General features: G+C 49.7%; 2 protein-coding genes across 4 annotated transcripts; one reads left to right on the top strand and one right to left on the bottom strand.

Annotated features, from left to right (window-relative positions):
* The first annotated feature begins 3666 nt into the window (after positions 1 to 3666).
* On the top strand, positions 3667 to 48626 carry Uvssa (UV stimulated scaffold protein A). Of its 3 annotated transcripts, none has more exons than XM_052736242.1 (14): positions 3668 to 3887; positions 4360 to 4459; positions 14339 to 14669; positions 15403 to 15523; positions 16386 to 16781; positions 17974 to 18086; positions 18311 to 18439; positions 28604 to 28709; positions 36778 to 36949; positions 37430 to 37552; positions 39035 to 39218; positions 39719 to 39830; positions 42067 to 42241; positions 43417 to 48626. In XM_052736242.1, the coding sequence occupies exons 2-14, from the start codon at positions 4362 to 4364 to the stop codon at positions 43508 to 43510; spliced, it is 2154 nt and encodes a 717-aa protein (XP_052592202.1). In that variant the 5' UTR covers positions 3668 to 3887; positions 4360 to 4361; the 3' UTR covers positions 43511 to 48626. The 3 variants fall into 3 exon arrangements, 2 of the variants coding, with proteins under 2 accessions (XP_052592202.1, XP_052592201.1); XM_052736241.1 differs by having other exon boundaries at positions 3668 to 4044; XR_008217665.1 differs by lacking the exon at positions 43417 to 48626 and having other exon boundaries at positions 3667 to 4044; positions 39646 to 39830; positions 42067 to 42180.
* A 10063-nt stretch (positions 48627 to 58689) lies between these two features.
* Nkx1-1 (NK1 homeobox 1) lies at positions 58690 to 62078 on the bottom strand. Its single transcript, XM_052735863.1, has 2 exons — positions 61610 to 62078; positions 58690 to 59600 (listed from the first exon to the last, which is right to left on the bottom strand). The coding sequence occupies exons 1-2, from the start codon at positions 62076 to 62078 to the stop codon at positions 58744 to 58746; spliced, it is 1326 nt and encodes a 441-aa protein (XP_052591823.1). The 3' UTR covers positions 58690 to 58743.
* Between the last annotated feature and the right edge of the window lie 1442 nt (positions 62079 to 63520).

Raw genomic sequence — 63520 nt, 5'->3', positions numbered from 1 at the left:
AGTTTATGGCAACACCCAAAAGCACCAAGAACAAGAAGAGTCAGCAGCAGATGGACCCAGAGGTCCAGAGCAGTACTAGAAAAAAAGACTTAAGCTTATCCTGTGGGTGAGTAATTCTTCCACTCTTTTTTTTTTTTTTTTTTTGGTTTTTCGAGACAGGGTTTCTCTGTGTAGCTTTGCGCCTTTCCTGGGACTCACTTGGTAGCCCGGGCTGGCCTCGAACTCACAGAGATCCGCCTGCCTCTGCCTCCCGAGTGCTGGGATTAAAGGCGTGCGCCACCACCGCCCGGCTCTTCCCCACTCTTTTAAGTACACTGTATATTTCTCCCTATAAGAAAACAATGTGGGGGTGGAGAGATGGCCCAGTGGTTAAGAATACTGGCTGCTCTTCCAGAGGACCAGGGTTCAATTCCCAGCAACCACATGGCAGCTCACAACTGTTTCAGGGGATCTGAAACCCACAGGCCTATGTATATAAAATTAAATAAATTAAAAAAAAAAAAGAATGTGGAGTTGGGGGCTAAAGAGATGGCTCAGTGATTAAGAGCACTTGCTCTTGCAGAGCACCCAGGTTTGGTTCCCAGCAAACCCACATGGTGGCTTACAACCATCTGTGACTAGTACCAGAGAATCCAATGCCTTCTAACCTAGGGTACCAGGTACATACATGGTGCACATACATGCATGTAACTAAATAAAATTAAAAAATCAAAAACAAAACAGGAAGGGTGGTACTGCTGGAATACACTGTGTGCACAACCATTGGAGAATTCTGTTTGAGGGATGTATTTGGGTAAATTGGAGCCTATAAAGTTGATAGATTACTGTGTCACTCCAAGACGTTTTTAGAAAAAAAAAATTACGTGTATGAGTGTTTGCCTGTATGTGTATATGGGTGTATGTGTACCACATGCATACAGTGCCCACAGAAGCCAGAAAAGGGTATCAGATCCCTTGGAACTGGAGTTACACTTGTGAGCCACAATTCCCATGTAAGTGTTGGGTTTGAATTGAACCCAGGTTTTCTGCAAGAGAAGCAAGTGCCCTTAACTATTGAGCCATCTCTCCAGCCACCCACCTCCCCCAGGCCCTTTGAACATGAAAGTGTGGTTGAGGGGGCTACATGGATTGTGGAGGGATAGATTTCAGAATAGTGCCGCCAGCCCATGCTGCTGTACTCAAAACTGCTGTACCCAACATTGCTCTTTTGGCAGGAAAACATGTTTTTGTTGTTTTGTTTTGTTTTTTAGATCTTGCTGGCTTGTTTAGTTTCCTCATAGTTACTGAGTCCCAAGACCAAGTCTCACTTACTTTGAGTGGAAGGCAGTGAATCGTCAGAGCTCCTGCCCACCCTTTGTATAAAGGTCCCATTATTTAACACTAGCCTCTGAGTGTCTTACGAGTTTGGCAAAGCATCTGGAAGAACAGCAAAATCAGCATTTAAACACTTTGAATGAAGGTATCTGAGTAGGTGGGGAAAAGAACAAATAGGTTATTGAATGAAAATCTCAGTGCGAGGGGTAGGCTACCTCTCTGAATTGTTGGCCTGAGGACCAATGAAGGCCCCCATACAGACTTTTGCCATTATTGTTGTTGTTGAGACAGGGTCTCCCTAAATAGCTCTGGCTATCATGGGACTTACTATATAGACCTGGCTGGCCTTGAATTTAGAAAGATCCACCTGCCCTTGCCTCCCAAGTATAAGAATTAAAGTTCAGTCCTGGGATTAAAGGCATGTGTCACCAGGCCTGTCTTTGACATGTAACTCTTCTGTTAGATTTAAGTCTGTTGTCAGCTACTTTTTTCCTGTTTGTCTGCTCTGTTCTCTGTTCTCTCTCATTTTCACCTGTATCCACTTTATTTTAAATTGATCCCATTTTATCTTTGCAGTCTTACTAGTGATGTCCCATTTGTGGGGGGGGGGGGGATCAAATCTAGAGCTGAGTAAATGCTCTATCAGTGAGCCACACTTCCAGCCTTGTATCTAATTTATTTTTTTACTTTGGGGTTCACTTGATGGTAATGATATGTTCTTAGACATGGGACATTAGGCAGTTACACTGTTTTGTGATCACAGAATACTTAAAAGTCTGCTATGTCATTAGGTGTTGGATTTGGTCTCTCATTAACTGAAATGCCATATGTGACTGTTTATCACAATGTTCCTTTAAGTAGTATACCAGTTTATGTAAGAACACAACTCTTAGAATATATACTACCATTTTCCCCCTCCATGTCACTTGAGTAACTTGTCATATTTTTTCCTGAATATTAAACTGCATAACCTATTGAACTGTGGCTTATAAAAGAAATTTGAAATTATTTCATTAGCTTTATCATTTAGTTAGTTCTTCAGTCTCGGAATCTGCATCTAGTATCATCCATCTCCTTCTCAGAAGGGACTCCCTGTGACTTGCTGGCATGCAACTGCTTGCTCCTGTTTGCAGCAAGCTCAGCTTTTGAAGGATGTCTTGCTGCACATGTATACAAGTCTGGCTCGACAGCACCTTTTCTGTTACTACTTTAAGATATTCTAGTTGCTGAGATGGCTCAGCTGGTAAAGGCACTTAACCAAGCCTGGCAACTTCAGTTTGAGTGGTGGAACCCACTCAGTGGAGAGTACTAGCTCTCACAAGTTGTCCTGATTCCACAAAAGGGCCCACCTTCTAACCCCCAATAAAGAAATGTAATAAAAGTATCTTAAAGACATTCTTCAGTGTTTTTTTTTGGGGGGGGGGCGCAAATCTTTGACTTATCTTTGTGTGAGCATGTGAAGTGAGGAAGCAGCAGGCCACAATCGTGACCCCTCAAGTATACAGGGACTGGGGACCTGGCAATGGCCACGAGGCTGTGGGAAGAGCTCAGATCCTGAACATATTCTGAAGTTGGGTTGCCAAATCCTCCTACAAGTGAGAAGAAAAGTCCAGTTGACTCTGGTCACTGGCCCAAATTCAGGGCACGTGTTGAATGTCGGCTCTGTGGGTGGAGAGCCGCTCAAGGTAGGGTACACAGGGAAGGCCGCTACTTTCCTGGGTGAAGCAGGAACTAACAGAGGAAAGGCTGACTCCAAAAGGCAGAACGAATTGAGAGAGGGATGAAGTGAGTGGCCGGGGTCTGTGCAACTGAGAGCTGGCTAATGGCTGAAGCTGCGTGATCTGCAAGAGCCAGTGACCGGGACATGTAGGGAAGGGAGCAAGCAGCTCTAGCCATGAGCCTCTGTATCCTTTAAAATCATTCTACGCTGAGACAGAACTGACACTTTAAAATTTCCAATCGGTGCAACCACCACTACCCTGGAGCATCCTCGCATCTGTGCCTCCTAGGATGGCCGGGCCTCGGGAGTGGACAGCTGACCCGGTCAGCGGGGGCTGGCCGACCCCTCCCCACCGGATTGGCCCAGACTTCCTTCTGAGCTTTCTTAGCAGATGTACAGGGCCTGTACATAAGCCACGAGCCTCCTGGTGGCCAAGGAACTGATGCCCAGACCAAAACCTCTTTCTGCGCCTGTTTCCGATCGCTGCCCCAGAGACACCTCCCCTTTAAGAACTTGCTGCGCCCTCCCGCCTCCTTTTTCTCGCGCGTAGTTCCAGAACTACCCCGCCCCCTAGAAACGCATCTGCGTCACCGCGTTGCTGCGTCCTCGCGCCTGCGCTGTGGGGCCACCCCGGCAAATGACGGAAACTGGCCGGGGACTCGTCTGGAAGGGGCGAGACGAGGGCGGTCCCGTCGCGCGTCACGATGACTTCCGCTCCTGCGCCGCGGGCTTTCGCGAATTTATGCCCTCCGTGCTCTGGGGCCCGGTGACAGGGAGCTCCCTCCACCGGAAAGGGTGGGCGAAGCGAGCTGCCTCATCCGGCGGTCTGTGTCACATCGGCCGCGGAACGCTGGTACTGGGTTTCCTGAGGCGGAGGGTCAGGCAGCCGAGTGCAGCGCACTGAGGGTCGTGACCGTCCAGATAGATCCTCGACGGATCGGTCGCCCCTGCAGTTGTCCAGAGGCTATCGCTTGCAGAGAGCGAGTATCCTGTGCGGCCAGCTTGCGAAGGCCAGTTTGAGTATAATTTAGTGACATTTTCCCTTAAAGAGCCAGGACCGGCTCGCCTCGCCTCCCATATAGCTGACGGTAGACCGCCAGAGTTAATGTCATCTTCAGAACCTTAGCTAATTACCATCGAAGGTCTTGATGGTCTTCAGTGATAATGAGCTAGCTAGCTTCCTTCGCCTGGGAGGCTACAGAGACACACTAGGGCCTTTGCCATAGTCCCCAATACTTGGAGGTCCCCCATTAAGCTTTGTTTAAAAAACCAAGACTGTTAGGTACTGGATGTTAACCCTGCGTCTCTGCGTCCCTCGTTTCTAGATATGGATCAGAAACTTTCACAGTTGATAGAGGAGCTCACAACTTCAGGAGAATCCCAACTGAATGCTCAGAAAATGAAGGAACTGAAGAAAATTTGCAAGTATGTATTTAGGTTAAGCGTGTATAATAACTGGCCCACTGAGCACCCACACCATTTGAACCCTTTTGCCCTCTTGTATATCTCTGCCACCTCCTGCCTTCTGGAAAGGAGTTACCCGATCACTGGGGCATTAAAGCACTTGCCTGTTGGGAGGTGGAGGCAGGGGGATCATGAGTTCCAGGCCAGGGTAGGCTACATAATGAGACCTTGTGTCAGAAACTAAAGAAGCGCTAAAAGAGCCGGCGATGGTGGCGCACGCCTTTAATTAGGGAGGCAGCGCCAGGCAAATCTCTGAGTTCCATGCCAGCCTGGGCTACAGAGTGAGTCCTAGGAAAGGAGTAAAGCTACACAGAGAAACCTTGTCTCGAAAAAAGCGCTAAAAGAGTTCTGGGGCTGCCGGGCGGTGGTGGCACACGCCTTTAATCCCAGCACTCGGGAGGCAGATACGGGCGGATCTCTGTAAGTTCAAGGCCAGCCTGGTCTATAGAGCGAGATCCAGGAAAGGGGCCAAAGCTCCACAGAGAAACCCTGTCTCGAAAAAACCAAAACAGAAAAAAAAAAAAAAAAAAAAAGAGTTTCAGGGCTGTAATCTCAGTGTACATTGGTCCAGAATGTAGCACAGGTTCCTAGCTTGGTGCCTCTGACCATTTCTGTATGTTATAAAGCAATCGTACTATGTCAGTAAAAGTAGAGCATCTTTTTTACTGTTGGAGTAAGGCATTCATGATTGAGTGAGTGCCCCCCCACCCCCACGCTCTAGGGATGAACCCACGAGCCTCAAGCTTGATAGGTAAACTGTGCCACAACTACCCCTACCTCTACTTTCTCTTTCTTTTTTGTTTTATTTGAGACAGAGTCTTAAGTAACCCAGGTTGACCTCTTACTGTGTAGCTAAGGCTGACTGTGAATTTCTGATCTTCCTGCCTCTACTTAGCAAGTGCTCGGTTGTGTTCAGAGGTATGTGCCCTCAGTGTTCTCCCTGTCTTTAAGGTAGTTATTCTCATCCTTATTAGTCCCTCCAAAGAAAGCACCCTGCCTTACCACTTAAGGCAGTCATATTTGATGAGGAAGCAAAATTCCTTCATTTGCCTTGGTCACAAAAGGAAAAAAACTTAAGTGATTCTTTATGAAGTGATAAGAGTATTTACATTCAATAAACCCTCTAGTCCAGACCTGGTTTTGCTGCACACCCCAGAAAAACTCTGAGCTCTGATTTACACAGGGTGTTGTAGAGGGGAAGAGGAGCCACCTGGAGGACTGTGAGGACCTTTCACTCCATTTCCTGTAGAAGAGGCTGGGGCTATGCACCTGGAGCTGTCCTGCTGACACTGAGGTTCAGAGGACACTTCTGGAGGGGTTCCAGGTTTTTGTGTCTCAGAACAAAGACTTGAACAGAGAAATGTGGATAGTAGCAAGTAAAGGAAGAGAATTTGTTAAGAATGAATACCCTTCCAAGGGAGGAAGCTGGCTAGAGAAGGGAGAAAATTTAACATCTCAAATATCCCTACTATACAAAGAGCTGGGCTCTTGTGTTACCTTATTGTGAGCTTTTCCTGCTCTATATGTTGTCTTTTTACTTTACTAGTCATGCATTCCATGTCTGTGGTAGTTTGAATGAGAATGGTTCATATGGTTGAATGCTTGGTCCCCAGTTGGTGGAATGGTTTGCGAAGGACTGGGAGGTATGGTCTTGTTGGAGGAGGTGTGTCACTGGGGGTGGACTTTGAGGTTTTAAAAGCCCGCTCCATTCCTAGTTAGCTTTCTTTCTGCTTCATGTTGTCTCAAGATGTGAGCTCTCAGCTACTGCTCCAGCACTATGCCTGCCTGCTGCTGCCATGCTTCCCACCATGATGATCATGGACTCACCCTCTAAAACCGTAAGCCCCAGTAAACTCTTTCTTCTGTAAGTTTCCTTGATTGTGGTGTCTTATCACAGCAATAGAAAAGTAACTAATACAATGCATCATTAGCATCATAAATCCCCCTGGGGGTGCATTTTAATTATGTAAGCTTTATACAAGGCCTTTTGGACCTCACTTTCCACCTGAGGTCTATGGTTTTAGGAATCATTTAGGGAAGCAAGGAAGCTGAAGAATGGTAACCTGGTAGCTGTTAGGATGGTAAAGGTGCTTCCTATGTGAGCCTGGCAACCTGAGTTTAATCCTTCCACCCATGTGAAGGCAGGAGGAGAGGACCAACTCCATAGGGTTGTCCTTTTATCTCCACACATGTGCTGTGGAATGCATACCCCCACACACATCATGAGTCAAACAACAGTGATTTTTTAAGTAAAAGGAATGATCATTTAGCTTCTCTAACTACTTCCATGATATCTCAGGATGTGTAAGAGGGACCACAAAAATACTATTTAGTGACTGGGAAGGAGAATTTGGATTCTTCAGTTGAGTCTGAAATTGCTGTGTCTTAAGTGACAATACTTAGAAAACAAAGAAATTAAAAATTCAATGTCCAAACAAGAGTAGCATGATAACTACAGCCAATGGCCTTGACCTCATTGGCTTCCTGTTACTGTGATAAACACCATGGCCAAAGTAACCTGGAGAGGAATTGTTTATTTCATCTTACATCTTATAGTCCATCAGGACAGGAACTCAAGGCAGGAACCTGGAGGCAGGAAATAAGCAGAAGCCGTGGAAGAATGCTGCTTACTGGCTTGCTTCCATAGCTAGCTCAGCTTGCTTCTTTATAACTCAGGACCTCCTGCCCAGGGGTGACATCACCCACAATGAATTGGGCCTTCCCACATTACTTGCCGTTAGCTCAATCTACTGGAGGCATTTTCTCAATTGAGGTTCCCTCTTCCTGGATGCCCAAGCTTGTGTCAAGCTGACAAAAAATTAACCAACACAGGCCTCCACAGGGCAGGAGTCAGGAAAACCATGACCATGTGTTTGCCCAGGAGAGCCATACTGATGCAGCTTTCCCCAGTATACTTCAAATACAGATTTGGACTTGTCTTACCCTGTTGACCCCAAACCAGCACTTCTCTTTGAGCATTAGGTGAGCTCACTCCTGGGCTGTTGCTGACATCTTGAGAGCCATCAAGCCTTGTAGGACAGCTAACCTTACCTTAACTTTTGAGTTTAGGAATGAGATAGGTCCCTTAGGCTTGGAAAAGAAAAGGAAACCACACTGATGGTTATATATTGAGAATCTGAGATGCAAAAGAATAATTTGAAGAAGGAATCCAATGTTAGAATAGAGTAAAAGGAAAATAGTCTGAGATTGTAATCACTGAATATATCTTATACCAACAGAATAAAAATAAAAAAGGTAATAAAGGGCTGGAGAGATGTCTTAGCTGTCCAAGTGCTTGCTGAATAAACGTGAGGACCTGAGTCTGATCCCCATAATACATGCAGAAAGCTGGGTGTGTGGCATACATTGTAATGGCAGAGTGCTGGGACGGCAGAGACATGAGGATCACTGGCTCTCGATGGCATCCAGTGTAGGCTAACACTGAATTCCAGATCCCAGTGAAAGTAGACAACTCCTGAGGAACAACACCTGATGTTGATCTCTGACCTTCACATGTACACACATTCATGCATATACACACATACATGTACAACTGTACATACACATGCCCCTGTACACATATGAACATGGACACCCACTTGCATACACCCTCACGAGTACTGAAGAAAACTGAACATGACATAAGGTTACTACCACTGATAGATTTGAAAAAAGGACTTACCTTTATATTTAAGAAGACATCTTTTTTGTTTGTTTGAAGAGAATTTTTTTGGTTTTTTTTTTTTTTTTTTCCGTTTTTCCGAGACAGGGTTTCTCTGTGTAGCTTTGCGCCTTTCCTGGAACTCGCTTTGGAGACCAGGCTGGCCTCGAACTCACAGAGATCCGCCTGCCTCTGCCTCCCAAGTGCTGGGATTAAAGGCGTGCGCCACCACCGCCTGGCGAAGAGAATTTTTAAGTTTTTTTTAAAAAATAGTTTGCCGTGTAAATGCCATTGTCTTTAAGGCATTCTTAATTTTTTGTTGTTGTTGCTTCATTTTGTTTTTCGAGCCAGAGTTTCTCTGTAGCTTTGGCGCCTGTCCTGGAAGTCACTTTGTAGACCAGGCTGGCCTCAAACTCACAGAGATCCACCTGCCTCTGCCTCCCGAATGTTAGGATCAAAGGTGTGCACCACCACCACCGCCTGGCAGCATTCTTAATAATTTAAAAAAGATTTATTTACTTTGTTTTATTTATTTACTTTGAATACTTTGCTCACATGCATGTATGTGCATCATGTGTGTATTTGTTGGATCCCCTGGAACTGGGGTTACAGATAGTTGTGAGCCATTATATACATTCTGGGAATTGAACTCAGGTCCTTTGCAAGAGCAACAAGTGTTCTTAACCACTGAGTCATCTCTCCAACCCCACTTTAAGGCATTCTTGAGACAGTGAAGACTCAAAACAGGTTTTATTCTAGATACTAAGTTCTTTCATTAGTTGCTGGACATCAAAAATAACTTGAGTTCTTCTAGTCTGGATGAGGTAGGCCTCTGTCTGCTCTGAGAAGCTGTGAGAAACAACAGAAGGTATTTATATCTTTAATGAGTTCCTGTCTGAGCATTGCTGTGGCTGGTATAGCTTACAAGTACCCTGGATATCTACAAGTTACAGTCTAGCTGCAGAAGTAATCTATGGATATAGGAAGGTTCATAACTTTTAGATGAGGGCCTCAAGTGGTATGCCTGTTATTGACCATGATTTGGGCAATCGCAGAGATTGGAGCTGAAAACAACAGCTCCTTTGGCCTTTGAGCATCCCCATCAACCCTGGTTGTGCACAAGTTTATGTAGTAAGGGATTCTGAATTATTACTTAAGGCTGTGTTTAGTTACTTTTCTGTTGCTGTCATAAAAACAGTGTGGCCAGGGGCAATTTGCAGGGAAAGGGTTTATTTCATCTTAAAACTCTTGGGTCACATTCCATGGAGGGAAATCAGGGCAGGATCTTGAAGAAAGGAGAAAGGAGCTGAAGCAGAAGCCATGGAGGAGTGCTGCTTACTGGCTTCTTCCCTATGGCTTGCTCAGCCTGCTTTCTTATACAGCCTAGGATCACCTGCCCAGGGGTGTCCCCATAGACTTGCCTACAGGCAACCTAATGGAGACATTGTCTCCACTAAGGTTCCCCCCCCCCCATAACTTTAGCTTGTGTCAAGTTGACCAAAACAAACAAACCCAATAATCTGGACCTGCAGAGAACAAACCCCATATTGCAAAGAAATTTAACATCTCCCAACCACATTAATAATTTCCTGAGGTGCTAGGCAGTGGTGGCTCACACCTTTAATCCCAGCACTCAGGAGGCAGAGGTAGGTGGATCTCTGTGAGTTTGAAGTCAGCCTGGTCTACAGAGCGAGTTCCAGGATCAGCTCCAAAGCTACACAGAGAAACCCTGTCTCAAAAAACTAAAAAAAAAAAAAAGAAAGAAAAAAAAATTCCTGAGGCACCTCAGTAGTTTTTATTGTTCGAGGAGGTGTGTCACCAGGCTGGCTTTGAGGCTCCAAAAGCCTCCTGCTATCTATCCCCAAGCTCTCTCTCCTCCTGCTTGTGGTTTAAGATATGAGCTCTCAGCTGATACTCCACCGTTTTGGACTCTAATACTCTGAAACTCCAAGCCCAAAATAAACTTTTTCTTCTGGTCATGGTATCTTCTCACAGCAACAGAAAAGTAACTAAGACATGGAACAACTTTTCTGGTTTTCTTGTAGTTAACAGGTTTCTTAACTTTTTATCCCTGCAAGGAGGTTTTCAATCACCAACCTACATCTGTGGGTCCCTGCTGGGGGTGTTATATTCCAATTAGTGGGTTCCTAACCTGGGAGGCTATTCACTCAGAACTGACAGAAGTGAGAGTTTGAGTAAATAATCTATTGGCATACTTCCTCTTCTTCCTAGATCCTCTACTTTTTGTCAGGAGTACAAATAGTGAGGACCAAGTATAGATCCTTCCATCCTTTGGCCAAACCTCCCACCAGCCAGCCTATATTGAGACCAGAAGATGTTACAGTCAAATATTAACCTCTTTTTCTTTAGGTTCTCAGGATCAAGTATATTTATCTGATTTTTGAAATGTATTATTTGTATATGTGTGCACACATTAGTGCACATGTACATTCAAATAGGTGCATGCAGGTATCACTGCACACTTGTGGAGGTCAGAGGACAGCTTTGTGGAGTTGGTTCTCTCCTTCCACCTTTATGTGGGTTCCAGGGATCTAACTCAGATTACCAGACATATCCAGCAAGCATATCCACCTGCCAAGCCATTTTGACAGCCTAGGATCAAACATAATATCAGTTCTTGAGGATGCACTGTTGCCGGGCCTCCAAGATAACAGAGGATGTATCTTGAGAGGAGAGACAAGCAGCAGCCTCTGGAGTTGGAAGATACCTCCCTCTGACTTGTGTGTAGAATCCTCAAGAGACTTGAAGGATTCGGATGTCCCCCAGTCCATCACACTCCCTAGGGGTTCCAGGTGAATTGAGTGAGGCTTACAGAGGGTTAGAAACACTGCTTTATCTGGGTGGTGGTGGTACACACCTTTAATCCCAGCACTCGGGAGGCAGAGCCAGGCTGATCTCTGTGAGTTCAAGGCTAGCCTGGTCTAGAGAGCGAGATCCAGGACAGGCACCAAAACTACACAGAGGAAACCCTGTCTTGAAAAACTGAAGAAAGAGAGAGAGAGAGAGAGAGAGAGAGAGAGAGAGAGAGAGAGAGAGAGAGAGAGAGAGAGAGAGAGAGAGAGAGAGAGAGAAAGAAAGAAAGAAAGAAAGAAACACTGCTTTTTTGGCCTCAGCTTTTCTGTTTCTCATTCTCATCTAGAGTTGAAGCCAGCTAGTCCTGTCTCTTCAGGGATCATATCCTACATTAACTTTCCTGGGTCTGGAATGAAAGTCTCCGCTACAGGCACATTTCTTTCTACCTTGGTGGAAAAAGGCTTCTCCTGAGAGTCTCTAAAATGTCCTAAGGAGGGACTGAAGAAATGGTGCAGTGGTTAAGAGCACTTGGCTGCTCTTCCAGAGGACCCGGGTTCAATTCCCAGCACCCACCTGGCAGCTCACAACTGTCTGTAGCTCCAGTTTCAGGGGATCTGACACAAATGCACATAAAATAAAGTTAAATAAATCATTAAAAAAAATTTCTAGGCAGCCAGGTTAGTCAGAGAAGAGGTTTGCTTGAATGGATGTGTTGTTTGTTTTTTTTGCTCTATTTTAGGGGCCTGCCACCCAGGTCTCAAATAAATCACACACAGAGACTTATTCTTAATTGTGAATGCCCGGCCTTGGCATTTTTCTTGCCAGCCTTTCTTAAATTAGCCCGTCTACCTTTGGACTCAGGGTTTTTATCTTTCTCTATTCTTGTATACCTTCTCTTTCCACGTCTGGCTGTGTAGCTGGGTGCTGGCCCCTGGAGTCCTCTCTCTTCTCTGGCTACTTCTTTTCTCCTCCCAGATTTCTCCTGTATATTCTTTCTGCCTACCAGTCCTGCTTATCCTTTCTCCTGCCTCGATATTGGCCATTCAGCTCTTTGTTAGACCATCAGGTGTTTTAGACAGGCACAGTAACACAGCTTCACAGGGTTAAACAAACGCAGCATAAACAGTAGTAGCACACCTTAAAATAATATTCTACTACATGGATGGCTCTGTATTTTTCCAGATTGTCATTCAGGTTAAAAGTGGAAACAGGCAATCTTACTCTTTGCCTTTGACCTCATAAGTAAGGGAATATAAAATATCTGGAAAGCTAAATCAGTGGCCTTAGAGATGGAGTGTCTACTGTAAATGAGCAGGGAGGACAAGGCAGAAGAGGGTAGGAAATGGGTGGCACAGGGAAGCTATCTAGAGGTCCAGAGTGCTAGTGAGGAGTCTGAACAGAAGGATAAGACTGGAGAGAGGCAAGCAGGGCTTCCCTGGTGCAGGAAAGCACCAGGACGTAGCTGCATACATCAGATCTAGTGACCAGATTCGTCCCAGACTGGAGCCTCTGTACCATTATCACTGCCCAGAGCCAGCTGGACAGATGCTTGCATAACTGAGTCTCTGAGCATCCACCCAGCACCCTCTCTCCCCTATGCCTCACGTCAAGTGAAAAGAGGAGACAGAAGAAAGTGATTGCTCAGGGATGTGTGGGTGTGGTTTAACGGGCTCCTTTGAAGTTACTGGTCCTTACCAGAGAGTTGCCACAGGACACGGTAGTGTGTGACTTCTCTTATTTTTAATTTTTCGTTTTGATTCAGGGTTGTACTGTGTAGCCTTGGCTGGCCTCAGACTCATGGAGGTCCCCCTGGCTCTGCCTCTGGAGTGCTGGGATTTAAGCTATGCGACACCACACCCAGCCCCTGATGTGTGACTTTTACAGCATCCCTTGATTCATGAAGGGCTGACTTCTAACCTTCGCTCATGACCAACCAGATTATCTTCTGGGGGGCATATTCAAGCGGCTGGCATGCTGATGACTCAGTGGGTAAAGTACTTACCTTACAAGCTTGATAACCTGCATTGGTTCTGGGAGTGAGAGAACCAACTCCTGACCTCCACAAGCATGCCCTGGCATGTGTGTACCTGCACTAACACACACATACACTAGTAGTGCATCTTTTTAGGATGGAAGAGAGGGAAGAAGGGAGGAAGTGAGGAAGGAAGGATGGATATACTTCCAAGGGAAGCTTATTTACATAGTACAAGCTTTCTGTGTATGTTCTGTTATATATAGTTCTATATACAACTTCATGTATCACAGGACTCATTAACATCTTAACTTTCCACCCAGGGTTGTGTATTTTAGTGTTATCATGAACCTTTGGTTACTCTCAGACATTCTGGAGTACCTCTGTTCCTGTGCCAATGGCACCAGCATGTTTAGTTGATCTTATCTGGGGATTACGATCTTCTTTGCCAACTTGTTTTTTCATCTAATCTTTTAAGGCTTTGCACAAGGCCTTCTGAACCTCACCCTCTGCCCTGTTTTCCTGTCTTAACAGTTACACTGTGAAGGATCTGCATACACTGTGGATGTCAACTGTGAAAGCAGCTGGGGACCATCCAGGGGTAGCTGTGTTTCAACAAAACTCATTAGCATTTTTTTTTTTTTTTTGGTTTTTCGAGACAGGGTTTCTCTATGTAGCTTTGTGCCTTCCCTGGAACTCACTTGGTAGCCCAGGCTGGCCTCGAACTCACAGAGATTCACCTGGCTCTGCCTCCTGAGTGCTGGGATTAAAGGCGTGCGCCACCACCGCCCGGCAGCATTTTTTTTTTTTAAATTATTTTATGTGTATGAGTGTTTTGCCTGCATGTATATTTGTGCACCATGTTTATGCCTGCTGCCCAGAGAGGCCTTAAGTGTATGCAGAACCTCCTAGAAGCAGAGTTAGGGATGGTTGTGAGCCTTCATGTGAGTGCTAAGAATCAAACCCAGGTCCTCTAGAAAAGCAGCTAGGGGTCTGAACCACTGAGCCATCTCTCCAGCCCATGACATTTGATTCTTAATGTTCGTATGTCAAAAAGGTATCCTTTTATGTGTTTCAACCATGGTATTTATCTTGGCAGTGCTGTAGGTCATGCTAGTCAGGTGCTTTATCACTGTGCCACATCAACAGCTGCGTTAGCCATTGGAAAATGTGGAAGATGTTCTTGGCTCATGGGCAGTACTGAAACAGGACGGGAGCGGGCCACATTTGGTGCTTAGACACAGGTCTGTCCACTCAGCTTTAGAAGGGAAGACTAAAGATTGGATGCTAAGCACAGTCCCTGCCACTTGTAAATGTAGTGTCCCTACACAAAGAGTGATGCTTCTTTGTCCTTCATGAGTGAGCATTTGGTTAGGCTGGCTTGTGCTCCTAGGTCTTCCGAGGAGCAGCTGAGCCATGCCTACCACCTGCTGAAGACACAGCTGACCCAGGACCATGCTGAGATCCGCCTCTCAGCCTTCCAGATCGTGGATGCGCTCTTCACCAGGTCTCACCAGTTCAGAGTGCTGCTCGTTTCTGACTTCCAGGAATTCCTAGAGCTCACTCTGGGCACAGATAATGACAATCCCCTGCCACCCCCACGGGAGGCAGCCCAGAGGCTAAAGCAGGCAGCCATGCAGGCTGTGGAAGGTTGGAATGAGAAGTTCGGGGAGGCCTATAAGAAGCTAGCCTTGGGCTACCACTTCCTAAAGCACACCAAAAAGGTAAGTGGATCTTGGACAGGACAGTCTGCTTCCCTGGGGTGGGTGAGACTGACTAGCCAATTAGTGAAAGAGCTCTTCTCATTGAGTGTTTGGCAGGGTGTACAGACCTGGGTAGGCAAGGCAGCTGGGTCAGCATGCGGTAGAGTGGAGGATGCTCCCTGAAGGGTAGAAGAGCCTCGGGGAAGAAAACTGCACCTGACACCTGCCTGAGGGTGGAGCCGATCCTATAGAATCATACTCCTTGATGCCCTCTGCTCTAGGATGGGCATACTCTACTGGGTCATACTCTACTCTTGCTAATACCCTGCTTAGTTCTGGCCATGGGCTCTCACTGGTGCTGTACTTAGTGAGGCACCAGGTTCCGTATGTCTCCAGCCCTCCTGTCACCGTGCAGATTCTGTCATGGCCCTGTCAGCAGCACAAGCCTTCCTGCATGGTTGTGGTTCCTGTATGTGCCTCTACTCTACTCTCTGGAGTTCGCTCCTGGGTGGTGTGTACCCTCTGGGTCCTGCTGACAACCCCTGGCCTGCAGTTAGAGGAGCATGCTGCCTCCTAACAGTGTTGCACTTGCTGCTGGCTGTGGAAGATGCGGCAGGATGAGGCAGTCTGGTTTGAAATGCTGTAGACTAAGAACCATCAAGATCCTGACCTTGTGTTGATGGCAATGGGTCTCTTTTTACTTGGGGTTTGGGTTTGTTGGAGGCAATCCTAAACTTCCTTTTCAATTTCTCAGGTGGATTTTCGGGATGTTGATGCTAGGACTGTGGCAGAAAGGAAGCGTGAAGAGGAGAAGCAGAAACACCTGGATAGAATCCACAGAGAAAGTGCTGAGCGGGCTAAGAGGGAGATGGAAGGTGAGTTCCTAGGCTTAGCCCTTGAAACTGTCCCCTGTAGCTCCTTGTGCTTATTCCCTAGTTGTTCTTCAGTCTAGCTGTGGCCACACAGGCAGGTGTGCAAGACAGAATGGTTCAGGATGGGCTTGAGCCTTCACAGGCTGCCTGTGGATCATGTGTCTCCTGGTGATTTGGTCTTCCTGGAACTACTCGGCTTAAGACTCTCTGAACAGAGAGGCTGGACATAGGCTTGAATCCAGGAAGGAGTCTACACTTGGTCACTAGCCAGAGGCCTTCTTGCCCATTCTTATGTCCAACATCTGTTCTTGCTAGTTGCCTTCCCCAGGTCCTCATCCTTCCTGGAGCCAGCCCTTGTGAGACGGGGCAGTGCTCTCTGTTCTGGGATGCTGGTTTTAGGTTCTTTCTGTGTCCAGAGCTCCCCACGTACACTTGTCCTGGGTATGGGCCTTGAAAGCCCAGGCCTTGGGAAAGGCTGCAGGCAGACAGCTGTGCTGTGGATGGCTTAGAGGGCTCCAGGAGGGGGCACCCTGTAAAGTGTGTAGTGGTGATGGCATGTCCTGCCCTGACAGGAAGGGTGGCCTCTCTGGCACCACCATTCTAAGTGGAAGGTTGGCCCGTGGTAGGGGTCACATAGGCTCCTGTGAGCTGCCACACAACCATGATTAGAGATGCACTCCAAAGACTGAGCTGTTGCGCTAGATAGTTCATTGAATAGTTGGAAATGTTATGATTTATGTGCCAGGGCTTTGGCTTTCCTTGGAGGCATCATGGCCTTCCCTTTGGTGCCTTGGGGAGCAGTCTTGCCCATCTGTCGCTCTTTGGCTCAAGATGACGGAATAAGCAGGTATTTCAATGTCTGCAGAAATGTCTGATGAAATCCGATCCTGCCTGACGGAAGTGGAGAACTGCTTTAAGCTGCTGGTGCCCTTGGACTTGGGCCCATACCCAGAGGATAAATTCTTTGCTGAGGCATCTGGCATAACAGAGGGCCATGTTCCTTGCACCTTGAGCCCAGACTTTGCAACTTCTTGTGAGTCTGGTCTCCCGGGATCCCAGAATGAAGAGCAGCCATGCTGTAGCAAGGACCTGGTTGCCTCCGCATACCATGTAGGATCTGTTGTCAGTCTGAAGACACTAGCCCAAACAGCTGAGGAAGACCCCTCCAGGGATGAGGATGAGCACAGTGACCCAGAGGAGTTCCTGAGGAGCCATGGGCTGGGATCCCACAAGTACACACTGGACGTGGAACTCCCCTCAGGTAACTGGCTGCTGGGGCTGGGCGGTGCCTCCATGCACTGCCCTGGCCTAGCCAGGTTTATAGCTCCTTCACTGGCACTAGGTTGTCCTATGGTGGAATTTAGACTTGGGGACAACAGTACCTTGGGTTGGGCTGTGAGGGGTAGAGGAACCTCCATCTGGTTAGTCTTTCCTGTGTAACTCTGCTCTGGATTTCTGCCACCATGCCAGACCTCCATCACCATGAACCAGCTACATGGGATTCTCTGCCATTATAGTCCATACTAATGAGGTTATGAGCAGGGGTACAGAGTCCCTGGCAGCTGTATGGGCATCTACCTGAAAGTCCACCAGGGGCACCTTCCTGGGAAGAAAATGTGATCAAAGCATGATTTCTTGCTGTGTTTACAATGACAGGGATGTGGCAGAGTTGTGCTTGGCCCTGGCATTCCAGCCTTGTGGGAACAAAGGTGCTTACTTGTCCATCGGTCAACTTTGTTGGACCAGGTGTCCTCCCAGGTGCTATGTGTTCACCAGTGGGACACTGTTGGAGGGACTGGTGCTCTTCAGGAGCCACAGCTTCAAGTTAATATCTCTGATGTACTGCACCTTACCTTGTAAGCATAGAGGTGCTAGTGAGGTCCTTCCTGGGGGTCCTGCCTAGCAGGTGTTGTGAAGGAAATGAAGAGCCTGTCAAGAACAGGCAGAACGGCAGGGGTCACTGAGACCCTGGGACCAAGAGCTGGAGACGGTCCCGAGAGAAGAGGCAAGAGAAAGTGGTTCTGAGCGGCCCAGCCCTCTGGGTGGGAAGCCGTGGCTGAGACAGTGGAACTGTAAGAGGGGCAGCCTCAGCTCGGAGCCAGAATGGTTGATATTGTCCCAGATTTTTTTCCAAGACAGTATGTTTTTCTCTCAGGGTTGACCAGTGTCTGGGACCTGTTAGAGTCACATTTCAATGGGCTTAATGGTCTCTGCTACACGGCCAGCCTTGGCATCCCTCTTTTTTTTTTTTTTTTTTTTTTTTTTTTGGTTTTTCGAGACAGGGTTCCTCTGTGTAACTTTGTTCCTTTCCTGGAACTCGCTTTGTAGACCAGGCTGGCCTCAAACCTCACAGAGATCCGCCTGGCTCTGCCTCCCGAGTGCTGGGATTAAAGGCATGCGCCACCACCGCCTGGCTCTTGGCGTCCCTCTGTGACTTACTTTCCTTGTTTTAGATGGTCTGAAGGTGCAAGAGAATGAGGACAACCTGGCTGTCCTCCATGCTGCTCGAGACTCACTCAAACTCATTCAGAACAAGTTTCTGCCAACTGTGTGCTCCTGGGTCCAGGTGAGGCTCAGTACCTGGCCTTCAGCAGTGAACGTGGGCTCAAAGACCAGGCAGAGCAAGGATGTGGGAGGCGACAACACTGACCTGGGTGGGGAGGAGCATTCCCTCTTTCCCTAGAATTTTGTCTCTTCCTATAAGGAGGGGCTAGGCCATGGGCCTCCTGGCCAGACCAGGCTCTCTGGGGACTGTCTGGGACCTTTGTGAGTCATCCTTTGTTTTTACAGCGGTTTACCCGTGCAGGAATCTACAGTGGACACTTAAAACAGGCCATTGACCTGAAAATGGAATTGGAACTTGCTCTGAAGAAATATGAGGAACTGAACATCCAGCCTGAGAAAGGGCAGAGGAGCAGGGTGAGTTCATGATCTGAGGCTGAGAGGTCTCAGGTTATTTGAGCAGGCAGACATCACCAGCTTCAGAAGATTCTGAGTTTTTTCTTACTATGATCTCGTGGTGGGAGTCCCAGATCAGTCTCTCCTGAGAGAGGACCCACCTGTTCCTCTTGGCTTGGAGTTTGGGCTGTCCCTCAGCAGGTCTTCTGTGAAGTCACTTCATGGTGGCTGCATTTTTGCTTTTGGGGTCTGTTCATCTGTGTTATAGCTAAGGATACTTCCAAAGTACTAAAACTCATGTGTCGAGGGCACCTCCTGAAAGCCCAAAGAAGCAGGCTGTGCCCTAGCTTAGTGGTAAGTAGGTGAGGACTTCTGTGGAGTTGCTAACAAATAGGGAATCTTGTCTCTGGGCAGGTCAGACAATAAAACCTACAGAATGCTCTGGTGCAGTCAGGTGAACATGGGGACTGTGCCCTTTGAGGTGGAGACCTAAAGGCCACCTGTCTGTTGGACTGTGTGGCCTCAAACTTGGATAAGCCAGGTTGTTTGTGAGGAAAAACAGGGTATTTTTTGATTGGCGGGGGACTGACAAAGTACTGTATCTCCCTGAGTGAGGATCTGGTGTTGAGATAGAGCAGGGGTATGTGGGTCACCTGGAAGGGGCTGGAGAGATGGGAATCTCAGACAGAGCCAGAGAGAGGTGTGGGGCATGTGTTCTGGGTGCCTGGTAGTGGGCAAGGATTCAGTCCTATAGTGACCGAGGAGCCACAGAGGCCTCCATGCCAGGTGCACTGGACCTGGCTGGAAGACAGTATATTGCTGTGCCTGGAGGAGGTGATCCCTTAGAGTGGGAATGGAAATCCTGTGCCTGAGGGCTGCACGGACCTGCGGTTCTGTACAAATGACCATAGAGCTGGGGAAGATGGCCGCCCTTAGGGTAGCTGGATCTTGAGATTTTGGTTGAAAGACACAAAACTGTCACAGTCCAGACTTTCTCTGTCACCTGCTTCTTCTCACAGCTTCCAGCTGACAGTCATCATCCTATGTTTCTCTCAGCTGGTTTTAATTAAAACTTTTTACATTTATTTGTGGGAATCAGTTCTCTCCTTGTACCATGTAGGTCCAGAGACAAGACCCAAGTCCTTGGCAAGTGTCTTTCCCAGCTGAGACATCTCACAGGCTCCTCTCAGCTGGTTCCCAAACAGAAAACAGACATCAGAGCTGCCACCTCCCCATGGAGGTCGTAAAACTGGACCCTGAGCCCAGTCCGTGAACATAGCCTTAGAGCAGTTGTTCTCAACCTGTGGGTCATGACCCTTTCATAGGGTCACCTGTCAGATATCTTGCTTATCTGACAAAGCTAGCTTTGAGGTGGAAACAACGCTGTCTTTTACTGGGGGAAAAGTCACATTTGAAGCCGTCCACTGCTCCAACCTAAAACCAAGAGTAGCCCATGTCAGCATTTAGAGACCCTGTTGACCACTCTGTGGCAGCTGGTAGGAACATTGAAAGTGCAGTACGGGAAGTGCTGGAGCCAGATGAGGCAGGAGGGAGCTCCTGACTTTGCAGCTGCCTGCTGGTCCCAGCTTTGCAGAGGGTGTGTGTGATGTGGGCCAGCAGAGGGCGACCTTGCTTCTCCTTCAGTCGGCCAACCAATGTGTTTATGGCAACGATGGAAGTACAGTGCTGCAGTTGAGTTTGTCTGGCAGTGTTTGGTATGTGCAGTTAACATCTTAGGAGAGTTGCATTTTGTTGTGTCCCTTAACTAAGTCAGATTTATGAATTTTGAGCAATGTGTGTCTACAGTGGAGAACATTTCTCTAGCCGTGTGGAAAGTGACTACTCCAGCCCTCACTGTAGCAGTCAGGAAGAATTTGTTTTATCTCTCCATTCAGTGTCCAAAGTCATCAGTGCATCAGGCTGAGCCAAGACTGAGCCTATGAAGTGGAAGGCCACCTCACTGTTTGCTGTGTCAGTTCCTCCCTGAAGATCTCAGCCAAGCCACTTCCTACATTATGTGGACAGTCAGTCACCTTGCTGATGGGCCTTGGCAGTGCAGGGACATCCTTGGGTAGCTGGTGTTCCAGGGAGTGGCCACAGAGCTTTGAATGCTCTTGGGTAGCACAGAAGGGTTTTGTAAGGCCTAGGTATTACCAGCTTGCACTACCTAACTGGGACCAACAGCAGTGCTGGGCTGGCAGGACTCCAAGCCTTGAGGGTCTTAGCAGCCTGGCTGACCTCCTTGGCCTAAAGCATTGTCAGAGAGACAAAGCGAGGTGTTGTTGGGCATGGTTGCCTTAGCCTTGTCTCTTAGCTCCGTTTTTCCTAACTGCTGAGCGGCTGGCTGCTGGAGGAGACCTGGACAGTCGTCTTCTGGCCTACAGGCCACTCATGATACCTTTGTGGGTGGGAAGCACATGCAGCCTTCCAGGTCAGGACTCTGCATTTAGTCCAGCCAGCTCTGGGTATGCAACTTCCATCCCCAGAGCCCAGCTAAGAAGCTCCGTTTTTCCTAAGTGGCTTGTACCCCCAGAGCCCAGCTAAGAAGCTCTGTTTTTCCTAAGTGACTTGTACCCATGGCTCTGTTACCTGTATGGTAATGGCCACGCACTGGTGGTACAAGCCTGTGATCCCAATTACTTGAAAGGCTGAGGCAGGAAGATCATTACTTCAAAACCAGCCTGGGCTGCAGAGTGATTTCTAGGGCTGCCTAGGCAACTTCAAAATGGAAAGAAGGCCCGGGGATCTCGCTTAGTGGTGGAGTGCTGCCTAGTGTGTTTGAGGCATAGGTGCAGTCCCTAGTACTACACCAAAAAGACTGAATGGCTCGCCCTGACTCCTGCTAACTGTCCTCAACAGCTCCAGTCCTAGCTTCCTGCTGTTGGATCTGCCTGCGGTGTAAGGTGGTATTTGGTCCATAGTAGATGGTCAGGACATGGCTATGTCAGTACTTTGGCTCCCAGGGCCGAGGGCAGTTTCACTGGCCATTTCCTAACTCCCACGGGACACAGACATGGGAGTCTGAGACCCAGCACTTAGACACTGTGGGCACAGTCTCCCTGTGGTACATGGTGGGCAGTCTTGGGTTGATGTGATGCCCAGAGCCCGTACTGTTTCCACTATCCCTTGTTGCACACAGTGGCTACTAGCCTGATCTTACCCACATTAGTACATGTGCGTCTCAGCAGGTGGATGGTAACCCTCACAGCTGAAGCCCAGCTACTTACTTCCACTTGTGCCTATAGGATCTGCTGTGAAGACAGGCCCTTCAGGGTGTTTTGGGGGTCTTCTCTCTGGCTCCTCTGGTCACACAGGTCAGCAACACTAACCCAGGCCATCTGTGGGTATGTAGGGCTGCCTGGGCCCAGTGAGGTGGTAGCCCTTGGACTGATAATGCCCTACCTTCAGTGGGAAGGCAGAGATTGCTGGGCTCCGCTGTCAGTTGAATGGACACTTCCTAGACCTGTCTCTACAAACTGATTTTAACGAAAGGCACTGCTCTGAAGTCCTTGGAGATTTTGCTTGCCGCAGCTGGAGAGCGAGTGAGGCGCTGCTTGTAGATGAAGTGATTGGCGGCTCCCGGACTGTGAGTGGCAGCGCCCAGGCTCAGGTGAGCACTGCTTCCCAGAATAGATACAGCGACTGCCTATCTACACATCGCCCGCCCTTCCTGCAGCTGGTGGGCAGCTCCTTGCAAGGCTGCTGCTGCACCACAGTGTCTTGTGGGGGAGGGGCAGGGAGAGGGCTAATGAATGTCTATGTTAATTAGAGCTGTTTTAATTAGAAATCATGATGAGGTGTTCACTAATTTCCAAATAAAATTTACGGAGGGTTTAAATCATTTCCTAGTGTTTCCCCATTTAGCACGGGATTGGCATCGTTAACTCCTCGTGTAGAACAGGCTGAGCAGGGAACACTAATTCAATAATGCATGATTTAAACATTTCAGAACTTCTAACAAATGTGTCAGATTGAAACAAATCCAATGCTACCAGTCATAAACAGCAGCCCAGACTTTGGACGGGTCCGGGCTGTCTTTGGAAGGTTGGGTTGATGCAGCAGGCTGTGCTGGTTATCGCCTTTTCCCCCAGGCATCTGTGTAGTCCAGCCCCAGGTCCCATTTGAATGTTGTCATTGGTTTCTGCACAGTATTGCTTTCCTTCTGACATAGATGGTCTGTCTTCAAAAATACTTAAACCAGTTTAAACATGTCTAAGCGTTTGCTTTACAGAGTGTGCACACCAGCTCAGTTTGGAGGCAGGCTGGGGATAAATCTTGACCCGATCAATGTGGAGGGCCATTTGGTAGAGTTAGTTTCTACCTGCTCTGTTACAGAAGAGCTGTAATAATCCATGGCGGCCTCATTATTTAAACTGATAAAAATCCTTTGAAAACTTTTAAATTGCCTGCCTTTTCATTATGTAGCTCTGATCATGGTTAGTTTGTATTATGTAATTAAGAAAACACAAGTTCCCACCAGCTGGTGGTCAGAGCGGTGATTGCAGACATCAGTATGTCTGACTTGTCAGCAGCTGGTCTGCCCTTCCTGACTGCTGGTCTACCTGTTCCTGTGGTTATAAATGTGTCTTTGTGCACAGCAGTCTTATGGGCCGTGCGGCAACCACCTTGATGGAACCATGGGCTCATCTTCGCCCTCTCACAGCAATGGAAATCAATCTGTTTGGTTCATGCTGTGCAGCTTTGCTCGCTTTCTGTGTTGGGTGCTGGCCAGCTCGCCTTCCAGATCAGCCTCATTACCAGGCCCATGGGTGCGATATTGGGAGCTCACCCAGGCCCAGCTCCTCTCCTGCTGAGTGTTAAGAAAGCTCCCTGGGCTGTGCAGGATTTGCTTTTGTAGGTGAAAAGGACAGAGGCAGAAAACCCAGGGAATGAAATGTTGAACCGTCAGGCACACCCGGGGAAAGCAGGGAAACTAAATCAGCCTTGCGGGACCTTGTGCAGCAGCAGGGCCCGTAAACAGCCTTCTCAATGCTATGCTCCCTCCATCACACTGAAGGCCAAGCACGCACTCAACAGCAGAGAGTGGGGAGGGGTTTGAGCATAAGTTCTTATGAGGTCAGCTCACGAGGATAGAAGAAAACAGCTCAGCAGCCTCTCCACCAGCCTGTACCCTCCCTCGCCCTGCTGCATGGATCTGGTCTTGGTTTTCCCTGGCTCCAGTGTCCAGCCCAATCATTTGTCTTCCCAGAATGAGCTAGCTCTCAACACCTTCTCATATGTTATCACTTTAGCTCCAGGAGTACTCCCTCGGATTATTTCCTCCATTTTACAGAGGAGAAAGCAGTACAGAGGAACTTGTAATAGTCTTGGCCCCTCCTAAAGTCCCAGATGCCGAGTGGAAAGGCTGCCTGATGAATGTGGTACCAGCACCTTTGGGACAGGCCACACAGCATAGCATGGCCTCATGTGCCCAGAGGCTGGCCACGTGCTCTCACCTGAGATGGCAGCCAAGGCACAGGGAGGGCCCTGTTCCAGTCCTGGCAAGTGTCTGTTGTGAGGACACACTTCTCCCCTGCATGGTTGGCTTTCTCTGCACACTCCTGGGAAGAATGATTAGTGATTTCACACTTCATTGGATGTTAATGTGTGGAGTTCACATAACCTCATTCATGATAACTCTCCCTGCCTCTGCACCTCTCACACAACCTTGTCATTGGGAGCATGTATCTATGGGTTCCCAGAGCAAGCTGGTTTGAGTATACCCATTAGGAGCACTATAAACCCAGAGTACCTGGCCTCTGTCCATCTAGGCTACCAGGCCTCAGTTTAGTTGACAGCATGTGACTCCCTTACCCATCTGGCTAACTTTTTGGATCCAGCAGAGATTTCTAGTCTTAGCCTTGCTCTGGAAATGGACTTCTAGGCACATGTGACGAAGGCTTCTTGCCTCATACTTTGTAGCAGGATAGACTCCGCTCTTGAGTGCCAGTGCCGGGAAGCTCTCTGGCACTGGGGCTGTTGCTCATACTGGATTCTCAAGGGCAGGTTTCTGTGGACTGTTCCTCAGTGATTCGAATCAGGGGAGAGAGGAGGAAGAATGCCCGTCCCTGTGTCCTGCAATGCTACTGTGAGATCTCTTTTGTGAACGTGGCCTTTATAGAAACGGTCATTCCAGAAAACAAAGTTTTGCTCCAGCATAATATTTGGACCTGAGCATATGCTCAGGTGCCCTGCCTGCACCTGGGCAGGTTTGACTCAGTGGCCACCAGGTGCCTGTTCTGTGTTATCACGTGGTCAGCACCACTACGCCCTCTGTCCTCTGAAGGTGCGTCCCTGGCAGCAGAGATGCACATGAGATATTGGCCTGGCCGGGCAATTTGCACGGCCTTCCAGGGAGGGCATTAGCATATAAATAGCAGATGCAATGACGGCCATCACAGCTGAGCACGTTTAATTTTTAGTTTATAAGATAGAATGGGTTTTTAAATGCATAGCCATCAAGCCACTGAAAGACAAATGCAGTTTGGAACTCACTTGTCTGACGAGGCCTTACATCATTTTTTTTTTAAAAGGGAAATAGACACACATAAAACTGAACAAAAGTGATTTCTTGGGTGAAAAGTAATTGAGATTGCGCACCAAGTTAATTAGATCGTACAAAATTTATTTAATGGTCCCAGCTGTATCTCTAGGCTGTGGGCTTGGTGGCCATGGCTTTCTGGATGTTGAGATGCTCTTCCCATTCCTTTGCAAATAATTAGCACTCACCACCCCACTTCTGTAAACTGATTGCATTGTATATTTTAGCCGTTTTATTGCTTGTTTAATTATGATCATGACGACTCATTTTTCTAAATCCTTTTAACTGTGGGTGAGAATCAATTTGTATAAAACCAGCAGTACCCCTACCACGACAATAGTAGTGGGTAAAAGCTTGTGTCTGTCTTGCGGGTGGATGAGTTGGCCCTCTGTAGGGGTCTGTAGCTCCCACCAGGGGCCAGCTTGGGAGAAGTCACCTGATTGGCTAGAAGAGTTTCTGACCACCCACCCTAAGCCTCAAAGGCACCCAAGGATTTCACTTGTCAGAGAAAGTATGAGTGAGATGCCCAGCTGGTGTGTGGCTCCCATGTGCAGATCTCATTAAGGGTTGGTCATCATCCCCCACCCCCACCCCAACCCCCTGGTTTCACGAAGTTTGTTTTGTCACAGGAGAAAACTTGGCCCTCGTGGAATAAAAGTAAATTGTTCTTAAGAACATTTCAAAAGTCTGGCCTCATTATGAAGATATTGCCAGTCCTGATGCCTTTTTATCAGGACCCTTGGCATCCAGCTACTTTTAGTGGACTCCTCTGGATGCTGGCTTCTGTCTGACCTCCCCTGTGACCTTAAAGGCAGGTTACCACCACAGTGGTCATGACCTCTTGATTATTTAGATTCTGAAATAGTGAGTGGAGGCTGGCCAACTGAGGTTCAAGACCATCCCATGAAGAAGGACTTCTCTCCTCTGGGCTATGTTACCTTTCCAGGGGACTGCCCCTTGTAACCATAATATTCCTGGTCAGACTCCTGAGCAGGTCACAGGAGTGTCCCAACAGCTAGAGCTCAGAGCTTTTCCACATCAGAGTAATTTCCCATCCCTCAGGTATGGCTCATCTGTCAGCTGCTGTCCTTGGTAACTTCCGCACCAAGGATTTGCAATATCGATATTTACCAAGTGTGAATTAAAACTTCACTTAAGTGAAGCCGGGCGGTAGTGGCGCATGCCTTTAATCCCAGCACTCGGGAGGCAGAGCCAGGCGGATCTCTGTGAGTTCGAGGCCAGCCTGGTCTACAGAGTGAGTTCCAGGAAAGGCACAAAGCTAGCTACACAGAGAAACCCTGTCTCGAAAAAAAAAAAAAAAAAAAAAAACAAACAAAAAACCCAACTTCACTTAAATATTAACAGTGGCATCTCTAAATTCTAGTTATTGCAGTTTAAGGACTCCATCTCTGAAGAGTTGCAGAGTAAAGTATAGGAGTGGCTGGCAGATCTGTGGCCTCTGTGGCCCCAGAGGAAGCCTGGGTCTTTTTCACGGCAGACATGTGGTGGAAGAGCAGACAGTCAGAGGCCTTATCAGTGCTAATTTAAGAACAGGGAAGAAACCAGTGCTTCAAATTTAATCTCAAAAATCAACAATTTAGTTGGGGAGGAAGAAGATAGAATTCTAATAGTTACCTAAGCAGTTGAATATTTTTAGGGAATGAAATTTTGATAAAAAGTCCCCAGCAAAATTCAAGGGTGTGAGCAATAAGCATAATATTTTATGAAAATGACCCCCATATTTAAAACCTGGCACTATATGTTATGCATTGTAGCACCCAGCCCACATCTACCTTTTAGAAAATTAAAACACATAAATTCTGTTTAGTGTTTGATACGCACTGCACTAGCTGAGCCCGTAATGCCCTAAAACCTTGGGCTGCTTTCCACCTTTCATAAATTCCTGGGTAGATTCTATACAAAAATAATTTTCAGGTCCGTGGCTCATTGTTATTCAAACGTGATTGATCGTCGTCATTTGCTCAGCTCGGGAGTTAAGTGCCCCTGTCATTTCCAAAGAGTATAATTGGGACGTTTCACAGGTCAGCGGTGGAGACAGGCTTCCCTTTTGATCAGTGTTAGACTGATAACAAAAATTACAGTTTCCGATGATTAATGTCTCCTGTGCTTCCCAGATGCACGACTGTGGGCTGCACCAAAACAAAGTGCATTTGCATCTGATTATGCTCTCTCGGGCAGCAGTCTCCCAGGCTGGGGCACCGGGCCAGCAGGCACAGCCAGATGTGGCTGCTGATGGCTCCAGCAGCCCCGCCATGGAGCCTGCCTCTACCTGGGCGGGCAGCATGCTGAGCTAGGGCGTGAGTAGGTGATGCACGGTAGATCCCTCCTCCATGGTGGCTATCATTGGCTTGGCTTGGCTTGGCTTGCGATGCACAGTGGCTCCTGACCTGAAAATAAAAGCTACTCTTTAGATGTCCCTTTTCCCTTCAGGAAATAGTTCGGACCATGAGTAACATCTGTGAATTCAAAGTGTTACTGTTGGAAGTGGTTTTAAAAAAGTTTTTCAAAGTTTGTCTTATAACCCTATAAGGGTCCCACTAGTTGGCATTGACTTGACAGGGGCCTTCCTTGTTTCAACTCTGCCCTGGAGCTTTTGTTGGTTGGTTGGTTGGTTGGTTGATTTTTTTGTTTTGTTTTGAAACAGTCTCTATTATAGCTATTATGAAGCTGTCTAGGAACTTGCTACATATGTCAGGTTGGCCTCCTCTAACTCACAAAGATCCACCTGCCTCTGCCTCCTGACAGCACAGTCCACTCTCAGACATTGATGGATACTCAGTACAGAGCTCCTGCTGGTCAACTAGAGCTCTATGGATTGTTGCTGTAATTGAATCCTCTCTGTATCTCACCCTTATATACATTCCCCTTCATTCATCCACAGAAGAGCACTCAGATTCAAGTTGTGCAGCACCATGCCCAGTCAATTGCTCTGGAGCTTTGGAAGCTGCAAAGGGCATTGAAACTTGGGAGCACCCAAATCCAAGGGCATCACAGCTCAAGGGGCCACCCAGTCTGAGGGGTACCACATCCCTAGGGGCATGGACCTCCTTTGCCCTGGTGAGCTGAGCCTGGCCCCCTAGTGTGACAGGTGGCCAGTGGAGGAAGGTTGGGTTTCTGGCATCCTATCCTGAGTGTGGAAGGCTCTGGAAGAATATGAGGTCAGTGGGAGGTAGGGCAGGAGGAGCTTCATCAGAGGATGCTTCTGCAGTAAGGTTGGAGGAGCAGTGGGTCTGAGGCATAGTGAATGCTATGACCTGTGACCCTGGTGGCTTGCTTGGGCATGGCAGCGCTGTAGGTGGGATGGCAGCAGCATTACTTCAGGCCCTGTTGCTGCTTATTGGGGGAGGGGGGTGCCAGGTGTGCAAAGTACTTGGTGATGCACACTGCACCCGGCACAAGAGAGTTGGCGGTGGGTAGGGAATGGCTCCAGGTGGGAGCTTAGCAAAGGCACTGTGGTTTAAGAATAAGAACAGCCTTAGAGACATTGTCACTGAAGACCATCCACAGTTAATGTTGAAATTAGAGAGACGGCCCTATGTGCAGCAACACTTGTACACAGTCCATGGACAGCTGCTGTTGTATAGAGCTGATGACCTCATTTGTACTTGGGGATGTTTCCACAGACAGGAGCCCTGGAGGACAGCGAGGATGAGGATCAGGACTTCGTGGACGTCCCAGAGAAGGAGGGTTATGAACCTCGAATCCCTGACCACCTCCGGGCTGAATATGGTGAGCTGTGGGCCCACAAGGGGCAAGATTGAGCCTCCAGGGTACTGGGGATACAGGTCCCCACTCTGGACAACGCCTCTAGGTTGTGACATCAACACGGGGAGCTTACCCTTCCGCTTCCCTTGTACAGCTATTGTGTCAGTAATTGTTGCTTGGACTTAAATTGTGGAGCTTTTCTTTTGTCCCCTGGGGGCCAGCACGTGGCAGGCTTCCATCATGCAGGGTCTTCTGGGCCATTTGGTGCTCTGGCTGTAGGGCAGGGGTGCAGTCTGATGGGGATGCCTTTGCCCACATACAGTCTGCACCAGGAGGCAAGGGAAGCAGACACGATGATAAAAGTATCCTTGCTTTGTGTCTGTGAGGTCACAGATGTGACCTCTGACTCAGGAATGTCTGAGCCCCATAGCAAGAATCAGCTTGTCACACACAGCACCACTGTGACAGACAGGAATGTCCCATCTAGGATTTTCCTCTTTTCCAAGAACTCTAAAAGCCACACTCTGTGCCCTAGGCTTGTGCCCTCCAGAGGGAAACTTAAAGGGGATCCAGGACCCAGGTCACAGGTCAGGTTACGGCATTGCTTATGTCAAGAGGAAGCAAATACAAACAAGTACCCTGGCTCCTGGGAGGGAGTACACAAGTGGATTTGAACTGGTGTCTGTGGGGTGGAATTGGGATTTGCTAAGAGAATTTAGATGATTAGATGACTCGTGTGTGAAGACATGACCCAATGGAGTGTCATACCAAGTTAGCCCAGGCAGACTCACCCTCTCCACTCCTCCAACCCTCTGCCCAGTGCCGTCTGCTGGGCAGGCTGGGCACTTGGGGGTCAGTAAGTGTGTGACTGTCAGGAGGAACCTCCCACACTAAGGGGGTACTGGTGACCCCTTGGCTGAGCATAATGTCCTGGCCAGGCTCACTCTGCAGGAGTTCCAAGTTGTAGTGCTCCATGAAGCTCCCTGCCTAGTGGAGCTGCCCTCCCATCCCTGCTTGCCTCATCTGCTGGTTGTGGGCACCCCACCGTGCTGAGTTGTACACACCCTTTCTTTCAGCCTTGCAGTGCTCTCATGGGGTTCTTCAGCCTGCAAGAACTCCAAGCCTCCCCCACCCACAAGCTCCTCCAAGCACCCATCTCTACCTGAAGTGGGTTTTACCATCTCCCAGCTTATTTTTTCACCTAGTGGGAGATACCTCATGGCCTCACCCAAAGTGGTCACAGCCAAGTGCCACAGCTAACACCTGAGGTACCCAAAAGTGTTTCAGGCATACCATGGGATGACATGGCCATCCTCCTGTGCCCATAGTGGTCTTTGCCCCCTGTTTCTTTTACCCTCAGCTAGATGAGGCCCTGGTCTAGCAAGGTGCTGGTATAGATGTGGCTATATCTGAGGCCACCAGAGTCTAGAACAGTGGGCCGTGAGGTCAGGTGAGGCAGGGACACTTCTCATGGTCCAGGCAATATGGTTAGCACCTACCTATGTGCCAGAGTCTTACCTACCAAGATGTTCTTCTGCCCTCCTTGGAAGCCACATTTTCCTTCTTTTTTTTTTTTTTTTTTTTTGTTTGTTTGTTTGTTTTTCGAGACAAGGTTTCTCTGTGTAAGCTTTGCGCCTTTCCTGGAGCTCACTCTGTAGCCCAGGCTGGCCTCGAACTCACGGAGATCCGCCTGCCTCTGCCTCCCGAGTGCTGGGATTAAAGGTGTGCGCCACCACCACCCGGCTCACATTTTCCTTCTTAAGCTAGGGGACTGATGGCTCTTGGGGTCTTCAGGGGAGCCTGGGAGCCAGCACTGACACAGGGCTCATGGTTGCACCAGAAGTTTTTAGCTTGGGCCTCTGCATCCTGTTCTGATGTTCTGTATCCTTCCAGCAGATACGGTAAGTCTGACTTTACACGGGCCTCGAGTGGCTCCAGGTCATATGTAGCAGGCAGCCATGACAAGCCAACCCTGAAGATTGTCCTCAAAGAACAGAACAGATTCTTCTACCCGAGGAGAGGCCTGTGGCTTGGAAATGGCCAGTGGTGGTGCCAATGACAGCAGCCTCTGCTGACAGATGCCTACCCAGTGTCACCCCTGGGAGATATATAGGCACAGTGGAATTGACAGGGCTAGAGCAAATCCTGTAGTCCTCCTGATTGGAGATGGTTCTATGTCTGCCTGTATCTGGATGGCTTGTGACTGTTGGCCATTAGGGTCCAGCAAAGGAGGCTGAGTTGTAAAAATACTTTGAAGCATCTCCCAACATTACTTGCTTGGACACAGCCATGGGCAACCTGCTGTGAGACTACACAGGTCCTGGCAGCGCAGGGACTCACAAGTGCCTCTCGTTTGGCAGTTACAACCCACATCTACTCATGGTCATCCCAGTCTGACTCAGGCCCCCACAACAGAGTTGTGTTCCTAATGTAGAATAATCCATGATTTTCAATAGAATACTATTGGTTCCACTACTGAGTGTTCGGTTATTTGTTATCTAGCAGCAATAACTACACTACCCATAGCTCCTGCACCCAGTGCCCATCAGCCTGTGTATTTTTTCTTCAGAGCCTATTATGTCTACCTGGCTGTGGAAGGACCTACAAAGCTGGTAGGGGCTTTATCCCAGCCTCACAGAAAGGCAGAGACCGTGGTGGCTTGCTTCATTGTCTGTAATTCATTCCTTTCTTGGAAAAGCTCTAGGCATCTGTTTTAGACCTGGAAGGCAGTAGTGACTGATGTGGTCTGAGCCCGGTGTTGTTGTTTTGTGTTTTCAAATGACATCAAGTGGGAAGTGTGGCAGAGGCTGAGTAGGCTGGCAGGGTGTACAGGTAGACCCACAGCAGCCACACTCAGTACATATAATCTGGCTATCAGTGCCGCCATTGGGCTGAGGGCCACAGGAACCAAGGAAGGGTTGGTGGACCCTTGAGCCCAGGGATACTTGACACACCTAGAATGTTTGATGATTCCTGAAGCATTCTCAGGAGGGGCTGGGGTAAGAAGAGCACTAGCCCCGTGGGGGGGACTTGTGGCGGGGATGGAAAGTGGGAAGCCTCCATCATTGCACCAATGAAGACTCCCTCGGGAGCCCTGGGAACTAAGCCAGCAGCCTAGGCTGGAGTGTCCAGACAGACAGACAGTGTGCAGTGAGCTCAGTTCATAATACTAGTTTATAGTCCATCACGGTTTTTCCAATTAAACACAGGCGAATCTGAAGTGTTAGATTCAGTCTAAATCCACACGGCTGAGGAAATCAGACTCTTTTTTCTTTCTCATTTCTTTCTCTGAATTTTCACTGAGGGGCTTTTATCTTCCCCTTAATCCTACCATTTCTGTCAGGACATAATCTCTTTCTCAAATTTACATTTTAATTACAAGGCCAGCTGAACTAGGTAAAATCAATAATGTCAGCGCGCGGCAGCCTAACTTTGTGCGGAGCCCCAGCCTCTCCATTTCCTCCTATCGATCCATCTCTCCCGCACTGTCTGCTTTAGTGCTTCAGGCAAATAGGTGCCACTTGGCCAATTTAAACAAAAAAAGGAGCTTTGGACATTTTTATGATTCTTTCTAAAAGCAACTCTGGGAGTAAATTTTGGCCAAGGGACTACTGGAGTCAGGCCCTGCAAGGCAGCAGGGCCATGGTGGTCAGCAGGGTGATGTCTCACTCTTTTAGGGTCACACACCCCCTGGCCTGAGGAGTGTGCTCTGCTTTTTGGGTTTTAACTTTGAAAATATGTCAGTGAGATTGATTTTCTACGACGGTGTGAAAACAGTGGTGTGTTCGGTGCCCTGAGTGTTTACCCTGCTCTAACACGCTTACCCATCTTCTTAATGGTTTAAAACAACAAATCAATGAAAAATATATTTCATTCTTGTAACTCTTAGGAATTCTCATATTGATCTTTTGGCTGCGATTGTATCTATCTAAATGTCACATTGTTCACTTACCAGCCTTGCCTCCCTGCTGTGCATGTGTATGCAGGGCTGGGCTCACTGCTGCCTTCCACATTGCCCGTAACATTGTGACGACGGGAAACTTGGAGGGTCACATGGAAGTGTTTGCCACCCAGACCTTGGACACTGTTTTTAAGGACGGAGCCGAGAAGGGGCTGCCCGGTATCTTCTGACACACAGTGTGCCCAAACCTTAGGACCATAGAGCTCCAGAGCCTGGCGGTGGCTGACCGTGACTCCACTACCCTCAGAGTGGCCCTGCCCAAGTCCCCTGCTCCTTACCCATGAGTCTTCAAGAGATAGGAGCCCTTACCTGTGTATCGGGTGTACCAGAGCAGAGACAACAAATGTTTCTCTAAAGGGCCATCAAGTAAATATTTCGGCTTTCTGGGCTGCGTCAGGGCTCTGTCATAGTTCCACTCCAAACTCAGCACAGATAAAGCACAGACACACGGCTAGAGCTAGGACCAACTTTGTCATAGAGACAGGCAGTGAGGCAGATTGGCCCGTTCCTCCAGGGCCCCAGGAAGCACTGAGGAGCAGCTGCTCGTTTCTCTGCCATGTCAGGCTGACCTCTGCTCTACAGCAAGCCCAGTATGAGTCCAGAACTCTGGTGGCCTAGTGCTGTGACCCCTCAGAGCTGTAGGCTTCGCCTTCCTAAGGTACAGTGTGTTGGTCTGCTTTGATGGATGTCTCTTTGTGTGCGTAGACTTTGTTTGGTTTGGTTTTGGAAACAGTATCTTGCATTGAGTTCAAGCTGCCTTCAACTTGAAGGCCTCCTACCCAGGCCTTCTGAGTACTGCAACCTTGAGTCTAGAAAATAATGCACAGACTTAGCATTTTTTAATGAATTTGTTCTTGATTTAGGCTCTTACTATGTAGCTGGCCTCAGCCTTGAGATTCTCCTACCTGAGCACTCCAAGTTCTGGATGAAAGTGAGGTCCAGCTTGTACTTTGGCTATTAGGGACAGGTCCATCCACATTTATCATACATTCATGTATTTTTTCTTGTACTATTTTTTAAACTTCAGATCTACTTTCTTGGTATTAACCCATTTTCTCAGCTGTCTCTTGATTGTTTATTAACTTTTTCCTTTGCGCTGCTCAGTAGCTGTTTATTAGCTAAATGTATTTGGCTTGCCCAGTCTGTCTGCTCACAGATTTATTAGTCCACGTGACAGGCGGTCCTCAGTGTGTTCAGAGCTGGGCACCACACTTTTTCTGGCTTTGCTGCTGCTGTTTGGCTTATTTTTCTCACTTAGAAATGAATCTTTGTATCCTTCTGAGAGCTATCTCTAATTTTAAGACTCACATATTTTTATCATTCATTGCTTCCATTTTGTGGTTCTGGGGACAGAACCCAGGGCTGCACACATATTAAGCATGTTTTCTACCACCAGCCCAGCCCTTTGACCCCTCACTCACTAATTTTTTTATGGTTTCTATACTGTCCTCTACATAAGACAGGTGATCAAGAACCCACTTCTCCTACCTCGCTGGCATTGGGCCACCCTGGTATCTTAGTACCCACTGAGTTCATGTTCTGTTGTCAGAAGTCATTTTCTCCCTGTTATCTTTTTTGTTGTTGTTTTGTTTTGTTTTGGTTTTGGTTTTTGGTTTTTGGTTTTTGGTTTTTTGAGACAGTGTTTCTCTGTGTAGTTTTGGTGCCTGTCCTGGATCTCGCTCTGTAGACCAGGCTAGATTTAGATTTTTTTTTTTCTTGATGGATCACTTATGCTAAGGGTATTCTTAAAGAATCTGCAAGTGTTAGTCCTTGTAAGGTCTTGGGTCCACAAGACCTCCTTCCTGTACCTGTGGTGGGCCTGACAGCTCAGCGGGGTATTCAACTGTAAGCTTGGCTCTTCTTCCTACACACTCCCTTTCTTTTTTTTCTCTTTTGTGGTTCTGAAGATGGGACCCAGAGCCTCACACATACTAGGTAGATGCTCTGCTACAACACTGTATCCCCAGCCCTTCCCTGTATCCTTCAAGATAGCTTTTTCAAGGCCTCAAACTTGCAGCTATGGCTGACAGTGCTGCTTCCAGCGGGGCTTTCTGTCCAGCCTTTTCTTTTTACTGTTAATGTTCTCTAACTTCCTCTTTAGCCACAGTTGGCCCTCTGCCTCCTCTGGCAGGCAGCAAGTCCCTTAATTTCAGGAAAACTGGCTCATTTCTTCAACTGTTTGCTACACCCCAGTTATATTTTATTTCTTCTGGAATTGCGGAGACAAGGACAGCAGTACTGTAGATCTGCCCTTCACACTGCTGGGCTGTACGCCCTTGCTCATGTGCCTCATCATTGGTCCCTCTGCCCTTCAGACACACAGCACGCAATCCTCCTTCTTCCGCACTTCCTGCTCCTCGTCCTTTTTGTTTTTAATTGTATTTTATGTGTGTGGGTGTTTTGCCAGCTTGTATGTTTGTGTGCCATGTGTATGCCTCCCACCTGAGGAGGCCAGAAGAAGGAATCAGGTCCCTGGCACTGGAGTCAGGCAGTTGTAAGCTATCATGGGGTGCTGCTCTGAAGGAACAGCTGGTGCTCTGAGTGCTGCGCCATCTCCCCAGGCCCTGCTCCTCATCTTTGCTAGAAGATGTCTGTCATTTCTGCCTGCCGGAACGGTGCTCTGCCGTCTGCAGTCCTCCCCAGCTCCTGTTTCCTTTTTGCCCTATCTCAGCTGTGGAGTCTGCCTCGTCTAAGATGGTGCGTCATCTGCTCTCTCTCTGGTGGCAGGGTGCTCAGAAGTCTGAGCTTCTTTGTCAATGCAGGACTCACTGGTAGCAGGACTGGTGTCCAGCTGAGGTTGCTCCTGCCGTGAATGTGAGAAGTGGGGTAACAAGTGGGTAGTGCCTCTGGAGTCCCAGTTTAGACTATGCTCTGGGGCCTGCAGGGGTCAGAGTTGGCCCTACCTGCAACCTCCTAAGAGCCAGACCCAAGAATGGGCAGGCAGGGGACCAAAGTGGCAGGATTCTGCCATTGGAGCTGTGAGAGTGAATCTGAGCTAAGGTTGGTGTCATCTGCATAACCTGTGGAAATCCTGCTGTCAAGTGTCAACATCATAACCTCCTCTAGCTGGTATAGGGCAGGTATTCCAGGGTGACATCCTGTAGTCAGGGGCATCTGCCTCACAGCCACAGAAAAGGTACTGCAGTCACAGACCCCAGGCCTGACTGTAGCTATCCCTGTGGCTTTTGAAGTTTAGAGCAGAAGTTGGGAATGACCTTGGGTGTTTCCTCTGAGGACAGTATAGGGGAGAAGAGGTATCGCTAAGTCTCAGCTGGAATCGTATGTCACTCTCATACAAAGGCTGGTTTTCTCTGTGCCTTGCTCAGTGAAGGGAGGCCTGCTGTCAGGGGCAAGGGAATTGTGTGTGTGCACTATGGGTAGCCTCTTTTTAGCATGGCAGGTTTTGTGCGCAGACGTCTGTCTTAGTTAGGGTTCTATTGCTGCAACAAAGTACCCTGACCAGAAAGCAAGTTGGAAGCAGGGGTTATTTGGCTTACACTTCCACATTGCTGTTCATCACTAAAGGAAGTCAGGACAGGAACTCAAGCAGGGCAGGATCCTGGAGGTAGGAGCTGAGGCAGAGGCCATGGAGGGGAGCTGCTTACTGGCTTGCCACCATGGCTTGCTCAGCTTGCTTTCTTATAGAACCCAGGACCAGCAGCCCAGGGTGGCACCACCCACCATGGGCTGGGACCTCCCCCATTGATAACAAATTGAGAAAATGCCTTACAGTTGGATCTCTTGGAGGCATTTCCCCAACTAAGGCTTCTTCCTCTCTGGTGACTCTAGCTTGTGTCAAGTTGACACACAAAACCAGCCAGTACAAAGTCCATCCTCTCACTGTGAGAAGCTGTGGGCAGAGGTGTCAATGTTGTTGGTCCATGCTGTGAACAGCTCTGAATAGGCTTCTGGTGACAGTCTCCGTAGGCTAGGGCTGCCTGGGTCCTTGCCCTGTGTCCCCTACATAAGAGTGTGGCCCCTATCTAAGAAGTCGAGATGACAGGCATTTCTTGTGCTGTTGGAGGAGTGAATGTTGTTACGTGTGGGTGCATCTGAGGCCTGACACATGGTGCTCCCCCAATTTGCCCTGGGTTGTAGAGTGATATTAGAAGTGGACACGTGTCATTTCAGGGCTGGAGCCAAAGGCCTCACTGAAGACTCTAGAGAAAGGTACAGCTGTGTGCAGCTTACAGGAGAGGACAAGGATGAGAAAGGAAGAGGAGGCATCAGACCCCACCTCTGCAGCTGCCCAGCTGTTGCGGCTCCAGGACTGCTTGCCATCCACCTCACCCTCCTCTGCCAGGTGAGTCTAGATGTCCCATGTTGTTGGGCCTACTGCCTAATACTGCCACCACCTGTCTGAAGCACTGGCTGGCCTGAACAGGTTCCCAAGAACCTCCGCCACCACCCCACCCCACCCCACCCCACCCTCATGCCCATTTTGAGAGGTTTTTTTGTAACCCTAGACAAGTAGCATCTGTTAATGTGGGACATGGGGCTCAACTAGGTCTGCAGCAACCCTCTAGAGCTCCTGCAGCCAGGCCGCATTCTTGAAGGAAATGTCAGGTGACCCCCAGGCAGGTTCACATCACAGATCAGAGCCAGTGCTCATTAGGGCCACGTTTTTTGCTGGACCTCATTAGCCATTCTGAAAGCTCAGGCCCAACGTAGTTTTTATTCATGCTGACCCCAGGCCTCTCTCTGGGATGCACTGGGGTGTGGGAGGGAAAGGCAAGTGGTCACACAAGGAATGGGTAGCCTACATGTGCTGATCTGTTTTCAGGTTACTTCTGGGGCCAGAGGAAGCCCAGAAGCAGGCAGAGCGGGCCCGAGCACCCATTGTACCCTTTGGAGTGGACCTGTGTTACTGGGGCCAGGAGAAACTAACAGCTGGGAAGATCCTTAAGTGAGTCTAACGTATCTGGTTCCCAGGACTCAGAGCATGGCCTGGCTTTCTCTATCTGTTCTCTGGCTCTTCAGACACTGGTGCTTGGACCTTCCTATTGCTTCTTCAGGAGGTACCCATGAACTTCATCTATTACTCAGTGTGAAGGAGAAAGCTCAGTCCTGAGATGCTCCTGGCCATTGTGGCGCTCCTTAAGATGCAGGAGGCTGATGCACACAGTGTTAACTGGGTCATAAGCTGGATTCTTGTTCCCCAAGGACCTTCTGAGTGGGGCTACCCCAGCAGAACCCAGGCTGCAGGTAGCTAAAGGAAGGTAGGGATAGCGGGACACGTGTAGAAGTACAGGTGAAAACTCCTGAAAGGAAGAAGGAGTCGGGGTGGTTGGAAAGGCCCAGGTTGCGTTTGCTGGTACTGTACTTAAGAGCAAGAGCTGGGAGTCTAAGAGCAGTGAAGCTAATGATTGTGTGAACCCCAGGCTGGGCTGTCTGGGGACTAAACTTACATGACAGGAATTGGGACCTCTAGAAGTCTAAGGAAATGGAGCCAGGTCTCCCCATGGAGAGTTCTGGTCCAGGGCTTTGCCCTGAGGCTCCATGAGGTTAAATATTGGTACAGTTAGGCTTGTGAGGAACTTACCAAGTTCAAGCCATACCTCTGTGTTGCTGCTGCCATCACAGTACTCTGGTCATTGGATGCTGTTGTCGCCAATTACAGCCAGGACCAGTCAGGATCCCGCGCCCCATCACCCTTCTGCCCACCATTTGCCCCACCATCTCTGAGCAATCCACCAAGGTGCCAGCTCTTGGGGCAACTGGCATCCATGTGCAGAGCCCATAGAATCCTCCTGTCTGTCGGGCAGGGGGCACAGTGGCAAAGCCTGCCCCATTCTCTGGCATCCAGATAAAAGTGGCTTTAACAAGGTTTGGTAATGGGCTGGGGCTGTAGTTCAGTGGTAGAGTGTTTGCTTAGCATGCATGAGGCCTTAGGTTCAATCCCTAGCACTGTCAGGGGTAGGAGGAGGAAGCAAGGTTTGATGATAGCAAGAGAGTAAACGCTCCATCCTTTGGGTCCCTTAGCACTGCATGAAGACTGGGTATGAATTTATACATGCTTCTTCTCCTGGGTCATTGGTGCCATGTCAATGTCAGAGCCTGTATTCTCCCACTTAGTGGCAAAGAGACCTTTGACATGGACTCATGTTGCTCTCAAAGCCATAGCCTGAGGGCCCTGGAGCTGCTGTCTGCTTTGCAAGGAGAATCTGAGCCCAAGCTAGTGGTTATACCCACCATCTTTGGCTGGTTCAACATCATTATTTGAACCTGGTTACAGTGATCATGTTCTCTAGTCCAGGAAGGCCTCAAGGCCACCAGGGGTCAGTGCTCTCCTCAGGGTTGGGGTGCAATTAGGGTGCATTGGGACTGGGCCAGACCCCCCTTCTGGGTCCACAGTAGCCACTCTGAGGGTCTCTGGTGCACCTTGCAGATCTGACTCTCAACACCGCTTCTGGAAACCCAGCGAGGTAGAGGAGGAGGTGGACAGTGCCCACGTCTCTGAGATGCTCCATAGCCGACACATTACCTTTGCAGGGAAGTTCGAGCCTGTGCAGCACCAGTGCCGGGCCCTGAAGCCTAATGGCAGGCTCTGTGAGCGCCAGGATCGGCTGAAGGTAAGGCTAGTGGGCAAGGCCATTGGCATGAAGCTGTGGCTACCCAGGAGAGGCTGGGCCACAACTAATGGCCTGGGGAAGTGCTTGTCCTCTTTGTCTCCATCCTGGACCAGGGATACTTGTAAGTCCCGAGGAGCCCTGTAGAAGAGGCCTTAGAAGCAGTGTCATAATTGCTTAGCCGCTGACCATCAGAGAATCATGCTTGGGTTCTCTGCCCTGGGCCCTGACATTGACTTCTGAGAGACTCCCAAAACAGCCAGACTGCTGCTCTGCAGCTGGAGTCCTGTGTGGGCCTTCCTGAGCTTAGAGACGTATATCCATGCATGCAGAAGGTAGCAGAATGGAGAGAAGTTGCTTTGGACAAACAGACTTTAGTTCTCAGACTCCTGCTGCTGTCACTCCCCAGATCTCCCTCTCATGATTCCAGGGCTTGGCTGTGCCCCCCCCTCCGCTATGTGTGCACCCTCCTAGCCATCAGCTGCTTTGTGTCCATTGTGTAGTGCCCATTCCATGGGAAGATCATCCCCAGAGATGACAAGGGGCAGCCCCTCAACCCAGAGGACAGAGCCCGTGAACAAAGGCAGCAGCTTCAGCAGCAGCAGGCGCATCCAGGTAGGTATGGGGGTGCACAAGAGGGGCAGCAGGCGCAGCCAAGTTGTGGTCACCAAGTTGGAAATTCCATTTGTGACTGAGAAGCAGGTCAGGGCCTCCATGGGTAATGTTGAGTATACATGAAGTGAGGTATTAATCTTCAAGGCTTACAACAGGAATATGGATACTCCTGACTGAATACACCACCATATCATCTGCACAGCGGGATGGAACCCAGAGTCTGATAAGTTAGATAAGCACTGCACCACTGAGCTACAATCCCCCAGGTTCTGGTTCTTATTCCTGCTTCCAGAGCAGATGAAGGAATTGCAGCGGTCTCTCTCCCCTGATATGGTCACCCACTCTAATTCTTGCGTCTAGAGTCTAGGTCTGTCTGCTGGCTCTGACTTGCCCTGCTCAGCTCCAACTCACCTCACTATCTACATGGGTGGCCAAACTCAGACTAGTGTTTAAATCTATCTTGGAGCCCATGGAGGACCCTTCTATAAGGGGACATGTCCACAGGCCCCTTCATGGCTTCTTGCCCTGTGGTCCGTAGACACAAATTCCTGTTTCATCCTGTACCCAGAGACATGTCTGGGTTGTATAGTGGTGGGGAGGGCCTGACCTGTTCATCTGCAGGAGAAACCTTCCCTGGTGGCTCACACTCAGGAGCAAATTAAGTGCCTATTTTTGTGTCAACCCTGAAGAGTATCTAGTTTTCCAGCCCTCGGTGGCTTGTTAACAAACAGGTATCAGGCCACGGGCCAAGCCCGGTGCTGGCCAGTCAGATGTGAAATAGCATCTCTTTACTAACTGCAGTATTGATCCCGCCTCCCTCGCACACAGGGCAATTTTCTTTTCCCTGGTGCTAACCTCAGTGACAATGCACACGGTGCTCCAGGGCCCTTCAGCGCCCAGGAAGGCCGCACAGCCCCAGCGTCTATTGATTTTCTTCAAAGGCTTTTAAATTGCTCCTTCATTTTCCTGAGGTGCTCATTCCATCTCCACTGGATGCCGGCATTTTTTCGTTGTGTTTAAACAATTGCTCCATTCACCAGGTTCCTAAACTGTGACGCCTTCTTATTACTGGGAGATAAACTGTTTAGACAGTTTTCCTTAATCTTGGATTAATCGTCCCTGTATCTGAATCGTGCAGTCCTGAGTTCCTTCACTTCAAAAAAATCAGCTTGGAGAGGCCAAGCCATCTGTCTGTCTGGCGTGCTTGCTTCTCCCTCAACAGACGTGCCCCTCTCAGAGTCTGGCTTTGCTGCCACCCCGTCCGGGCACTGTTCCCTGTCCACTCCGCCCCAGCTCATGGATCCTTGGCATTCGGGTGCCCTTGTAGTAAGGAGTGGCGGGCGCCCTTCTGCCTGCTAGGCTCACCCTTAGGCCTGGAAGAGTTGGGTTTACTTTGCCTTCACTCTTCACTAGGCTGACTTTCCCAAGGAGGCTGGAGCAACATCATGTCTAACAGAGCTTAGGCTGCCTGTGGAGGTGAGCCAGCAGAGATGAGCAGGGAGCTCGGGAGCCCAGGCTCTGACTTCCTGGTGCTTATTTACGTGGCTGTCTCAGCAGCCCTCCACATGAGCAGTGATCTTGCCATTTGTCTGTCTGCCTTGGTAGTGATGAGGTGCTCAGTGGGCTGGGTGCTGTTCAATTCCCCTCACTTTCCGTAGACTCTAGTGGTGCCCAGCTCACAGGAGGGGCAACTCTGCTCTGCACTCTGAGACCCGTAACCACATTTCCTGTGAACCACAGAACCCATCTCCAGCCTGCCATATACCTCAACTCTGGATACCCTTGCCTCACATGCCCATTAGCCAGCAAATATGTCTGAAAGCACTACAGTTGGCCTGGTTGGCCATAGCCCAGCCTGGAGGTTGGGAAGTAACCTGTCGACACTCTGACTCCATGGCCAGTGACCTTGAGAACTGTCCCCTGGAGTGATCGGTCAGGAGTGCCAGGAGTAGTGGCTGTTGGGGCTGAGCCTGCCTGGATCCTTGCAGCCCGTTCAAGTTGTAGGAGCCTTCAGGATACTAAGGGACTAAGTAGTAGAAGCAGGCAGTGGCAATAAGGAAAGAGGTGCCCCTGTGTGGGCCTCATCCCCAAGGTAGCCATGTCACTCAGCACAGACCCTCTCAGACGATAGTACGAGGGCATGCAGCAGGCAGGCTCCAGCCCTCCATCAGGAAGAAACCCACAAGGTCACCCCTGGTGGTGCCAGGCACCTTTTGAAACCCTCAAGTTTGTTCAGATTGGCAGGACCCTGAGTTTATGAAGGACGTGGAGGCAGCCACAGGGGTGGACCTCGGCTCATCCAGGTATAGCAAGAAGGGCAAAGGGAAAAAGAAGAAGCACCCCAACCTCACCGACCTGCGAGAGCGTGCCAACACCTCCCGGGCCCGCCTGGAGAAGAAGGTCTTTGCCAAGTAAGAGCTCGTCACTGGCCCAAGGCCTCGGGCTTTGGTCTCGGATATGTTGGGGGAGAGCCACCTGAGTTGCCAGGAGCTCTGGTGATTATATTAGTTGTGGGAGTCCAGCTCCAACCTGCTCCCACCTTTCAAAGGGTTCTTGGGTAGAGGGGAGAGGCATGAGGAAATATTAGATGGAAAGAGACAGAGACACAGGATAGCTTCAGGAGGGCCCTGGGTCAATACTCACTCACCTGGAGCTTTATTCAAAAGGACTTTTTATAATATGCCAAGGGGAGAGACAAAAGATCTCCCCCTTGCAAGATCAAAGCACACCGTACAGCCAAGTGTAGACCGTTCCAAATACCTGGTAACCACAACCCTGGCCAAATCATCCTATTATGCAGCCCTGGTGGGTAAAGCAAGCTCAGATTCTCTGACACTGAGTAATTTGGGCCCTCACAAATAGTCAAGGTGATAACCAAGATTAGCCATCATAGTAACCTGCAGCCCTGACCAGTGAAAGGCCATGCCAAGAGCTGCAGCTGGGGGCCTTGCGTATTCTTCCTAGGAGTCCACAGCCACCTCTCTGTAAGTAGAGCTGGCTGCAGCAAGATGGTCCTAAAAGGCCAGATGCTGGCTTTGCTGTGCCCTGGGTCAGTGCCATGCTCACAGATGGGTAACTCTGCTCTGTAACCTCAGAGAAGGCAGACATAGTGTCCAGCACTTCTGGGGTCAGATACTTCATCATAGTACTGGTCAATAAGCTCCTTGTTCAGCCGGGGGGGGGGGGGGGGGGGGGGGGTGGGGGGGGGGGGGGGGGGGGGGGGGGGGCGGGTGCAGGCAGAGGGAGGTGGAGGCTGGGCCACATAGACCTCCTGCTTTCTCCTTTTTCTCTTTCTGCTGAGTCCCCTTACCTCTGGACATGCAGCCCATGTTCGCCATGCCTTCACCCTGGGGTGCAGCCTGGAAATCGCAAGAGTCTGCTCTTGTAAATTGCCTTCAGGGCTGGGAGACACAACCAAGGCCCATGGTGGGTTATAGCTCAGACTGGGGAGCCCCACTCTGAGCCCCACCTTAGAGGAGTCCAGTACCTACTGGAAGCCTTTATGAGGTCCAAAGGCGGCAAGGCCACGCAGGACCCCAGAGTCTTGTCGGGGCCTTAGTTATCTCTTACTTTGCTCTCTCCATAGGGCAGCCGTGCAGAGAGTAGTCGCTGCCATGAACCAGATGGACCAGAAGAAACATGAGAAGTTTGCAAACCAGTTTAATTACGCACTGAATTAAAAGAGTGTGGGACGAATGTGCTGTGGTCCCCTTTGGCCATCAGCTCTTTTCTATTCACCAGCTTACTAGGAGAATAGGGTCAGGTCTGGTTAGAATCCGAACTTGCTTTTTATGTATGTAACTAACAGTGGAAAATGGTGCATTGCAATACTCTCCAGTAGGCCAGGAAACTTAGCTTAGTGGTAAGACCAAGGTTTGGTTTTCAACAATTTGGACCATGCATATGGCACCATACCTATAATCCCAGCACTTGGGGACATAAACAGGACTGTGAGTTCTAGGCCAGTATGGATTACAGAGCAAGGCTGCTTGAACAACAACAAAAAGCAGTATGAGGTGATGCACACCTATAATCCTAGCCCTTAGGAGGCAGAGCAGGAGAATCAACACAAGTTAAAAACTAGCCTAGTATATATAGTAAGTTACAGGCCAGCCAGACTTTGTAAGGAGAGTGTGTTTCCCGGGGGAGGGGGGGGTAGTGGTGGGGGGAGCCCTCAGGATAGCCTACCGCATTGGAGTCAGGGGTAAAGGCAGGCACCCATCCGGTTGCGGGTCAAGCCTTGGGCAATAAGTGTGTCCCCATTAGGGCTATGTACTTTATGATGGCTTTAGAAACCCACTCTTTCATGCATATGCTGTTTAATACAGATACACAACTCCTAGCCTACAATTCTGTGGAATGGCTCTCTTGAGCCCTAACTCACATATCGTGCCGCCTGCCTAGTACATGCACAGACGTATAACCAATGACACTATCTGCTTCCAGAACTTTATCACCCTAGGACGAACTGCCTGCCACCCACCCCTAAGCCCCCTTTCTGCTTCAGGATTTGTGTTTTCTAGAATAATTGGGTCTGTGGCTTTTTGTTTTGTTTTGTTTGAGATGTGGTCTCTTAATGTAGTTCTGACATTCCTAGAGCTCAGTACGTAGACGAGGCTGGTCTTGAACTCACAGAGATACTCCTGCCTCTGCCTCCTGAGTGCTGGGATTAAAGGCATGCGCCACCACACATGGCTGAGTCCGTGGCCTTTTGTTTCTGGCTTCTTTCCCTTTATTTAAGGTTCTTCCATGTTGTAATACGTACCAATACTTCATGTCCACCAACCCAGCCTTACAGAGAGTGCTGGAAGCAGTACTTTGGACAGAGGAGAGGAGTGCGCATAGTTAAGAGACTACAGAGAGAAAAGAGGTGAAGTGTAATTACTGAAACACAAAATAGGACGAAGAACACAAAACAACAGTAGCCAACACACACCGTGAATGGACAACTCTGTAATGTCCTCAGCTCCCCAGTCAGGGACGCTGGTTAGGTAACTGGATGAAGAACCCACCTTCAAAGACCAGAAGTAACAGAATACGGAAAAAAAGGATTCTAAGCAAATGGGACCAGAAGCAAGTAGGCGTCACTACCTTTTTCTTTTTCTTTTTTTCTTTTTTTTTCTTTTTTGTTGTTGTTGCTGGTTTTTTCGAGACAGGGTTTCTCCATGTAGTTTTGGTGCCTTTCCTGGATCTCGCTCTGTAGACCAGGCTGGCCTCGAACTCACAGAGATCCGCCTAGCTCTGCCTCCTGAGTGCTGGGATTAAAGGCATGCACCACCACCACTGCCAGGCTTTATTTTTATTTTCTTAAGACAGTGTCTCACTATGTAGTCCTGGCTTGCTATATAAACCAGGTGGGTTTATATAGCTCACAGAGATCTGCCTGCTTCTGCCTTCCAAGAGGTGGAATTAAAGCCATGCACCACCTTGACAGGTCAGTATTGCTGTTTTAATATCTGACAAAATAACCAGGCAGTGGTGGTGGTATGCGCCTTTAATCCTACCTAGCACTTGGGAGGCAGAGGCAGGTGAATCTCTATGAGTTCAAGGCTAGCCTGGTCTATATAGTGAGTTCCAGGACAGCTGGGCTAACAAAATAACCCTGTCTTGAAACACACACACACACACACACACACACACACACACACACACACACACACACACACGTATACACACTTCAGACTAAAATTAATCAGAAGAGATAAAGGACACTTCATTCATACATTACAGTTCTGTATGCACCAAACTCTGGCACACCCAATTTCATAAGAAACATACTATTGAACTTAAAGACAGGTTACTCCAATTCAATATTAGTGGGTGATTTCAGTACCCCACTTTTTCCAGTAGACAGGTCATCTGTACAAAAAAAATTAACAGAAACATCAGAATTAAGTGATATCATACATCAAATGGAACTAACAAATATGTACAGAATGTTTCACCTGAATACTAAAGAATATACATTCTACTCAGCAGGCCATGGATCCTTCTCTAAAATAGATAACACAGGCCAGGAGGTGGTGGCACATGCCTTTAATCCAACCACTCAGGAGGCAGATGCAGACTGATCTCTGAGTTCAAGGCCAGCCTAGTCTTCAGAATAAGTTCCAGGATAGCCAGGGCTACACAGAGAAACCCTGTCTCAACCTCCCTACCCCCCCCCCAAAAAAAAATCAGAAAAAGCATAAATAAGTGACTTGATGTAATTCAGTGATTTGGAAAAACAAGAACAAACCAAACCCAAATCCAATAGAGGGGAATAAATAAATAATAAATAATAAAAACAGCATAAATTAATGAAATGAAAAGAAAACACAAAGAATTAATGACTCTAAAAGCTGATTCTTTGACAAGCTATCAGCAGATCCCTGGCCCAACTAACCAAAGAAGCAAAGACATGATTCAAGTTAATAGAATTAGAGTTGAGCAGGGGAGCATCACAACAAACACCAATGAATTCAGAGTGCTGTAAGGGAATACTTTCTCCACTGGGTTAGAACCTCTAAAGTGGACAAGACACACATATGGTGCACCTGCATGCAAGCAAAACACGCATAAATTCTTCAAAGAATTTTTAATGTGATGGGTGTTTTGCCTGCATGTATGTCTGTGCACCACGTTTATCCTGGTTCCTACAGAAGCCAGAGAGGCGCTGAAATCCCCTGGAGTTAAGTTAACTGGAGTTCAGTTGTTAGCTGTTTTGTGGGTGCTGGGACTTGAACCCGAGACCTGGACGAGAGCCAGTGCTCTTACCTGCTGAGCCAGCCATCTTGTATCTGACTCTCCTTCTTCTTTTTTTTTTTTTTTTTTTTTGGTTTTTCGAGACAGGGTTTCTCTGTGTAGCTTTGCGCCTTTCCTGGGACTCACTTGGTAGCCCAGGCTGGCCTCGAACTCACAGAGATCCGCCTGGCTCTGCCTCCCGAGTGCTGGGATTAAAGGCGTGCGCCACCACCGCCCGGCTTCCTTCTTCTTTTTTAATGTCAGCGATCTTAGTGAAAAGTACGGTTTTGATTTCCAGTTTTCTAATGACTGATGGCAGGATCTGTGTTTATTGGCCACTTGTATCTGCTCAAATGACTTCTCGTTTTCAATTGTGTTGTCTGTAAGAGTTTTGTAGATATTCTGAACACTGCATCCCTATATAATTTGCAAATATTTTCTTCTTGTCTTTTCATCCTTTAATCTTTTTAAATTACATTGTGTGTGTGTGTGTGTGTGTACACGTGTACACATATGTAAGGAGATCAGAAGACAGCCTTCAAAGAGTCCATTCTTTCCTTCCACCATATGGGTCCTGGGGATTGAACTCAGATCAGAAGGCTTAACAGCAAGTGCCTTTACCCACTGAACCATCTCACTGGCCCCAAAGTTTTTCATTTTAATAAAGTTCATTTATATATTTATTTTTGTTGTTTGTGCTGTTGGTATCATTTCTCATATATATATATATATATATATATATATATATATATATATATATAATGTAACATATGTATTTCTCAATTTCAAGTCACAGAGATTTACTCCTAGTGAGTGTTCTGAGATTTTTATTTGTTTTGTTGCTTTGTATTTTTTGAGACAGGGTCTTTCTACATAGCTCTGGCTGTACTGGAACTCACTTTGTAGACCAGGCTGGTCTCTAACTCACAGAGATCTGTCTGCCTCTGACTCCTGAGTGCTGGGATTAAAGGAGTGTGCCACTACATCTGGCTTTCTTCTGAGAATTGTATAGTTTTAGCTCTTGCATGTAAAATTTTACCCATTTTGAACCAAGTTTTTTTGTGTGCTGTGAGGTAGGGCCAGCTTCGTTGTTTGCGTTCAGGACTCTAGTTGTCCTTGCACCCTTGGTGAAAAGATTATCCTTTCCTTTACATCATCTTTTGATTGCTAACCATTGTAATCATTGGTCGTTGTCTTAGTTAGGGTTACTACAGCTGTGATGAAACACCATGACCAAAGCAAGCTGGGGAGGAGAGGGTATATTCAGCTTATGCGTCCACATCACAATTCATCATCAAAGGAAGTCAGGACAGGAACTCAGGAAGGGCTGGAGGCAGGAGCTGATGCAGAGGCCATGGAAGGGTGCTACTTATTGGCTTGCTCAGCCTGCTTTCTTAGAGAATCTAGGACCACCAGCCCAGGAATAGCACCACCCGCAAAGGGCTAGGCTCTCCTCCATCAATCACTAATTAAGAAATACAGGCTTACCTTAGAACCTGATCTTATGGAGGCATTTTCTCAACTGAGGCTTCCTCCTCTCTGATAACTCTAGCTTGTGTCAAATTGCCATAAAGCTAGCCAGACACCTTGATGTGGGCTTGTGGTTTGTTTCTGGGCTCCTATTTCTTCTCCCATTGACATCCATAGCAATGCCAAGACTGTGGTCCTTAATTATCGTAGCCACATGGTAAGCTTTGGTTTGGATAGGTGTGAGCATCCCTGCTGCTGTGTTTCTAGAGTTGGCTTTTCTAAGTCCACATAGTTCCAAATGAATTTTAGGATCAAGTTTTCAGTTTCTGCTCTACCTCCCAGGAGGTAAAACTTTGACAGGGATTTCATTCAGTTTGATATCACTTTGGGAAATTGTGACCTAATACTTATGATTCATGAACTTCTGGTAGCATTCCATTTAATTGAGTTGTTTATTTTCAGTGTTTTACAGTTTTTTATAGGTCACTTCTTTAAAAAAAAATCCCTAAGTACTTTAACACTTTTATACATATTATTGTTCTAAGTTCTCTGTTTAGATTATTTGTTGCTAATGTACAAAAATACAGTTGATTTTTATTTTGATCTTGTATCCTGCCACTTTGTGAAGCTTTTCTGTTGGTTCTAATAGCTATGTATATTTCTGTGTATTCCTCAGAATTCTCTGTGCACAATCCTGGTATCCATGAAAAGAGATATTTTTTCTCCCCACTCCCCTGCCCTGCCCCTCCCCCTCTTGTGCCTAATTGCTCTGGTCAGCAGCTCCAGTCCAGTGTTGAATGGATGTGAGCAGAGCTGAGATCTCCATCTCACTCCTGACCTCCCACACATGCACTGAGGGTGATTTCAGCTGTGGGTTTTTGTAGATGCTCTTTATCATGTGTCTTCTTTTAATTTGAATGAAGTCGTTGTAGTTTTTCTTTTGTTGCTTGTGGTCTGGGTGTCATGTCAAAGAAACCATTGCCTAATTTCAAGCCACAAGGATTTACTATTTTCTTCTGAGAGCTGTTTTTTGTCATTATTTTTCCTTTCCTTTTTTTTGCTTTGTTTTGAAACATGGTCTCACTACATAGCCCTGGCTGGCCTGAAACTCAGAGATATACCTGCCTCTGTGTCCCAAGTGCTGAGATTAAAGACATGTACTACCACTCTGGGCCTGAGAGAGTTGTACCGTTTTAGGCCTTATGTGTAGAGACTTTAATCCATTTTGAGTCAACTATTGTGTGTGTGTTGTTGAGTGTTTTGTCTTAAAAGGTTCAATTTTATAAAATGCTTTTGCCCCACTAATAAATGCTTTTCCTATACTTATTGAATTGATCATATGACTGTCCAGACAGACTGGATATATTATATGCTGTTCATACGTTAAACTAACCTTGCATTCATGGGATAAACTCCCTTTGCTCATGGTGTCTAATCCTTTTCATGTGCTCATCCCTTGCTGGTATTTTACATCTGGTCTCCAGTTTTCTTGTGTTGCTGTGTTCTAGCTTTGGAATCTGGTGCCTCTGACCTTATAGATTGAGTTGAAAAGTTTTCCTTTCTCTCTTCTATTTTAGGAGAGTTAGTGAAGAATTGGAATTAATTAATTAATTAATTAATTAATTAATTGGTATTAAACATTAGGTGGAATGTATCAGTAAAGCCATCTGGCTTTAGACTTTTTTGTTTGTTTGTTTTGTTTGTTTCTCTGTGTAGCCCTGGCTGTCCTGGAACTAACTTTGTAAACCAGGCAGGCCTTGAACTCAGAGATCTACCTGCCTCTGCCTCCCAAGTGCTGGGATTAAAGGTGTGTGCCACTACCACCTGGCTCCATGTTATTTTTCCATTTTTTCATTTTATAGATTTCTGATTTTAATTATTTCTTTAGGGTTGTTTTGGATATCATTTTCTCTTCCTTTTCATATTTTTTAAATTAGAAACAATTAGCTTATTAACTTAAAATCTTTATTTTGGTAGATGTATTTATAGCTGCAACTTTTGATCTAAGCATTATTTTACAATCATCTTATAAGGTTTTTCATGTTGTGTTTTTGTCTTTTAAATTTTTGTTTTGTTTTTGAGACAGGGTCTTACCTTACCCAGGCTAGCCTTAAACTTCGATCTTCCTGCCTCCTCCTCTCAAGTACTGGGATTCAAAGGCATATGCCCCCACAATCCAGAACTTTTTTTTTTTTAATTTCAAAGAACTTTCTAATTTTTCAGTTATTCTTTACTCAATTGATTAGAAGTTTGTTGTTTAATTTCCATAAATATGAGACATCCCTTATGTTACTGATTTCTTATTCTTACTGAAGAATATACTTTGTATGATTTCAAGTCACCCTAAGCACACTGACCTATCTGCCAGGGAACCAGCCACTGTTTACTTCTGTCCTGGTGCTGCTCAGGAGGCTCTGTGCTGCCTGCAAACTGCACCCTCCTGGTGTGCTGGCCAACCTTCCCTTATCTGTCCTTTGAAGCCGGATGTTGAAGTCTTCAGCTGTTGCCTCTGTTGCCCTCATTCTGTTAGTTTTAGCCTCATGATTTTAGGGCCCGTGGTAAGCTCTTTTATACTTGCCATTTCTTCCTAAGGGACGGACCCTTCCTTGTCTTTGGCCTGGAGTCTCACTCGTCCGGTAATAGTGTAACCACTCAGTCTCTGGATGACTGCTTCTGTGGCATATCTTTTCCCACTCTTTCTCCTTCATGGTGTCTGTGTAGCTGTATTTCCTGCCCACCGTGTAGACTGACAGTGTTCATCTCTCCCCTCATTTCTGCAGCCCGAGAGGAGTCTCTCAATCTGTTTCCATTCACTAGTGTTGCTGATAGGTGTGGACGTACACCTGCTGCTTTCTGTTTGTTTCCTCTGTTTTTGTGTTGTGTAAGTGAGTATTTAATCCCTTGTAACCTCTCCTAAGTTCCTGCCTCCGCAAGATCCTGGAGTTCAAAACCCCAACCAAGCACTTGGTACCATAGTCTCCAACCACAAGCTGCTGTTCTCGAGTTACAGCGTGTCTTGTAGGAGTGTCCTTGATGTTGGCATCCAACACTCAATTTCTAGTGTTTCTCGTTTGGAACAGTCCTGTGATTGACAACTAGCTGCTTGTGAAAGTGTGTTTTGTGTGGACAGCTGTGTGCTGAGTAACATGTTGGGGATTTTCCCTGCCCTTCTGCTGAAATTTCGGGATCTAATGAAGAAGACGTAGGAGCATCAAAGCCAATGATGACCAAGCACACATGGAAGTCAGACAGAGCTGGGCTGGGAACTTGCTTATGTTTTCTGGGGTTTTGCTTTTTGAGACAAGGTCTTGGTCCGTATACCTCAGGCTGACCTGGAACTCAAGGGCCTCCTGCCTTAGCCTCTTGAACGCTGAGATCACAGGTGTGTGCTACCAGAAACAGCTGTATTTGTGTGTGCAGTGCTGGGAACTGAACCCAAGGCCTTATACATGGTGTGTGCGTGTGTGTGTGTGTGTGTGTGTGTGTGTGTGTGTGTGTGTGTGTGTGTGTGTGTTCTGCCGATGAACTGCACCCTACCCCTCAGCCATCCTTCACTAAACATCCCAGGGGATTGGCTATTAGGAACCTTTGTTCCCACCAGAGTTTTGAAAAGTTTGTTTTTGTTAGTTACTGCTATGAACAATGGTCCTCACTCTTCTTCTAGAAGGATCTCCCTGCAGGACACAGCTGTGAGGATGGATGTGCTGTTCTGCATCAGCCCTTACCCATTGCTACATGCAGGTACACAACAATCTGGAATTGGAACTGCTGAGCCCAGGTGTTAGCATGATTATTCCTTGTTTTCTTCCATTATTTTTGTGTATCCATATTCCCCTTTAAATCACTGGCCTAAAAAATATGAACTAGGAGATACCATTTTTACAATTCAGGCAGCTAACTGCTTGTCCGTATACACCTTTTCTCAGATCTGAAAGAGCACCTGTACTGTGTGTTCAAGTCCCAGTTTTAGTGGTTCTGGTTTGGTACTTGAGCTGACTACCTGGTGGGATACAGGCAGCCTTTTTTATTTATGCAGCTTTGTGATACAAGTTTAGGCCAGAGAGCTAAATATAATATAAATATAACAGAGTATATTTCTGTTGTGAGGTAAAATGGCAACATCAGGGATGGGGTAGAAAGAGAGTTTGTAAGGTGGGACTCGGGACTACCTGGGTTAGCCTGGTGATGTCTGTATTCTCTTTTTCAGTGGGTCTCCCTGACTTTATTCTAAGAAAAATCTTGTCAGTGTGGCTGGCAGGATGGGAGCAAGGCAGGGACTGCAGTGAGGGTCTGGGCAGTGCCGCTCAGCTGGGCACTGTCCACAGGCCTTCCACAGTACCCAGCACCCAGTCTCTCTGTATTTGCTGCAGTTTAGGCTCCTGAGTCAGGGATAACAGGTCAGAGTACCTGAGTCCAAGGGGGTCCAGGCTCAGAGCTGGGAGAAAGGCAGCTGCTGGCCCTTGGGATTCAACAGCTTCTTCCCCTGCTCAAGGCTGTGGGTCCTGGGGGTGGACTGCAGTGAAGGGAAGAGGCAGGACTCGCAGGCTTTTGGGAAGGCAGAGGCAGCCAGCTGAAGGCTCCATGGACGATGTCCATTAGGGCTGTGAATAGGGTTGACAGTTACAGTTGCCAGCACCCCAAGGGCCAGATTGAGCTCTGGGCCTTATCCTAGGAGCAGTCACAGGGCTGTCACTAGTCAGGTGCTGGCCTGGAGGTGTTGGGGCTGGCCAGACCCAACTGGCTAGGCGTCAGCGACAGCAGAGTAAATGGACACTGTTACAAAAATGAGTATCGGAATGAATTTGAAAACTAAAATAGAGTTCTGGGATGTTTGTCAGAAATCAGTGCTGGCCGGTCAGGAGGCCACATGATACCATTAGGATTATATCTGTTTCCAGATGGTGGAACAGCAGGCAAGCATGCAGGCTGCTCACAGCCTGAGGAAACACTGCTGTGTCAGCTTGGCTGGAATTTAGTCATACTGCCCAGCAGCCCTGTCCAAGAAGCAAAACTTGTTTTTGATTTTTCATGGGTTTGTGTGTGTGTGTGTGTGTGTGTGTGTGTGTGTGTGTGTGTGTGTGTGTGTGTGTATGTGTATGTGTATGTGTTTGAGGCACAGTCTCATGTATCCCAGGCTGGCCTCAAACTCACCGTGTAGTCAAGGATGATCTTGAACTTGAATCAGCCTGCCTCCCTCTTGTGAGTCCTAGGATTACAGACATGCACTACCATATCCCAGTTAAGCAGTGTTGGAGACTGAACCCAGGGCCTTATGTTTGCTAGGCAAGCACTCTACCAGCTGAGCTTGATCATCAGCACCAGAACCTAGTCTTTATTCCCTGGAAGAGCTAATCGATAGTACAATTAGTGCTGTACCCAAAGGTGGCTGCCATGAAGAACTTCCCTGGAGGCTGTGGAATGCAAACATCCCGGATGTGGACTTGTGGGAAGGTGACAGGATCCTGTAGGGGAGGGCCTCTATGAGACTGTGTGAGGCCAGGCTGTCCTGGGGGTGGGACACAGTGTAAAGCACACCCTATGGTGGCAGGGCAGGCCTCATTCCTGCTTCCTCCCCTCGCTGGCTGTTCCTTCCCATCCTAGGGATGGTCTCCCTGACTTTCCTCTCTGCGCCCTGATGCCACCTCCTCTGCCCCATGCTGTGTGCTGGGTCCAGCTTCCCTATCTCCAAACGTTATCCTTGCTCTTGGGGATGGGGGGGGGTGTCCCTCTGATCCACCTGACCCAAGATGACCCAGACTGGATACCTGAGGAGCTCACCATAGGCTCTGGTCACAGCCAGCAGGAAATGACCCACCGGGCATAAGGAGGCACTCAGACACCAAGGAAGACATGAAGGGGATGGCACTAGCTCTTTGAAGCCATTGGCAGCCTTTGTCAGGGTCAGCTGGGTGTCAGGCATAGTTGGAGGAGGTGGTGGGTCCTGGACATTTCTGGGGCTGAGGATTGTGGCACAAGGTGGGCACCTGAGGTGGGTAGTGAAGGCCACTGGCTGTTGGGGACAGCTTGAGTGGGGTCTGGATGAGGCCACAGCCTCCCTTAGCAGGACGGCAGATAAGATGAACATCCTTAGACTTTGAAGAGGAAGAACTACCACTGAGACACCATGCAGGGACAGAGGGGGGAAAGTGCAAATAACTAGTGTGGACAGTAAGGACAGATCGTAAACAAGACGAGAGGAGCCATACAAGCAGAAAGAGGAAGACCAAGGCAGCCAGGCTGGCAGTGTGGGTCTGTGGCCTGGGCCAGAGTGGGAGCAGGAAGCCCCCATCTGTCTCTGTTGGGCCTGACCCTTGGGAAAGACCCCATTTCCCTGCCTCCCTCAGTGACCACATGGCTAAGCTCTAGCCTGCTGTGGAATGGTCTGTATGTCAAATGTGTTGCTGACTGGTCAATGAATAAATCACTGATTGGCAGTGGCCAGGCAGGAAGTATAGGCGGGACTAACAGAGAGAAAAATTGAGAGAACAGGAAGCTGGTGGGAGAGACACTGCCAGCCGCCATCAGGACAAGGAAGATGTAAAGTACCGGTAAGCCACAAGCCACGTGGCAAGGTATAGATTAATAGAAATAGATTAATTTAAGCTGTAAGAACAGTTAACAAGAAGCCTGCCACGGCCATACAGTTTGTAACCAATATAAGTGTCTGTGTTTACTTGATCGGGTTTGAGCGGCTTGGGACTGGCGGGTGAGAGAGATTTGTCCTGACTGTGGGCCAGGCAGGAAAACTCAAGCTACACTAGCCAATGAGGCAAAAGCAGCCTGGGGTTCTGGGAAAGTGTTTTATAACGAAGTGGTATCTTTTCTTTCTTGCTGTTTGCTGCCCAGAATAGGGACATGGTGGCTGGAGCACACCTGGGTTTGTGAGGATGAAGGCCCAGCCCACATATGTTGCTGCAGAGAGGTGGATGGAGCTGGGCTTCGTAGGGCTCTATGAAGGTGTTCTATCTGCCTAGGGCTGCCACTGGCCACAATTCTCTCATGAGAAAATAAAGTCTTTTCAAATTCTTTTCATTTGCGTTTTCTCTCAGAGGCTAACACACCCAATCTTAACCCATACCCGAGGGGCCATGGAACAGGGGCAGCATGGTAGCAAGGAGGGTCGGGAAGAGGGATGTGTGTGGTCTGACTGGGATCTTCCTCAGTGTCTGGGTTCAGCAGTCCTTACACAGGAGGTTAGGGACGGACAGGAAGGGGGCCTGAGTGCGGGTGAAGGCCCTCCCTCTTCCAGGGTACCTGCCCTGTTCAGCTTTGCCTTTAGGATTGCCTTCCTATTGACAAGTCTCTGCCACTAGAAACCATCACATGTGGAAGACAGGCAGCTGAGTGTTACGGGGCATACCTACATTCTTAGCACTTCCTTGGCTGAAGCAGGACTGTCACTTTGAATTTGAGAATACCCTGGGCTAGGGGAACAGTCTGTGTAGAAGAATTGCCCCGGTCAGAGCGGTCTAAGTCCTAGGAAGACTCCCTGTCTGGGGTTCCGGCAGCTTCTCGACCACCAACACCAAAGGGGTGTGGTAAAGGCCAGCAAGACTAAAGACCAGCTGGCCAGCAGTCTAATGCAGCACCCAAGGCCCAGACTAAGAACTAGACAAACTGGTGTGCCTCCCCAAGCCTGGCCAAAGTAGAGTCGTAGGACCAACTGGAGAGCTCCCCAGAACAGCCAACAGAATCTGCACCCAAAAACTCACCAGATGTCAGATGTGTGTTGAGAAAGCCGGCTGAGAGGCCTGAACTAGGCAGGCCCAGCTAGCTCCTCCTAACCCGGCACCCAGAAGCCTCTTGCCCTCTGGACCTACTCCTGTCAGAGAGGACCACAGTTGTGATGTGTAACAGTGTCCTCCACATTGAAACATTCCATCCTGCTGGAAGCCATTTAAACAGGAAGGCAATCAACTCAAAATAGCCTCAGGAAGTTCCTGAAACTGACCGGGTTCACTAAGCCCCTCCCTACCAGAATAAACAATAAAAGCTGAGAATCACTCAGAAGAGCCAAGCTGCGAGGACCTGTCCAGCAGCCTGGAAGAGGTTTAAACCAACTGAGGCACCTGGCAAGGCCAGTCTTCAACCTGTTGGACTGTGTTCAGGCCGTGCAGTATGCCCCCATTTCCCACCTTTTGTGAGCTGTGATCCGTGCTGGGGTGGCCATTGGTGACGCAACTGTCTTTGAGTCATTTCTGCTCCTGTAAATAACCCCATCACCCATACTCCTGTAAGTAACCCCAATAAAACTGACTGCCTCACCAAGTTGGACTTTGGTGGTATTTGTAATTCGGTCTGTCACGGGATCTCTATTTGGAGTGAGGAGATATGTTGCACTGCCCCCGAAAAAGTTTTGTCACACAATATCCTATCACAGGTAAAGGGCTCTATACACAGCAAGAAAGACTACAGGAGCCCAGGGAATGCCAGGAAGTAGCCTCTACTCCATGTCATGGCATGTGGCCATACACCAGTGAGGAGCCAGCAGTGAACCCAGAGATGGAAGGGAGGAGCTATGTGTGGCGAGCTCACTGCTTTGCAGTCTCATGGTCCCTGACTCATGTTCTCTACCCGGTCCTAAGGCCTGGGGTCAATGTTGGAGGGCCCGTAAGTGTAAGCAGCCCTATTTGGGACTGAGCCTTGGCAGATGTGAAGAGTCCAGTCCAGTCAAAATTCATTATCACATGGCAGAATACTGGACCCCCGGGAAGTACACCTACCTGCTCTACCTTGTCATCTTCCCATGAGTTCCAGAGTCCTGGATTGTCTCAGCATTCCCAGCTGAGCTCAGCAAGGCTGGCATAAGACCTTGAGTCTCTTTCCAGAGTCTTCTGGCAGCTGCTTCCCCTCTCCTGCACAGGGACCCCTGAGCATGGGCACTGAGGAGGCTTGCTGTGAGGCAACCCCACCCCTTCTCATGCTCCATGGCATCTTGCTGTGTGGGCTAGAATATGTGTTGGCATGTGAGAGATCTCTGTGAGCTTTGCAGGAGGGCTGGATGGGCAGGCCCCTTGTATGACCTCTCTATCCAGGGAGAGTGGCTTCTGGCTGGGCAGCCCCTGCACAGGCCAAGCCTGAGGTGACTTGATGCCAAGAGTCTTCTGAACCCTTTTGGGGCTTCCTTGTCAGCTACCTGAGTCTTAGAGGTCCACTCCTCAGCAGCAAGGCCAGGAATGTCCCCAACCCATCACTTCTCAGTTAAATTGTCCCACTTCATGCAAGGCTTTCACTCCTGACCACCAGGAATACAGGTGTCGTCCAGCTGAGCTAGAGGGCTGGACCTGCTGCCCACCTAGGGACTGGCAAACAACATCAGCTCAGAACAGAAAATTCCAGGCCCAGAATATCTGGGAAGTGGAGAGTGAGCTGACTGGAGTTGGGCACCAGGTCTCCACTGGTAAGTGGGGGAAGCCAGAGGCACCGGTCTCGGGGATATCTGCAAGGAGCAGACTAGCTTCTGCCCTTGCCAACTGCTAGTGCGGCTCTTACCTGCCCTTTGACTCTTGGTAACTATGAAGCCAATTCTGAGGACTCTCCATCAGTGCCAGTCACTGTAGCCCATTCTCAACCTGACTCCCCATCTAGCTAACTGACTAGAGTCAGGATTCTTCCAAGAACTCACTGTGCTTGGGGGGGGGGGGGGCAGGGCGGGAGGAGGATGCCTGAAGAAGCGGCTAAGCTCCATAGTGGAGCACAGCCAGTTCTTGCCAAGGTGAGTCTGAGACCCTAGCACAGACTCAAGGACGTTTGCCTGCCCACCCCCACCCACCCACATGCCAACCCCTTCCTCATCCCCAGTCGCCACCCCTACTAGGTCTGTGAAATCTTCCAGAGCTGGAACAAGCTGCCACCTGCCACTGTAGCCATCCATAGGTGGTTCAGTGCATGCTTTGAGGTGTGTGCAGCCACTGCTTAGAGCCACCCCTGGGGCTCCTTGCATTCGGTGCTTGGGGACCATATACACATTTACACAAATGGTTCAGCAGAGTGACACACCAGAACAGGTCATTGGCCTTCCAGTCTGGCTATTACACTCGGGCAGGTAGTTCAACCCCAACCCTCGGAGCCCAGCTTCCTCCTCTGGGAAGCCAGCGAGATGTCTTTCCTACCCACAAGTAGCCTTGTTGAGAGAGTTGGCGGGACGGGGTGTGGAAGACAATGAGCAACGGTGATAGTGGAGCGCTCCATTTGGAGCCCAGCAGCGCCAGGCTGGAGGGAGAGGGGAAAGGGCCTCACCTTTGGGGAGAGCGGGAAGGAGACTCGGCTCCAGGCTGCACCAGCTCCCAGAGCAAGCCCCAAGACAGAGGGGTGCCTGGGTACAAGCTACTCGAGTGAGGGCTGGCCACAGGGACACTAAAACGGACAGGAAAACCAGAGCTCAGCGCTCTGAAGTCCCCGCTCAAGTAGACACACAGACAGGTTAAGAACCCAAGCGGACAGGAAGGCGGGATCGGCACCCTGCGGCGCCAGAGCCTTCGAAAACGCCCGCGTGGCTTCCTGTGGTTTATTAAGAGTTCTGCAAAGTGCTTGAAGCAGGCCACGGGAGCCTCCCGCTTGACCCCCGCGCACACTCGTTTATAAATTTCTCTTCTGTAGGAACCGGCTATATACAGGAACAACGATTGAAACCTTAGAAAAGAGACGGCCGCGCTCGCCTTAGGTCCCCCGGCCGCGAGGCCGCGTGGTGCGGTCCCCACCGAGGTCCTGGCACCGAGGTTCAGAGGTGGGGCGCATAAAAGGCGGGCGCGCCGTACGTCTGCGAGCCCAGCACGAAGGGCGAGAGCACCGCGGGGCTGGACAGGAAGGGCAGCTGCGCGGCGCACACCAGCCCTCCCGGACTGTGCGCCGGGTACCCGGCCGGGCCGTGCAAGGCGAGCGGCGCGCCCATGGGCGGCGAGGGGCTGAGCGGACTGAGGCCGCCGGGCAGTCCCGCGCCGGGCCCTGCTCCTGGGCCGGGGCCCCCGCCGCCGCCGGTCGGCGCGCTCGTGTCGGCGCCCGGGTTTTGCTTCTTCCACTTGGTTCGGCGGTTCTGGAACCAGATCTTCACCTGCGTCTCGGTGAGGCTCAGCGACAGCGCCAGGTTGAGGCGCTCGCACACCGACAGGTAGCGAGTGGCCTTAAACTTGTTCTCCAGCGCCACGAGCTGCTCGTAGGTGAAGGCGGTGCGCGCGCGCCGCGGCTTCCCGGACTTCGAGTCCGAGCCCGTGCGCTTCCGCTTGGGCTTGGTGGCCACGGCCGCGCCCTGCGGGGTGCTCCCCGCGCCCCCCGCTCCCGTAGCTGTTGCAGGCGGGCCCGGGGCTGCGGGCGAGTTCCCACGGGGCCCTGGGGCTGCGGCCTCATCCACGGGGGAAGCCTCGACCTCGGCCGCTCCGGGGCAGCCCGACCCGCGGGCCCCGAGGCCGCCGCTGCCTCCCCGCACCTCCTCCGTGCCGTGAGCATCCTGCACCTCGGGCGCCTCGTCCTCATCCTCGTCCTCCGGCGCTTCATCCTCGCTGTCCGCGGTCGGGCTGCGGCCACTGCCGCTGCTGTAGCCGTTGGCCTCGGCCTCGTCCGCCCTGTAAGAGTCTGCAGCACCTGCGGGCGGAGGAAAGGAAGAGAACACAGGGTCAGCCCGGCACCCAGCCGCACTGCCCGCTCCCTCCGGGCGAGATTCTTTTTTATCTCGTTGGTTTTCTCCTCTTCTTCGTTTGCTCCCTCCCCAAAGATTTTCTTTTCCTCCCTCCTTGCAGTCATTCCTCCTTGCTGCTTGCATTTCCTCTCTGCCTTCCTTCCGTAGGACCCTGTCCGTCTCAAGCTGCTTTTGCTACCCCATCGTCAGTCCGCGTCTCCGCCTTTAGGGCTGCGGAGTGTACAGGGGAGAGAGAGCTCTGATCGATTCACGGGGCAGATACAAACTTAATTAAACTCATTTTGTGTAATGTACAAACTAGTTAAAGTCCATTTAATTTATTTCGGCGTATATTACCTTCCAATTACAACGGCGCGGGGCTAGCCAATTACGGCACACTTAATAGCTAGAGGGGCCAGAGGCCTGGGGTGGGGTCGGCCGGCTGAGAGAAGACCATTTTGGGGGAACCAAACTCAGTCGCCCTGGAGCTGTCCCTACTTCAGGTTTCAGGCCCTGAAAACTAGGCGTTGAGAAGTGCTGGCTCCCCTGCCAGCCTTGGGACCCCAACTACCTAGCTCCCCAACAACACTGTCTCTAGCGGGCTGCAGCCTCCCCTCAGCAGGTCGAGTTTGGAGACTGGAAAAGGGCATTGTGAACCACTCCACAGGAGCCTGGGAGGGGATCTGAGCACCAGTCCCGCAGAATCCAGACAGAAGCTGCCGCTGTGACTGTATTTTGTCTCTGAAATTTGGAAAGCTGTCTGTTTCCTATGCAGGAATCTGAGGACCGTCCATGCCCCTCGCCCACAGGTGGTCTTTAAATGCCAGAGGAGCCCTCCAAGCTTTCCAACCCAGTGCCCGGGTTCTGCTCTCATGTCGGCTCGGCTCCGACATACTGGAGCATAAACGATAATTCACTCCCCGAGTTCAAAAGACCCAGATCGCCTGAAGACTGTCATGTCCTCAACTCCCAGGCCTTAGCAGGGCAACTATTCCCTCGGGCGACCCTTAGCCATCCACACCCCAACCTGGTTACCCTCTCCAACTATTCAGGGCTGGCTCCGTCCCTACACTGCTCCAGCAGGCAGCCGCGGGGTCTGGTAGCTCAGCCTCTTGGCGGGGAGCCGGAGGGGTCCGACTGCAGCCTGCGGAACCTGCTCTTCCTCCCTCTAGGAATGGAAGGTCAATGCAGAAGCGCTGGCAGAGCTGGTGGCCCCAGTCCGGTCCACCCTGAGCTTTCTGGTCGGTGCGAGGCGCAGGGGCCAGGAAGTTGGAGGGAGGACGGGGGAGGGGCGCAAAAAGCAATCAGGAGCTGGTCGAATGCAATTCGCGATCAATAGCGGCCCCTAATAAGTGTAATAGGTTTTAATCGAGTAATTATCCGAATTTTGACCCTATAATTTAGATGTTCGGGGGGAGTTTGCAAGGTGCTTGAAAGAGATATGCATGCGCCGTAATGGGATATCGACCGCAAAGGGGGCGCGGGCCGCCCCATTACCGGCCGCTTTCCGCCGCTAAGCACATTTCCCTTTAACTGTAATCGAAGGGATTTAATTGTTTTTCCAGAGATAACCAGCGTTTTGTCACAATTAGTCTGATTTGTCCAAAGGGGGGGCTGGGGAGGCCACGGTGGGGGTGGGTAAGTCACCAAGCCAGCCGCCGCAGGTCCCTTCGCCTCCAGCACCAACTACCCTCCAAAGCCAGAGACTGACTAGGCGAATCCTTGACCGTTGTCGCAACGCTAAAGCCCCAGATCTGGCCCAGCACAGCCTTTCCAGAGGCGTCCAGCAGTGCGGGCCCTAGAGTCCGGGTCGGGAGGAGGCTACGGATGCGCCGGGCGCGGACCCCGCGCTCTGCGAACTTTCCCCAGAGCCTGGCCTGAGTGAGTCAGGCCCAGCTCGCCGCGGGGTCCCGGGAGCATAGACATTCCGGAGCAGTCAGTGCCCTCGCCCCTGGCGTCCACCCCTTATACTCACTTGTAGGCTCAGCTCCCGCAGCCGCTGCAACTCCCGTGGTGGCGGAAAGGGTTCGGCGTTCCAGCTCTGCGCGCGGCGAGCGTCCGGAGGCAGCGGGGACCGGGACGCACGCGGCCGCCGGGGCGCATGGGGCACACGTAGCGGGCACCACAGGGCCCAGTAGCACGCACCGGCGTCTCCTGCTGTTGAACTTGTTGGGATCTAAGATGTCCAGCACCGAGAAGGAGGTGGGGCGCGGGGGCGCGGCGGGCCGGGCCGCTCCAGCCCCCTCGGGCACCGCGGGCGCAGTGTCGCTGGCCGCGAGCGGTGGGACTCCGGCCCGGGGGAAGATGGGCAGCTCAGCTCGTCCGTCCATAGCGTCCCGAGCAGTAGCCGCAGGAGCGGGCGGTGCGGGCCCCGAGGCGGGCCCGGGCGGTGGCGGCGGCAGCGCGGGGACGTCCCCAGGTGCCGCCGGGCCGCTGGTACTCATGCCGGCCTCGGGCCGCTCAGGCGGCTCGGGCCCCGCTGCCTACTGGGCTCCCATCCCGGCGCCCCGCGAAATCAGCCTCAGCCCAGCTGTTCCCGGCGCGGCGCTCCGCTTGGCTAACGCTGCCCGCCGTTGCCTCCGCCACCGCTTCAGGCGCCCGCCGCGCCCGGCCAGTGCATTTATGGCGGCCCCGCCGGAGGCGCCCACGCGCCCACACGCCGCACACACGTGCGCCCGCAGGCCGCCGCGGGGTTCCGCCACCCTCGTTAGCGCGCACGCCTAATTGGCTGCGAACGGTCCCCGGCGGAGTAGGCGGGCCCGGTGCGGGACACACGGACTGAGCCGCAGAGCCAGACAGACAGACGCCCTGCCGGGAGCCACGACACAATCCGCTGGAGGGTGTCGTGGTCAGCACCGTGCCTCTGCGCCTCCGGGGGGCTGGAAACTGCGTGCCCGCCTCCTCAGCGAAGGGGGAGGAGACAGCCGGCTTTTAAATAATTGCGGGATCCGTCGGCGGTGGAGGGCTGCGGAGGCCCCCGGGTGCGAACCCGCAAGCCCTGAGTTGGCCTGGACATCCCAGCTCAGGGTACCGCTCTGGGGCAGGTCTCTCCTGCTGCCATGGCACGCGTGGTTCTGGGCTCCCCGTGCCCTCCGCAGCTGGGACGGGGAAGAGTGGGGACTCTTGCAGGTTCTGAGTCTCTGCAGGGTCCTCAGCCCCTTGTGGGGAGTCTTCCCAGGGTCTGGGTTTCGCAGCCCTCGGCTGCTGTCTTTCGTGTCTGGAGCTCTCCAGTCAGGATCTCTGCCCCTCCATCCTCGCCAGCCCTGACTCCCGCCCCCTTAGCTCGATCAAATTAGGGACCGCACGAAATCCCCTCAAGGGGCGGGGCTGGCTGCCGCCAGTGATGCTCATTAGAAGTGGAATCGAAATGAGGAGGGCTAGGCGGCCCTCTCGGTCCCCGCCCCCCGAAAGGGTGACTGAAAAATCGCACAAATAGCAGGCGGCCTACATAAAGATCGATACCCTTCATGTAATGGGAAAATATGTGTTTCTTCCAGAAATAATACGGAAACCACCCCCTTCCCACTCCTAAAGATATCAGAAGGGCCGTTCGAGGCCTGAGTATTTGTGCACGTCTTGTCCACAGGCTGGATATTATCAGGACAGGCTGGATAATCTCAGGACAACCTCGGAAGATCGAGCCTGGCTTCGGAGTGCTTTGCTTTCGAAGGTCATGAGTTTCCCTCCTCCTCTGTCTCAGGCCAATGAGCTGACCCGCCTCTGATGGACCCAGGTGGGACCCGGCGGTGGAACTCCTGCCCAGGGTGTGAGTGTGTGCGCCGCCCCGCCGCCGAGGACGCGTGCTTCAGCGGGTATGCTCTCCTCCTCCCACTGCGGTCCCGGGAGCCTGCTCTGCACAAGGACGGTCCTTTGCAATTACCGCGGG

The sequence above is a fragment of the Peromyscus californicus genome, unplaced genomic scaffold (assembly GCF_007827085.1).
Source record: "Peromyscus californicus insignis strain IS unplaced genomic scaffold, ASM782708v3 Scaffold_13__1_contigs__length_99412109, whole genome shotgun sequence".
Lineage (NCBI taxonomy): Eukaryota > Metazoa > Chordata > Mammalia > Rodentia > Cricetidae > Peromyscus > Peromyscus californicus.
This window is presented reverse-complemented; position numbering and strand designations above follow the sequence as displayed.

What these genes read in the sequence shown, in the direction of transcription:
- Uvssa (XM_052736242.1), top strand. Translation starts at nt 4,362, where the DNA reads ATGGATCAGAAACTTTCACAGTTGATAGAGGAGCTCACAACTTCAGGA. An exon ending in GGACGTGGAACTCCCCTCAG is followed by an intron (nt 16,782 to 17,973) that starts GTAACTGGCTGC and finishes TCCTTGTTTTAG; the next exon opens with ATGGTCTGAAGGTGCAAGAG. An exon ending in CTGTGTGCTCCTGGGTCCAG is followed by an intron (nt 18,087 to 18,310) that starts GTGAGGCTCAGT and finishes TTGTTTTTACAG; the next exon opens with CGGTTTACCCGTGCAGGAAT.
- Nkx1-1 (XM_052735863.1), bottom strand. Translation starts at nt 62,078, where the DNA reads ATGAGTACCAGCGGCCCGGCGGCACCTGGGGACGTCCCCGCGCTGCCG. An exon ending in TGCGGGAGCTGAGCCTACAA is followed by an intron (nt 59,601 to 61,609) that starts GTGAGTATAAGG and finishes CTCCGCCCGCAG; the next exon opens with GTGCTGCAGACTCTTACAGG.